Source organism: Zingiber officinale, chromosome 5B (genome assembly GCF_018446385.1).
Source record: "Zingiber officinale cultivar Zhangliang chromosome 5B, Zo_v1.1, whole genome shotgun sequence".
NCBI classification, from domain to species: domain Eukaryota; kingdom Viridiplantae; phylum Streptophyta; class Magnoliopsida; order Zingiberales; family Zingiberaceae; genus Zingiber; species Zingiber officinale.
In genome coordinates this window covers 27479537-27551625 of record NC_055995.1, presented here as the reverse complement: position 1 = coordinate 27551625, position 72089 = coordinate 27479537, and the positions used below count along the sequence as shown (strand labels likewise).

Here is a 72089-nt window from a genome sequence, read left to right as displayed (position 1 = left end):
TATTATGTTGAGCTCAGATTGATATGAGTTGACTGCAGAATGTCCGAACTGATTAGAAGGAATAGGTTTAGGTGTAGTAGCAGAAGTTTTCATTGTTTCGTCTTTTGGAAGTGCATGTTTGCAATTATAGAAGTGCTTTAGTTAGTTTTTGTAGCTTTGCATTGCTTCGAATTAATATAGACGGAATGGTTCAGATTGATCTTGCTGTGACATCATGTTTTGGTTAAAACAAAAGTGCATGTTTTCAACCATGTTAATGTCCAAAGTAAAAGATAGATTTTGCATATTACGAACATGATAAAAGGAGGCTTATATTCTGTTTTTAAAGAAATTAGATTTGCTTTCCTTTGTTTCTAAATCTGTTGTAGCATGCTTAAAGGAGTTAGATTTGTTTTCAACCATGCTTAAAGAAGTTTGAATTAGCTCTCTTTTGATCTATTTTATAGCATGATTAGCAAGTTTGAATTAGCTCTTTTTTGATCTATTTTATAGCATGATTAGCAAGTTTGAATTAGCTTACTTTTGCTCTATTTTATAGCATGATTAGTCAGATTAGATTAGCTTTCTTTGCTCTTATCACAGCATGTTTTAAAAGTTCAAACTAGCTCTCTTTTGCTCTATTCTATAGCATGATTAGTAAGTTCAGATGTGCTTTCTTTTCCTTTATTTCACAGCATGTTTAGAAAGTTCAGATTTGCTCTTCTGTTGCTTTGTTTTATAACATGCTTAGAGAGAGTTAGATTTGTTTCTCTTTTATTGTTTTTATATAGCATGCTTAGTTAATTGCAATCCTACACTTGTTAGGTATATCTAAAGGATTCCAATAAACTCTAATAAAGGATTATGAGGAAACTAAGTAAAAAGAAAGAGACCAAAGTCTAGTTAAAAAGAGATAACAAGTAAACTAAAGTAAGAGGCTAGTACCCGACTTCCGAGGTTGTCGTTAAACAAATCCAGGTGACCGTTTCCGAGGTCTCGGCCCTGGTAAGACCGAGGTCTTTACCCCGTGGGACTACAGCAGTCTCTATTAGGGAGCGCGCATAAGATTAAGCTGGTACTAAGCCTGGGCCCAAAGAAAAGAAAAGAAAAGAAAAGAAGAAGAAAAAAAAAAGAACAAGAAGAAGAAAGTGAAAGAGAAGTTAAAAGATTAATTTCTAGTATAAGTAAAGTAAGAAGAACAAGAAGAAGAAAATGAAAGAGAAATTAAAAGATTAATTTCTAGCATAAAGATATAAGAAAATGAAACAAGTTTATGCTTAGATTCAATAAAAGTTTAGTTCTTTAATTCTAAGCTTACAGTAGTTGTTTCATTACTTTCCTGTCAGTTAGTGAGCATGTTTAGTATTCAGTTTTATTTCTGTATACCATGAGTACATGCAGCTTTGCTTTTAGCCTTTCAGTTTTAGTATTGTTGCATTACATTTATGCATTTCGAGTTTTGTGAGATAGATTAGTACTTACTAAGCGTTTTCGCTTATAGATACTTTTCTTTTTTTTTTTCCTCCTACCGCAGATAAAGGAAAAGCTAAGATATGAAGGGAGGTGACAGGGTGGTGGTGATGATGGATGTGTGTGGTGACTGAACTATGGAGAGGTCCAGAGGGGACTAGCAAGACTTATTTATTTAGAGTTTATGTCTAGTTCATTTTCCTTATTTCTGTTATGAAGTTATGATTGAGTTTGATGTGCATTGTAGCTTATTATGCTTCATTCTGGGAGATTGAGTTTAGTTCATGTTGCTAGATTAGTTTTTGATTATGATATGATTTATTACTGCGTGGTTGTGAATAAATTGTGATCCAGCCGCATGTGGCTGTGTATATATATCTTGTGTATTATAGATTTGGTCACCGGTACAGGGGAGATTCTGTCGAAATTTTTCGGTAGGAATTTCTCTGAACCGTGATAAATCTAAGTGTCGCTAATAATAGCATAAGTGACACTAGTAAGTAGAGTAGGAGTTAGGTAACGGTCGCCCTTAGAGAGTAGTAGTAAGAAGGGTGGGTTGTTACAAATAAAGGTATATCTTATTCTCTAGTTGTTGAAACATGTTTATGTTTGATCGAAAACACTAGGGGGGGGGGGTGAATAGCGCTCGTGGCTATTTCGTTCGTTTCATATTCGGAAATCGTTCGAGAGTAATGCAGCGGAAATAAAGGAAAAACCAAACACAGAAAAGACCCAAGTGTTTTTACTTGGTTCGGAGCCTTGGACGACTGCTACTCCAAGGCCCTTGCTCGTTGAGCGATTACTTTGGGTACTTCACTAGTAAATCACAATAGTACAGATATGAATTAAGTACAACAGAATTAAGTAATATCGACAACAAGGAAATGAAAGCTGAAGCTCCGGGTCGTCGGGATGATGTTGCAGCACTTCGGGATTGTTTCGTTGGCAGCTTGTAGCGTTAGGATTGCTCGGAAGTTATTGTTTTGAGCTTCTACCTCGACCCCCCTTTTATACTGTGCTGGAGGCGCCTCCAAGCCTGTCCAAGGTGCCTCCAGGCCGCCGAGTCGCACGCGTGGATCAGCTCTGATCTGGTCGCGCCTTATCCCATTGAAGGCTCCTCAAGGCTGATCCAAGGCGCCTTCAGCTTGGTCCGAGGTGCCTCAGCTCTGCTGCACTGGCTTTTTCTGGCTCACACCCGAGGCGCCTCCAAGCCCCATGGAGGCGCCTCGGACACTGTTCATCCGAGGTCAAATGTGCTTCTTTGTTTCTGCAAAATGTGTTAGTCCCAAACACAAACCCTGCAAAACAAAGTTAGCACAGAAATATGATAAATAATCGACAATCATCGGATTGTCCGGGTCTGACTTCGGATTTCCAACCGGAAACCCTAGGTCGACCCGACGCCTACTGTTCCCTCTCCGGGGAATGCGACCTCACCTACTCCACTCAGGAGATTTACCTGTTGCCAGTGCGATCCTCCAGATCGACTGGACTTTTGCTCAGCGTTCGAAGCTTTCGGACTTTCTGCTGGACTTCCACTTCCCAGCCCGTCCAGTCTTCCACCTGGTTCGCGACACCAGGACTTTCCACCTAGGGTTACCACCCCCTAGGACTTTTGCCTGAAGCTCTCGACCCGCCAAGACTTTCCGTATAGGGTTACCGCCCCCTATGACCTAGGGTTACCACCCCTTAGGGTTTTCCACCTGCCTAACCACAGCTAGGACTTTTGCCCAAGTACCACTTAGGACTTTCCTGCAAGCTCCATGAACTTGTTAGGTCACAATACTACTTAACTTTGAACCCTTTGCCATTATCAAAACTTGGGTTCGATCGTCTGATGTTTCCCGCACCAACAATCTCCCCCTTTTTGATTATGGCAACTCAAATTCAAAGTTAAGTAAAACAAAATGCATAAATAAACATAAGCATGCTTTTAAATAAGAAGTGTAAGCACAAGCGTAAGCATACTTACGTACCAAGTTAAGTACAAGCTAAAGAGATTTTAAATTTAAGGTAAACTTAATATTTACAAAGTTAAGGCTCCCCCTTAATAAGAGAACTCTTATCCTTAATTTAAATTTTTTGGAATTTTTGTCCTACTCTCCCCCTTTGCCATATATCAAAAAACTTTGTAGGAAAAACTTAGTAAGAATGTTGAAGCCCAAAAATAACATTTAAAACGCCTAGTTTTTAACACTTTGTAGGGAAAACTTTGTAGGAGAAGGACTTAGTAAAATTTTGCTAAGTAAAAATAGTTTAAGTGCAAAACAACTCTGTTTAGTCAAAATTTTGAAAACTTAAGCTTTTAAAGACTTTCTTTAAACTTAAAAGTCTTTTAAGAGGGATTTTCTTAAGCACAAAAATTGAATTAAGTTTGGAAAAAAAAACTTTTTAAATAAAACACTTAGCTTTAAGAAAAGGATTTTTGGCTAATTTAAAGAACTTTTCAAACACTTAGCTTTTTATAATTTCATTGTAAAATTCTTAGCTAAATGTCTAAAGAGATAATTTTCTTTCAACTAAGCTAGTAAAAAGTTTACTTTGAAAAATAACTTTAGCCAAATTTGAAACTTAGTTGAAATCTTTGGGGAAAAATTAAAATTTTCAAACTCTGTTAGATAGATTTTCAAAGCTTTATTGGTAAATATTCTTTTAATTTTGAACAAGCTTTTTGAATAATATCTTGAAAAGAACAAAGCTTCACTAAGTTTTCAAAGGATTTTGAAAAAATATTAAAAGTCTAAGACTATTTTTTTGAAGAATATTTAACTGAATAATGAATTCCAAAATACTGAATAGCCAAGGAGGAGCAATAAGGTTAAGCCTTAATGTCCAAGCATGAGTTGAGTTAATTTGATTGCAAGTTAATTAGGTTCTTTTAGTAAGGTATCAGAGCCCTAATGTGCAAGTTGAGTAACCCTAAAAAAAATCAAATACTTAATTTCTCGGCCACATGTCTAACCATCTAGCTACTAGCTGATTGTCTAGAGGACAACAACTTTCACTTGGTTAGTCAAGTTAAGTCAATAGATCCAGTTAGATTTGACTAGGGCTTGATGACTTGACTTGATTACTATATATTAGGTATTTAACGCCCAGACTCATATTTATGCACAGATATAAGCATTCTTGAGTGCAGGTAGTACCCTATGCATCTCACACCATTCTATGTTTTTCAAGCACAATTAAGGTAAGCCTAGGTGTTTGTGAGATGCTCTGGCTGAATTCTAGGGGAACATGATATCTAAGGTAGAGCCTAGGCTAAGTCCAAATTTGAAAATCTAGTAAAATTGGAATTTTGAAAACAAAAAAAATTCCTAGAATTTTTTAAAACACAAGATGATTTTGAAAACAAGTGAGATATTTAAGAATAAAGGTAGGAAACTGATTTGAAAATCAAAATCTACTCTACCCAGCACGTTCTTATTTGCCTTCTAAGTGCACTGAACTCAAGTTCAGGTAAGAGTTTTGTGAAAATGTCAGCTAGGTTTGATTTGGACTCAACATAGTTGAGTACAATTTCACCCTTGGCTACATGATCCCTTACAAAATGGTGTTTTACCTCTATGTGTTTAGTCCTTGAGTGGTGAATTAGATTTTTGGTTAGATCAATTGAACTTATATTGTTAATTGAGATTTTTGTATTTTTGTATTCCAGTTGATAGTCTTTTAGTGTATGCATCATCCACAAGAGTTGAGAGGCACACTCTCCTAGGGCTCTGTATTCAACTTCAGTGGTGGATAGAGCAACACAGTGTTGTTTTCTGCTTGACCAACTTACTAGGCACTGACTTAGAATTTGGCAGCTACCACTTGTGCTTTTTCTGTCTAGTTTACACCCGGCATAGTCTGAATCAGAATAGCCAAAAAGATCAAAGGTGTAAGTTCTAGGGTACCAAAGTCCTACATTTAGGGTACCTTTAATGTACCTAAGTATCCTTTTAACATATGTTAGGTGCGACTCTTTTCCACAAGATTGATTTCTTGCGCACATACCTACTGCAAATAATATATCAGGTCGACTAGCAGTTAGGTAAAGTAAGCTACCTATTGCACTTCTATAGTACTTTGGGTCTACTGGTTTTCCTTCTGGGTCAGAGTCAATGTTGATGTTGGTTGCCATTGGAGTATTTATAATTTTTGAATTTTCCATGCCAAATTTTTTAATTAATTCCTTAGCATATTTAGTTTGATAAATATAGATTCCATCTTTGATTTGTTTGATTTGTAAGCCTAAGAAGAAGTTAAGTTCCCCAACCAAACTCATTTCAAATTCATTTTCCATTAGTTTAATAAATTCTTTTAAAAGTTTAGAGTTGGTTGAGCCAAAAATTATATCATCAACATAGATTTGGGCTATGAAGATGTCTTTTTCTACAGTTTTTACAAACAGGGTTGGATCTATTTGACTTTGGTTAAAGCCTTTGGATATCAAGTGATTGGATAACCATTCATACCATGCCCTAGGTGCTTGCTTTAATCCATATAATGCCTTTTTCAGTCCAAATACATGGTTTGGGTTGTCTAAGTCCTCAAACCCTGGAGGTTGACTTACATATACTTCTTCCATAATAAACACATTCAAAAAGGCCAACTTGACATCCATTTGATATAATCTAAATCCTTTATGTGCTGCATAAGCCAGTAGCATCCTAATGGATTCGAGTCTAGCTACTTGTGCATAGGTTTCGTCATAGTCCAAACCTTCAACCTGGCTGAACCCTTTAGCTACTAGTCTTGCCTTATTTCTCACTATGTAACACCCCACCCTCCTTACTACTAGTCCGTGAGGGAGTGGAGCGCTACTGGGCTACTAACTTATCTTAACTAACATTACACACAGGTTGATAGTAATTCCTAAAACTCTCGGAGAACTCAAAACATACAATTAACTAGCAGCGGAAGACTAAATGACTCATCTAATACATTCTTAATAAATGGCAATCTTAATAAATTCTTATGTTAATCCCAAGCCTTCTATAGTCCAGGCATCACACATCCATCCGCACCTCCTTGTCGCCTTCCTTTGCTAAAACTTTTCCTTTCCTGTATCTGCAGTAAGAGAAAATGCAAACTATAAGCGAATGCTTAGTAAGCGCTGTCTAACTCACAAAAACTCGATATGCATGTACATATATCTATAACATGAACTAACTGAATGCTTACTGAAGACTACTCATGTTCATCCGATAGTAAAGGAATCAAACAGGCTGAAATGCTAAACATGTAAAGTTACTCATGCTCTTCTAATAGTAAAGAACAGTAAGCTAATCTAAATAACATGCTAGCATAAAAGAAAACTAAACTTGCTGATTTTAAACTTATGTGAAGCTTGTTTTACTTGTTTAAAATCTTATACTTTAATACTTCAAAATAACAATCAACTTTCTTCTTGGGACCGACAACTGTACTTGCTATGCGCATATCCCTAACTAGACCCGAGATAGCTGGTCCCGAATCTAGTAGAGTTTACTAGGTTATCTAAACCTAGGGACGACTATGGGAGCCCAACCCAAGGACATCTGAGAGTCCAGCACATTGCCACTGATAAAAGTAAAATACTTGTTATCTTTTAATACTTCTAATATATAATGCCTCGGCATTTTTACAAGCACCTTGTGTGCCAAAAATCCCTAAAGTCTTGACTTTGGGATCTACTTAAGGCCTTGGCCTTTTTCTTTCTTTTCTTTATCTTTCTTATACTTGTTAATACCTCTAATAAAAGAATGCTTCTTTAAAAACTGAAATGTTTAAACAAATTCTAACTTTGAAATGCATAAACAAAAATCTGCATACTATGCTTATCAAAATTCTGCATACTATACTAATCAAGATTCTGCATTCTATGCTACACTATTTCTGCATACTATGCAAACATAAATTCTGCACTATAATACTTAACCAAACTGCACTATAATCTTTTTCTTCAAAAACTGCACTATAAGTTCCACCAAAAATCTGCACTATAAATTCCACCAAAAATCTGCACTACAAGTTCCACAAAAAAATCTGTACTATAAACTTTAAAGAAATATGCACCATAAGCTTTTAAGAAATCTGCACTACAAGCTCTAAAGAAATCTGCTCTAAAGAAATCTGCATTTTAAGCTCTAAGAAATCTGCACTACAAGCTTAATTAAAATCTGCACTATAAGCTTACATAAAAATCTGCACTATAAGCTTAATTGAAATCTGCACTATAGGCTTAATTAAAATCTGCACTATAAGCTTAAATAAAAATTTGCACTATGAGCTTAATTAAAAATCTGCACTATAAGCTTAATTAAAATCTGCACTATAGGCTTAATTAAAATCTACTCTATAAGCTTAATTGAAATCTGCTCTATAAGCTTAATTAAAATCTGCACTATAAGCTTACAAAAAAATCTGCATATGAGCTTAATTAAAATCTGCACTATAAGCTTAATTAAAATCTGCACTATAAGCTTAAGTAAAAATCTGCACCTATAAACTTAATTAAAATCTGCACTATAGGCTTAATTAAAATCTGCACCTATAAACTTAATTAAAATCTGCACTATAAGCTTAATTAAAATCTGTACTATAAGCATACATAAAAATCTGCATATGAGCTTAATTAAAAATCTGCACTATAAGCGCTCCTCATGCTTCGAATTCAAGAAGAACAAAGGTCTGAAACTACTCCTACTGCAAGTGAGAAGCACTTACCTTTGCGTTCTTGGGGTTACAACCGAAAAGAAAACTTCTAGGGTTTGCGGGAATTGCAAGCTTCGACCCCTCCTTCGTGCTCACGGTTTCCCCTTGACGAGAGGATCACAACCATGTGAAGATCTCCCGGAAATCTCCCTTAGCCGGCCGCCGGAGAGGAACCCTAGATCCCCCCCCTTTTTTCCTTCGCCCAAACAAGAGACGTTGTGCCGTCGGGAGAGAAAAGGAGAGGAGAGGTTTAGGTTTTGGAAAATAATCCCTAAGTTCTCCCTTTTTATAACTTAATATTTCTGTTAACTATCTTAAATAAATTCGCTACCTTTTCTAAACAGACAAATCCAACATCAACTTATCCCTTTTATAATCCAATATTCTATTAACTATCTTAAATAAATTTTGTTACCTTTTTTAAATAGAACAGCTTGCTTGACCACTTGGTCAGCCGGATTTGTTTAAGGCTAGGTTCGACCGGAGGTTGTAGGTTCGAATCTCGGCTAATTTTCTTTATTTTTTGCAACTTGTTTCTTTTGGTAAAAATACCAAACGAACTCCAAAAATTACATAAAAATACTCTAAAAATTTCTAAAAATCTCTAGAATTTTTCTAAAGCATTTCTAAATATTTTAAAATTACTTTTAGGACTCTAATTGAGGAAATTTGGGGTGTTACAATTCTCCCTACCTTATAAAAAGTTTGTCCTCGAACTTAGAATAATTCTGGATATCTCTGTCTCATACTGTCCTCATGCTCCTAAGTAACTTCCTTGTGCTTCTGGTTCTAAATGACTTTCACTAATGGTACTTTTTCGTTCCTTAGTCTCTTAACTTTCCTATCCACTATCACCCATAACTTCTCTATCCTTTTTGTTCTCCTGTACTCGATCCTCAGTACAAGCGGTACGGGGATGTCCTCTTCTTGACATCTAGTTATGTAGAAAGAAACTAAGCAGAATTCTTAACTTTATAAGCACTTCTAAACATCTCCCTATTCTGTACATATAATCTAATACTTCCAAGGATTTCTCTTTACGGTAAAGAATAAAGAAAGCATACTAAAAAAAAAAATTAAATACTTTCTTACTTGAAGATGGCAAGGTTGGTGCTGATGTGTGATGCTGGAGAATAGGAACTGCTCTGATACCAACTATAACACCCCACCCTCCTTACTACTAGTCCGTGAGGGAGTGGAGCGCTACTGGGCTACTAACTTATCTTAACTAACATTGCACACAAGTTGATAGTAATTCCTAAAACTCTCGGAGAACTCAAAACATACAATTAACTAGCAGCGGAAGACTAAATGACTCATCTAATATATTCTTAATAAATGACAATCTTAATAAATTCTTATGTTAATCCCAAGCCTTCTATAGTCCAGGCATCACACATCCATCCGCACCTCCTTGTCGCCTTCCTTTGCTAAAACTTTTCCTTTCCTGTATCTGCAGTAAGAGGAAATGCAAACTATAAGCGAATGCTTAGTAAGCGTTGTCTAACTCACAAAAACTCGATATGCATGTACATATATCTATAACATGAACTAACTGAATGCTTACTGAAGACTACTCATGTTCATCCGATAGTAAAGGAATCAAACAGGCTGAAATGCTAAACATGTAAAGCTACTCATGCTCTTCTAATAGCAAAGAACAGTAAGCTAATCTAAATAACATGCTAGCTTAAAAGAAAACTAAACTTGCTGATTTTAAACTTATGTGAAGCTTGTTTTACTTGTTTAAAAACTTATACTTTAATACTTCAAAATAATAATCAACTTTCTTCTTGGGCCCGGCAACTGTACTTGCTATGCGCACATCCCTAACTAGACTCGAGATAGCTGGTCCCGAATCTAGTAGAGTTTACTAGGTTATCTAAACCTAGGGACGACTATGGGAGCCCAACCCAAGGACATCTGAGAGTCCAGCACAGTGCCACTGATAAAAGTAAAATACTTGTTATCTTTTAATACTTCTAATATATAATGCCTCGGCATTTTTACAAGCACCTTGTGTGCCAAAAATCCCTAAAGTCTTGACTTTGAGATCTACTTAAGGCCTTGACCTTTTTCTTTCTTTTCTTTATCTTTCTTATACTTGTTAATACCTCTAATAAAAGAATGCTTCTTTAAAAACTGAAATATTTAAACAAATTCTAACTTTGAAATGCATAAACAAAAATCTGCATACTATGCTAATCAAAATTCTGCATATTATACTAATCAAGATTCTGCATTCTATGCTACACTATTTCTGCATACTATGTAAACATAAATTCTGCACTATAATACTTAATCAAACTGCACTATAATCTTTTTCTTCAAAAACTGCACTATAAGTTCCACCAAAAATCTGCACTACAAGTTCCACCAAAAATCTGCACTATAAATTTCACCAAAAATCTGCACTACAAGTTCCACAAAAAAATCTGTACTATAAACTTTAAAGAAATCTGCACCATAAGCTTTTAAGAAATCTACACTACAAGCTCTAAAGAAATCTGCTCTAAAGAAATCTGCATTTTAAGCTCTAAGAAATCTGCACTACAAGCTTAATTAAAATCTGCACTATAAGCTTACATAAAAATCTGCACTATAAGCTTAATTGAAATCTGCACTATAGGCTTAATTAAAATCTGCACTATAAGCTTAAATAAAAATCTGCACTATGAGCTTAATTAAAAATCTGCACTATAAGCTTAATTAAAATCTGCACTATAGGCTAAATTAAAATCTGCTCTATAAGCTTAATTGAAATCTGCTCTATAAGCTTAATTAAAATCTGCACTCTAAGCTTACATAAAAATCTGCATATGAACTTAATTAAAATCTGCACTATAAGCTTAATTAAAATCTGCACTATAAGCTTAAGTAAAAATCTGCACCTATAAACTTAATTAAAATCTGCACTATAGGCTTAATTAAAATCTGCACTATAGGCTTAATTAAAATCTGCACATATAAACTTAATTAAAATCTGCACTATAAGCTTAATTAAAATCTGTACTATAAGCATACATAAAAATCTGCATATGTGCTTAATTAAAAATCTGCACTATAAGCGCTCCTCATGCTTCGAATTCAAGAAGAACAAAGGTCCGAAACTACTCCTACTGCAGGTGAGAAGCACTTACCTTTGCGTTCTTGGGCTTACAACCGGAAAGAAAACTTCTAGGGTTTGCGGGAATTGCAAGCTTCGACCCCTCCTTCGTGCTCACGGTTTCCCCTTGACGAGAGGATCACAACCATGTGAAGATCTCCCGGAAATCTCCCTTGGGCGGCCGCCGGAGAGGAACCCTAGATCCCTTCGCCCAAACAGGAGACGTTGTGCCGTCGGGAGAGAAAAGGAGAGGAGAGGTTTAGGTTTTGGAAAATAATCCCTAAGTTCTCCCTTTTTATAACTTAATATTTCTGTTAACTATCTTAAATAAATTCACTACCTTTTCTAAACAGACAAATCCAACATCAACTTATCCCTTTTATAATCCAATATTCTATTAACTATCTTAAATAAATTCGTTATCTTTTCTAAACAGACAAATCCAACATCAACTTATCCTTTTTATAATCCAATATTCTGTTAACTATCTTAAATAAATTTTGCTACCTTTTCTAAACAGAACCGCTTGCTTGACCACTTGGTCAGCCGGATTTGCTTAAGGCTAGGTTCGGCCGGAGGTTGCAGGTTCGAATCTCGGCTAATTTTCTTTATTTTTTGCAACTTGTTTCTTTTGGTAAAAATACCAAACGAACTCCAAAAATTGCATAAAAATACTCTAAAAATTTCTAGAATTTTTCTAAAGTATTTTTAAATATTTTTAAATTACTTTTAGGACTCTAATTGAGGAAATTTAGGGTGTTACACACTATATCACCCTGATCATCTAATTTGTTCTTAAATACCCATTTGGTGTCAATTATGGACTTATCTACGGGTTTAGGTACAAGTTCCCAGACTTGATTTCTATCAAATTGGGCTAATTCTTCCTGCATGGCAATGATCCAGTCTGGGTCAGGTAGGGCTTCTTCAATGGTCTTAGGTTCAATCTTAGAAATAAGGGCAATCTGACTCTGGTTTCTATAGGAAGATCTAGTTTTGACTCCTAGATTTAGATCACCCAAAATTTGATCAGGTGGGTGAGAAGTGCTTACTCTTGTTGGTCTTATATTTGGGTCAGAGGTTTGTTCCTCTGGTTTATTAGAGTTAGATTGAATTTCATCATCTTCAATAATTCTTGGGTTAAGATTTTCTGTATTATTTTCATTTGTTATTTTATTATCTTCATCAAATATTACATTTATTATTTCTTCAACTTTTAGAGTATGTTTGTTATACACCCTATATGCCCTACTGGTTGTTGAATACCCTAAAAATATTCCTAGAGTTATTTTTGATGAAAATTTCCCTAAGTAGTCTTTAGTGTTTAAAATGTGTACTTTACATCCAAAAACTTTTAAATAATTTAGATTAGGAATTTTATTATAATATATTTCATAGGGTGTTTTATTATGGGATTTGTTAATTAAGATTCTATTTTGGATATAACATGCTGTATTTATCACTTCAGCCTAGAATTGGTTGCATAGTTTGTATTCATTTAACATAGTCCTAGCGGCTTCTTATAGGGTTCAGTTTTTACGTTCTACTAGGCCATTTTGTTGGGGGATCCTCGGGCAAGAGTATTCATATTGATACCCATTAATTTCATAAAATTCAGTAAAGTTGTGATTTTCAAATTCCCCTCGTGGTCACTTCTAATTCTCTTTATTTGAGTGTCTTTTTCATTTTCTATTAGTTTACAGAAGATTTTAAATACTTCAAAGGTTTTACTTTTATTTTTTATAAATTATACCCAAGTAAATCTTGAGTAATCGTCGATTATCACTAAGCAATATTGATTTTTACTTAGTGACTTGGCTCCATGTGAATCAAACAAGTCTAGGTGAATGAGCTCAAGTATTGAGGTTGTTCTATTAAGGTTGGTTAATTTATGGTTTGCCTTAGTTTGTTTACCTTGTTGACAAGCATTACAGGTTGAGTTTTCAATAAATTTTAATTTGGGCAAACCTCTAACAAGACCATTTTGACTCATTTTTGCAATGAGTCTAGTGTAAGTGTGTCCCAGTCTTCTGTGCCACAACTCAGTTTCCTCTTGTTGTGTTAGAAAACACTTTATTGAGGATGTTGGTAGGTTAATGGTATAGACATTATCTCTCCTAGTGCTCTTATGTATGATTTCAGGATTATCAATATTTTTAACTATACATTCAGATTTTGTAAAATGAACTGAATAACCACTATCACACAATTGACTTATACTGAGTAAATTAAAGTTAAAGTTTTCAACTAGCAACACTTTTTGAATAATGAAATCGAATTTGAGTTCGATGTTACCTCTTCCGATTACCTTAAGTTTGCCGTCGTTGCCGAATGCAACAGACCCAAAATCCTTTAATTTGAGCTTTGTGAACTTTAATTTATCTCCAGTCATATGTCTGGAGCATCCACTATCCAACATCCACTGATCCAATTCTTTATGTTCCTACACATAAAGTGTTTAAATTGGACTCTATTTGATGAAAAGAAAGTGAAGTTATTAAATTTGAGTAAATATTAGGATTGAGGAAGATATTAAAGGTTAATTAAATTTTGAAAAAGTAGTAATTAAATTTTTGAAGGTTTGAAAAATATTTAAGTTAATTAATTTTAAAAAATATTTGAGTTAATTAATTTTGAAAAATATTTAAGTTTGAAAAATTTTGAAAATATATTTAAGTTAATTTAATTTTGAAAAATATTTAAGTTAATTAATTTTGAAAAAAGTTTAAGTTAAGTGATTTTGAAAAATATTTAAGTTAAGTAATTTTGAAAAATATTTAAGATAATTAATTTTTAAAAATATTTACGTTAACTAATTTTGAAAGATTTTCAAGTTAAGTAATTTTAAAAAATATTTAAGTTAATTAATTTTGAAAGATATTTAAGTTAAGTAATTTTAAAAAATATTTAAGTTAATTAATTTTGAAAAAAATATTTAAGTTAATTAATTTGGAAAATATTTAAGTTAATTAATTTGGAAAATATTTAAGTTAATTAATTTTGAAAAATAATTAAGTTAATTTGTAGAATAATTAAGTTAATTTGATTTTGAATTTTGAATTTTAATTTAATTACGAATTTTAATTTCGAGTTTTAATTCGAATTTCGAATTTGAATTTTAATTTCGAATTTTGAATTTTAATTTAAATTAATTTAATTTTAATTACGAATTTTAATTTCGAATTTGAATTTGAATTTCAAATTTGATTTTCTATTCCTTAGTTATCTTACCCGATCTAAATTTTCAATCAGGGAATCTTATAATTTTTGTGAGATGAATTAGGTTCAATTTTAGGGTTTGGTTTAACTTTGTGTTAGATTCAGGTTTAGCTTTGGGTTCAATAAATATACATTCTTTGGATAAACTTCTGGGTTATGGTGAGTCACAAGGACATCATTAAAGTAACAATGCCTTCGAGGTTTTCCAAATAGTCCTACCCATTGAACTTAGTACAAAACCTTGGTCTAACCGGTTAGGATCCACAAAGGGTAGCTTCGGTCAGTTCCACTTAGCCAAATGCACCAGGTCGAAGCCATATCTTCCTAGACATGCGATGACTAAACTTCCCCAACGTACTATCATCCAATACTTCACCAGTACCGTGAGTCAAGTTAAACCTAACCCTTTTTATTCTAACCTTAATTACCCTGCCAGATAGTCTACTCTTGGTTACTCTTGTCGGGTGGATTAAGTTTGGAGGTGCCAGCTATTCTGGAGCCTTCCCTTGTATTTTTAAGATTTTATAAGAATTTAATTTCTAAATTTTATTTGAATTTTGAATTAATCTGAATTTTTAATTTGAATTTAATCTTAATTTGATTTTTGATTTAACTTAATTTTAATTTTATTTTTTATTATGTTCTTTTTATTGATATAGTTTTTCTACTAGCTCCCCCTAAATCATAGCCTCGATATGGCCTATCGAGGTAATGTATTTGATCCTTATAGGGACCCAATATTGTCCAAGTCCAACTTGATTAATCAGGTTGGACTTGGGTACCCATGCTTGAACCGATTTATTATTAGGTCTATTTACTAAGGCTAGATAAAATCTATACTTCCTTTTGGTTTTATATCCTAGCCCAGTTCTATTGTAAACGACTCTTTGTGTCCCAAGAATTAGGTCAAGCTTCTTGGAGCCCAAAGAGAACCGTTCTAATGTATTTTTCAAATCTTTGACCTGAGTTTTCAGATTGAAATTTTCTTCCTCAAGTTTTTGAACTTGAGTTGAATTTCCAGTCTGAACTGGGTTAGGCAAGGTTTTGACGTTGGTCACTTCTTTAAGGACTGCTACTTCCTTTAAAAGTGACTTGACCTTAAGGTTTGATTTAGCTAATTTGCGTAATAAGTAATTCACTAAATTGTTTAACCGAGGAACACTTACAGCGGTATCAGGCCCTTCGGAAACGGATACGGATCTGTGGCTTCGCTCGGACTCGGCTTCCGACTTGCTCTCGCTCTCAGACAGATTGATCTGGTCCCGGGCCATCAGTGCAAGTAGACTCATCTGATCGAGTTCGTCGTCTATTTCTTCTTCTGAGGATTCGTCTCAAGTTGCCTTCAGCACCTTCTTTTTCCTCTGCTTCTTTGCATCCTTCTGATTTGGGCAGTTGGCCTTGATGTGCCCTTTCTGGTTGCACCCGTAGCAGGTTACCTCGAACTTGACTTTAGAGCTTGGTTGACTTTCCTTGGATTGGACTGCTTTCTTTAGGTCTCTCTTGTTGAAGCCCTTCTTCTTCTTGTAGAGCTTCTTCACAAGATTCACGAGTTCGGAGGTCAATTCATCGTCTTCATTATCTGAGTTGGGTTCATCTTCCGACTCCGGTTCAGTTCTTCGCCGTGATATTGGTTCTCGTGTTTGACTGGTACCTGCAACCAAAGCAATACCCTTCTCGGTTGGCTGTGTATTAGTCTGTTCATGCAATTTGAATTCAGAAAATAATTCATCTAGTCTAATGGAAGATAAGTCCTTAGAGACTTTATAGGCATCTACCATTGATGCCCATAATGTACTCCTTGGAAAAGCATTTAGAGCGTACCTTATAATATCCCGATTCTCTACTCTTTGCCCGATCGCATGGAGGGAGTTGAGAATGTCTTGTATGCGTGCGTGGAGTTGACTTGCTGTCTCTCCGTCCTGCATCTTTAGATTATACAATTTATTAAATAACAAATCCCTCTTACCTTTGTGTCGGAGGTGCCCTCGTGGAGTTCGATCAGCTTCTCCAATAGCTCTTTTGCGCTTGAGAATGGTCCAACTCTGTTGAGCTCTTCCTTGGTCAGTCCGCACTGGAGGGTGCAGGTAGCTCTGGCATCGACTTCCACTTTCTTGATTAGGGTCAGTTCCCATTTTTCGCAGGGCGTAGGCTTGTCGTCTTCGTTGGTTGGAAGTTGCAATCCAGTCTTGACGATCATCCATGTCTCGAACTGGATTTTGAGGAATGTCTCCATTCGTCCCTTCCAGTACCCGAAGTCTTCTCCGGTGAAGAGCGAGGGACGAACAGTGCTGAAACCCTCTTGTTGGGTCATTGATAATATGCAAAATAAAAGAAAAAAAAAAGAAACGTCCCAAGACTACGTCTTGGATTAGCAGTGTGAGAAATAAATTTAAGATTACGAGCTTGAGTGGTGTTAAACCAACTTCGTGCTAAAACCGATTCGAAAAAAAATAATTAGAATGTAGCTATTAAGATAGATTCTAATTGACTCCGTAAAATCGAAAACACCACGAAAAAGTTTGCGTGATTGGTGGTTACACCAAATCAACGCGACCCCGCTCTGATACCAATTGTTGGATCGAAAGCGCTAGAGGGGGGGTGAATAGCGCTCATGGCTATTTAGTTCGTTTCGTATTCGGAAATCGTTCGAGAGTAATGCAGCGGAAATAAAGGAAAAACCAAACATGTTTTTACTTGGTTCGGAGTCTTAAGCGACTCCTACTCAAAGGCCCTCGCTCGTTGAGGGATTACTTTGGGCAATTCACTAGTAAATTGCAATAGTACAGATATGAATTAAGTACAACAGAATTAAGTAATACCAACAACAAGGAAATGAAAGCTGAAGCTCCGGGCCGTCGGGATGATGTTGCAGCACTTCGGGATCGTCTCGTTGGCAGCTTGTAGCGTTAGGATTGCTCGGAAGTTGTTGTTTTGAGCTGCTGCCTTGACCCCCCTTTTATATTGTGCTGGAGGCGCCTCCAAGCCTATCCAAGGCGCCTCCAGGCCGCCGAGTCGCACGCGTGGATCAACTCTGATCTGGTCGCGCCTTATCCCATTGAAGGCGCCTCAAGGTTGATCCAAAGCGCCTCCAACGCCTGGTCCAAGGCGCCTTCAGCCTGGTCCGAGGCGCCTCAGCTCTGCTGCGCTGGCTTTTTCTGGCTCACACCCGAGGCGCCTCCAAGCCCCATGGAGGCGCCTCGGACACTGTTCATCCAAGGTCAAATGTTCTTCTTTGTTCTTGCAAAATGTGTTAGTCCCAAACACAAACCCTGCAAAACAAAGTTAGCACAGATATATGATAAATAATTGACAGTCATCGGACTGTCCGAGTCTGACTTCGAATTTCCAACCGGAAACCCTAGGTCGACCTAACGCCTATTGTTCCCTCTACGGGGAACGCGTCCTCACCTACTTCACTCAGGAGATTTACTTGTTGCCAGTGCGATCCTCCAGATCAACTGGACTTTTGCTCAGCGTTCGAAGCTTCCGGACTTTCTGCTGGACTTTTGCTTCCCAACCCGTCCAGTCTTCCACCTAGTTCGCGACACTAGGACTTTCCACCTAGGGTTACCACCCCCTAGGACTTTTGCCTGAAGCTCTCGACCCGCCAAGACTTTCCGCATAGGGTTACCACCCCCTATGACCTAGGGTTACCACCCCTTAGGGTTTTCCACCTGCCTAACCGCAGCTAGGACTTTTGCATAAGTATCACTTAGGACTTTCCTGCAAGCTTCATGAACTTGTTAGATCACAATACTACTTAACTTTGAACCCTTTGCCATTATCAAAACTTGGGCTCGATCGTCTGATGCTTCCCGCACCAACAGTTTATCAGTGTTATCTACCGGTACCTGGTGTGTAGATACGGGAGTCACTGATCATGTTTGCAATTCATTGCAGAGGTTCCAGGAAACCCGACGACTATATGAAGGAGATATTACCGTCTACATGGACAATGCTACTAAAATGGCGGCTATTGCAGTGGGAGATGTCTACTTATCATTTGATAGGAATAGAACTTTGATTTTAAGAAATCATCTTTATGTACCAAGTTTTAGAAAGAATTTAATTTCAGTTTCTAAACTATTTTTTGATAGATATTCTGTTACTTTTGATAACAATGTGGTTGTGAAGAAAAGTAGAGTAATTATCTATTCAGGTACATTGGTTGACAATTTGTATACTCTAAATTTAAGTACTCCCACAAAGCAACAAATAGAAATTAATAACACATCTTCTAATTCTAATAAGAGAAAAGAACATTCGGAAATGAACCAAACATATCTTTGGCATCTTAGGCTGGGTCATATTAACCTGAGTATAATTCAAAGGTTAATAGCCGATGGACTTTTGGGTTCATTGGTGGTGAAAAATTTTCCAACCTGTGATTCTTGCTTGGAAGAAAAGATGACCAAGAGACCTTTTAAGGCCAAGGGGTATAGAGCCAAAGATATGTTGGAATTGGTTCATTCTGATTTGTGTGGACCTATGACTATCCAGCCAAGAGGTGGTTTTGAATATTTTATCTCTTTTATAGATGACTATTCGAGATACGGATACATTTACTTAATGCGCCGCAAGTCTAAGTGCTTTGATAAGTTTAAAGAATGCAAGGCTGATGTGGAGAAACGTCATGGTAAAAGTATCAAGACACTACAGTCTGATCGTAGTGGTGAATACCTCTTAGAAGAGTTTAGGAGTTACTTATCAGAGGTTGGGATTCAATCCCAACTATCTGCACCTGGTACACCCCAACAGAATGGTGTGGCAGAACGAAGGAATATAACTCTTATGGAAATGGTTAGATCAATGATGAGTTATTCAGAATTACCTAATTCATTTTGGGGATATGCTCTGGAAACAGCAATATACATTCTAAACATGGTACCTTCTAAGTCAGTACCCTCTACTCCCATAGAATTATGGAATGAATGTAAGCTTAGTCTGAAGCATATTCGGATTTGGGGTAGTCCAGTACATGTGCTGAAGGGAGACAATGATAAGTTAGAATCACGAACAAAAGTTTGCTTGTTTGTGGGCTATCCTAAAGAAACGAAAGGTGGTTTATTTTATAGTCCTAAAAAATCAGAAGGTCATTGTTAGTACTAATGCCCGATTTTTAGAAGAGGACTATGTAATGAACCACAAGCCCACGAGTAAAATTATTCTCGAAGAAATTAGAGAGGATACGTCTAACTTAGTACCAACAGTGCAAGATGAAGTACCACAAGAAACTGCAACACGTGTCACAAATGATGAGTAATTACAGACAGTGCGTAGTGGGAGGGTTATGAGGCAACCTGAAAGATTCATGTTTTTGGGAGAGTCTTCGGACTTGATCCCTAGAGAACATGAACCTGATCCCCGTGTAGGATCGAAAAGAATTTAGATATCTCCACAATGACATGATATTGTCCACTTTGGGCCTAGACCCTCATGGCTTTGCTCTTGGGCTCTTCCCAAAAGGCCTCATGCCAATGGAGATATCTTTTCTCTTATAAACCCATGATCTTTCCCATGTGTTTTCAATATGGGACTATGTTTGCAACCTTGCAACCCCAACAATCCCCCCCTCAAACAAAGGACCATAAGCTTCCCACGTCCGATCCTCGACCCACCAGGTCTTCCTGCCCCTCGGTCCACCCAACCTACTAGGACTTCATTGCCTAGTCGCAACTAGGACTTCCTGCCTGGTGTCTGGTCCTCTTGATTCGAACATAGGAGCTCCCACTTTCTTTGTTCGAGGTCAATATTGTACCCACATGGCTCAATCAGACCATAACTCTTGTGCACAGTCGGCGGTTAAACCTTCTGGCAATCCGGGCTTTGATACCAATTGTAGGATCGAAAAGAATTTAGATATCTCCACAATGGCATGATATTATCCACTTTGGGCCTAGACCCTCATGGCTTTGCTCTTGGGCTCTCCCCAAAAGGCCTCATGTCAATGGAGATATCTTTTCTCTTATAAACCCATGATCTTTCCCATGTGTTTTCAATATGAGACTATGTTTGCAACCTTGCAACCCCATGATATTCCCCCCAAAAGGTGTTTTACTTCGTTCGGAGCCTGTGACGACTCCTACTCGAAGGCCTGTACTCCGTGAGTAATTTCGTTGGGCAATTTACTAGCAATTCAAAATAATAATTACAAAGACAGTACAAGAGATGCTAATAAAAAGTAAAACAAAGCTATACCGACAGAAGGAAAACTACAAGGACAAGAGCGCGTTGTCGGAGCTTCGTTAGCGTCGTTGGAGCGCAGAGCAAGCAATCTAAGAGTTCTGAATTGATTTTGAAGTTCCACCCCTGGGGCTTCTTTTATATGCTGCTCCGGGCGCTTGGATCCCTTCCGGGCGCCCTGGTGCGAAGTGGCAAGTCTAATCAGCGAACTCCACGTGGCGACGACTCGGCATGGATAATATTTGCTTCCGGGTGCCCGAATCCCTTCCGGGCGGCCAGACCTCCTATTTCCAGAAACTCCTTTTCCTGCAAAATAGAGTTAGTCCGAGGTAAATATATATATCCTGTAAAACAGATTGTTAGCACAATTAAAGTTCAACAAAGTAATATGATTTAATAGAAAAGAGTATGACTTAGATTTCGTCTTTCCGAGACTGGAATCTAGTCACGATCTCGACTTAGATATCCGAAATGGATCTAAGTCGGATCGACGCCTAATGTTCCCTTCCCGGGAACGCGTTCTCGCAGTCACTCCCCTCTAGTGACTTACCTTACTTACCTGCCAGATGTCCGGTTAGCCCGTCGACCCCTCTGGACTTCGTGCCAGCTATCCGGTCAGCCCGTCGACCTAGCTGGACTTCGTGCCTAAGCGTCTGGTCAGCCCGTCGACCCGCTTGGACTTCGTGCTAGCTATCCGGTCAGCCCGTCAACTTAGCTGGGCTTCGTGCCAGATATCCGGTCAGCCCGTCGACCTGTCTGGACTTCTCCTACACACTCGATCAAAGTGTTAGACAACAACAAACTAACTTAACCTGATTTGTCATTCATCAAAACCTGAGTTAGACCGTTAGTACTACCCGCACCAACAATCTCCCCCTTTTTGATGGAATGACAACCTGGTTAAGTTAGTGAAACAAATGCAAGAAAAAAATAAGTAAAAATGAGTAAATGGTTTTTAAGTTAAGTTTTATGTTTTCAAATTGGTTTAGCTAACTTAGCTAACTTAACCACCTAACCCTCCCCCTTTGTCATTCAACAAAAGAACTAATGTCAAGTAAGCATAAATACAGACTTTAGACAAAGTAGAAAATAATGTCAAGTTAACCTAGGGGAGTTTAAAAAGATAGTTTTACCTTTATTTCTTAAATCCTTGAAAAAAAACTAAGTCCTGAAAAATAGCTGATTTATAACTTAGTAACATTGAAAAATTTTTAAGTTTGCAAACATCACTTTTAAAAAAAAAAATTCAACACTAAGTTTTTGCAAATCAAATTATCAAAATTAAGTTAAACCTAATTTTTCAGAACTAGATTCAGGATAATTTTCAAAGTGAAGTTAAACATTAAGAAAAATGATTTTGAACTTTACTTTTAGTGTTCGAAGGAGTTTGGTAAAACTAATTTTGCTAAAGTAAGATCATATTTTTAAAATAATTTTTTAAAATGAATGAGTTTTCAAAATAATTTTGTAAAATGAATGAGTTTTCAAAATAATTTTGTAAAATTCTTTTTCCAAAATCAAATTTTCAAAGTTCAAAAGTACTAGTTTCAAAACCATGGTTTAAAATACTTGAAAAGTTCAGTTTTCAAAGACTAAGTAAAAAGGATAAAAAGTTTGTGATTTAAAACAAACAATTTTGAGTTGATTTTAAAAGAATTTTCACAATTTTAAACAAGTTGATTTTGAAGATTGATTTTTAAACTTTGATTTTCAAAATTAAGTTTAAAATTCAATTTGAAAAATTGAATTAGTTTTATTTCTCCCCCTGAACCTGACATTAAATCAAATGTCTAACCAGTTAGTTACTGACTGACTATCAAAAGATAGCAGCTTTCACTTGGTTAGTCAAGTAAAGTTCAAACTTAACTTGATTAATGTATATTTTGTATTTAACGCCCAGACTTATATCGATGCACTGAAATAAGCATCTTAAGTCTTAGGCAAGTGGCCTATGCATCTCACCCCTTTCTATGTTCGTCAAACACAAGCAAGGTAAGCCTAGGATTTTGGTGAGATGCTCAAAAACTAGTCTTATGGGTACATGCTTTTTAAGGATTTTGAACTAGTCTAAGGCTAAAAGTATTTTTAAAAAATCTAAAAATAGGAAAGTTTTGAAAATGAAACATGTTTAACCTATAATTTGAGAACAATCATTTTTGAAAATATTTTTGAAATTTTGAAAATCCTAGTCTATTAGGCACATTCCTAGTTTTCTACGCAAATTGCTAAATTCACTTTCAGAGAGTGGTTTGGTGAATATGTCAGCTAAGTTTGACTTGGACTCAATGTATTTGAGCTCAATGTCACCCTTAGTAACATGATCCCTGATAAAGTGGTGTCTGATTTCAATGTGTTTGGTTCTTGAATGATGCACTGGATTTTTTATTAAATTGATTGAGCTAATATTGTCAATTAAAACTTTTACATTTGTGATTTTTAAGTTGAAATCTTTTAAGATGCATCATCCATAATAATTGGGCTACACATTCTCCTATGGCTATGTATTCTGACTCAGTTGTAGATAGTGCAACACAATGTTGCTTTATACTAAACCAGCTAACAAGTGATGGGCCTAGTAGTTGGCATCCACCACTTGTGCTTTTGCGGTCTAATTTGCACCCAGCATAATCTGAGTCAGAATACCCTATTAATTCAAAGTTATTGGTCCTAGGATACCAAATTCCTACATTTGTTGTTCCCTTAAGATATCTAAAAATTCTTTTGACTTGAGTCAAATGGGATTCTTTAGCACAGGTTTGGTATCTAGCACACATACTAACTGCAAATAAAATATCAGGTCGGCTTGCAGTTAAGTAAAGTAGAGTACCTATTGCACTTCTATAATACCTTAGATCCACTGGTTTTCCATTTGGGTCATTGTCTAAGATTGTGTTTACTGTCATAGGTGTTTTTATTTCTTTTGTATTTTCCATTCCAAATTTTTTAAGTAATTCTTTAGTGTATTTGTGTTGATAATTGTAATTTCCTTCATTTGTTTGTTTGATTTGTAATCCTAGGAAATAGGTCAATTTTCCTACTAAGCTCATTTCAAATTCTTATTCCATTGGGTTAATAAATTCTTCTAAAAAGTCTGAGTTAGTTGAACCAAATATTATATCATCTACATATATTTGTGCTATAAATATGTCGTTATTTAGTAATTTAACAAACAAGGTTGGGTCAATTTGACCTTGGTTGAATCCTTTGGATGTTAAGTAAGATGTTAACCTTTCATACCATGCCCTGGGTGCTTGTTTAAGTCCATATAATGCTTTCTTTAACTTAAAGACATAATCAGGGTGTTCTAGAGTTTCAAACCCAGGAGGCTGACCTACATAAACTTCTTCTTTTATTAGTCCATTGAGAAAAGCTGACTTAACATCCATTTGATATAGTTTGAATCCCTTATGGGCTGCATAACTTAGTAACATTCTAATGGATTCTAATCTGGCTACTGGGGCATAGGTCTCATCGTAGTCAAGTCCTTCAACTTGACTGAACCCTTTGGCAACTAGTCTAGCCTTATTCCTAGTAATTTCCCCAGTTTCACTTAATTTGTTTCTAAATACTCATTTTGTTTCTATTATTTTCTTATCTTTAGGTGGTGGTACTAGATCCCAAACTTCATTACGCTCAAATTGAGCTAGTTCTTCTTGCATAGCGATGATCCAATCTGGATCAAGTAGGGATTCAGCTACAGTTTTGGGTTCAATTTTTGAAATCAGGGAAATTTGACTTAGGTTCCTAAAGGATGATCTGGTCTGAACCCTTAGGTCTGGGTCACCAATTATTTGATCAGTTGGATGGTTAGGGTTGACTCTTATAGTTCTAGGGGGTTGATTTTCTTGAGTGTGTTCATCTTCTTCATAGTCTAGGGATTGATTGGTTTCTTCTGAATTATTACTTTCAATAGGTTGAAGTTGAGTTTGTCCTTGGGTTTCTTCAAATTTCACATTTGTGGTTTCCTCAATTTTTAACGTAATTTTATTATATATTCTGTAACCCCTACTATTTAGAGAATATCCTACAAAAATTCCATTTTCTACTTTAGAGGTAAATTTTCCTAAGTGTTCTCTAGTATTTAAGATGAAGGTTGGACACCCAAATACTTTAAAATATTTTATGTTGGGTTGTTTGTTATAAAATATTTCAAAGAATGTTTTATTATGTCTTTTATTTAATGTTGTTCTATTTTGCACATAGCAGGCTGTACAAACAGCTTCTGCCCAAAAATATTTAGGTAAGTTATATTCATTTAACATAGTTCTAGAGGCTTCCAGTAAGGTTCTATTTTTTCTTTCTACAATTCCATTTTTTTGGGGGGGGTTTTAGGACACGAAAATTCGTGATGGTAGCCATTTTCAAGACAGAATTTGTTAAAATTATGATTTTTAAATTCTCCCCCGTTGTCACTCCTAATTCTTTTAATTTTAAGATCTTTTTCGTTTTCAATTTGTTTGCAAAAGTTTGTAAAGATTTCAAAAGTTTCGTCTTTATGTTTTAAGAATTTTACCCAAGTAACCTAGAATAATCATCTATTATTACTAAACAATATAAGTTTCCATTTATGAATTTGACTCCATGGGAGTCAAAAAGGTCTAAATGTAGAAGTTCTAATATTGAGTTGGTTTGTGGCTGATTGGTTGGTTTGTGAGTGGATTTTGTTTGTTTACCTTGTTGACAAGCATTACATATGGTTGAATCTAGGTTAGGTAATTTTGGTAAGCCTCTCACTAGTCCATTTAATTTGCTTATATTTCTAAAGTTGGTGTGAGACATTCTCCTATGCCATAACCAAGTTTCTTCTTTTTGTGTTAAATAACACTTAATTGAAGAAGTGGTTAAGTTGATAGCATAGATGTTGTCTTTTCTAAAACCTTTTAGGCTTATAGTAGGATTATCTAGATGTTTGATTAAACACTCTGTGGATAGGAATTTAACCTTATACCTAGTATCACACAATTGACTTATACTCAGGAGATTGTATTTAAAATTCTCGACAAGTAGAACATTTGTAATTATGAAATCTATTTTTAATTCAATATTACCTATACCAATTACCTTGAGTTTGCCGTTGTTTCCAAAGGCAACTGTTCCTAAACTTTTGTAAGTGAGTTGAGTGAACTTGGTGTGATCTCCAGTCATGTGTTTGGAGCAACCACTGTCCAAAATCTAGTTGGTTTCCTACAATGAGTAGGAATTAAGGTTAGTCTTTTAAGATTATTATTATTATTTTTTTTTTATTATTTTTTTTTGAAATAATTTTTAAAGTTAAATAGTTTTTAAAGTTAAAATAAATAAATTTTTAAAGTTACATTTTAAAATAATTTTTAAAGTTAAAATTTTTGAAGTTAAATTTTTTTTTAAAATAAATTTTTAAAATAATTTTTTTTTAAAGTTATATTTTTTAAAATTTTAATTTAAAATAAACTTTTAAAGTTAAATTTTAAAATAATTTTTTTAAGTTAAAATTTAAAATAATTTTTAAAGTTAATTTAATTTTTAAAATAATTTTTAAAGTTAAGTTAATTTTTAAAATAATTTTTAAAGTTAATTTAATTTTTAAAATAATTAATTTAATTTTTAAAATAATTAATTTAATTTTTAAAATATTTTTTTTTAAAAAAAATTAATTTAAAATAATTTTTTAAAGTTAATTTAATTTTTAAAATAATTTTTAAAGTTAATTTAATTTTTAAAATAATTAATTTAATTTTTAAAATAAATTTTTAAAGTTAATTTAATTTTTAAAATAATTTTTTTTTAAAGTTAATTTATTTTTTTAAAATTAATTTAAAATAATTTTTTAAAGTTAATTTAATTTTTAAAATAATTTTTAAAGTTAATTTAATTTTTTAAATAATTAATTTAATTTTTAAAATAATTAATTTAATTTTTAAAATAATTTTTTAAAATTAATTTAAAAAAAATAATTTTTTAAAGTTAATTTAAAAAAATAATTTTTTTAAAGTTAATTTAATTTTTAATAGTTAATTTTTAAAGTTAAAAATAAATTAATTGTAATTCATTTTAGTTATTTAATTCGAAATTTGATTAATTCCAAATTTAACTTAACTAATTTAATTTGAAATTCAATTTAATTAACTTAATTCGAAATTTAATTTAATTAATTCGAAATTTAATTTTGATCCTTAGTCATCTTACCCGATCTAAGTTTTCAATCAGGGAATCCTATAGTTTTGTGAGATGAATTAGATTTAATTATAGAGTTTGGTTTAACTTGTGTTAGATTCAGGTTTAGCTTTGGTCTCAAAAAATAGACATTCTTCGGATAAACTTCTAAGCTTGGTGAGTCACTTGGACGTCATTAGAAGTAACCAACCTTTCGAGGTTTTCCAAATAGTCCTATCCACGGAGCTTAGTACTAAACCTTGGTCTAACTAGTTAGGATCCATTTAAAGGTAGCTTCGGTCGGTTCCACTTGGCCAAATGCACCAGATTGAAGTCATATCTTTCTAGACATGCGATGCCCAAACTTCCCCAACGTACTATCATCAAAAAACCTCACCAGTATCATGATTCAAGTTAAACTGGGTCTCTTTTTAACTAATCCTAATTACCCTGCCGGGTTAGTTTATTTGGGTTACCCTGTTGGGTAAGTTAGTTTTGGAGGTGCCAGCTATTCTGGAGCCTCCCCTGAATTATTGGCCTTTAATTTAAATTTTCATTTTAGGTTTGTGTCTATTTCTTTTATAGTTATAATTAACTTGGTGACAATTTATATTTTGTTGAGTTTTAAAATGTTTAAATTTTGAATTTTTTTATTTAGGTTTGTATTTTGGTTTTTGATTTGGTTTATTCGAGTTTATATAATATATTTTTTCTTTAGGTATATAATTTTGATTAAGTCCTACTTGCGTGGTTAAACACGCTTTCGGAACCCAAGCTTGATTAGTTGACTTGTATTGAGTTATTAATGATTTAAAAGTTTTATTTGAGTTCGACTTGTATCCGAGTCCGGTTTTATTATAACACGCCTTTTGATTATTCAGGATTAAGTCTAGATTTTTTGATCTTGTAGTGAATTTTTCTAGCATTTCTTTTAACTTATTAATTTATGATTTTAATGATGAATTCTCCTCAAGTGTTAGATCTTGAGTTGAATTTGAATTTTTGATTTATTCCTTGATGTCTTGATTTTCCTCAAGGAGTGATTTGTTTTCATTTTCTATTTTAACCAATTTACTATTTAAGCAGGAAATAATTTTTAAAAAAAATTTGTTTAAATTGAAATATACCTCATCCGAGCCTTCGGAAACGAGTACGGACTCGTGGCTCGATTCGGGTTCAGACCCGTCTTCCGATTCATCTCCCGATTCGTCTTCCGTTTCAGCTTCGCTGGCCATCAGCGCGAGGTGGCTCTGGTGCTTCTGCTCTTCTACCGCCGATTCGTCCGAGGAGGAGTCGTCCCACGTTGCTTTGAGGGCCTTCTTTTTGGTCAGCTTCGGTTTGTCGAGCTTCAATCTTGGGCATTCGTTCTTGTAGTGCCCTTTTTTGTTGCATCCGAAGCAAGTCACGTTCTTTTGTTCCGCGGGAGAACTGATCTTTTGAAGGTCCTTCTTGCTGAAGCTCCTTTTTCTCCTGGTGAACATTTTTCTTACCAAGTTCACCAGGTATTCTTCGTCTTCAGAATCTTCTTCAGATTCAGACTTGCTCTTCTTTTCTTTGGAGGAGCCTGCAAATAAAGCAACACCTTTCTCGGCTCCAACATTAGTTTGTTCATGCAGTTCTAACTCACAAAAAAGATCGTCTAACTTTAATTTAGATAAATTTTTGGAAATTTTGTAGGCATCTACGATCGATACCCACAAACTATTACGTGAAAAAGCATTTAGTGTGTACCTTATTAAGTCTCTGTTTTCCATCTGGTGGCCTATCGCGTGGAGTCCGTTGAGGATGTCCTTGATCCTCGCGTGCAGTTGACTTGCCGTTTCCCCTTCCTGCATCTTTATATTAAATATTTTATTTAAAAGTAAGTCTCTTTTTGTTACCTTTGCGTCGCTCGTTCCTTCGTGCAGCTCGATCAGTTTGTCCCATAATTCTTTAGCGTTCTGATGTGGTCCGACCCGGTTCAGCTCTTCTCATGTTAGACCGTAGTGTAGCGTGTTGATTGCTTTGTTTTCCGTCGACGCCTTTTTCCTCATGTCCAGAGTCCACTGTTCCGGGTCTAGTGGATTTCCGGAGTTGTCGACTGGAGCTCGGTAGGCCTTTATGACGCTGAACCATTGATCGTAGTCCGTCTTTAGGTACACCTCCATTCTTTTCTTCCAGTACGAGAAGTCATCCCCGTTGAATAGGGGAGGACGTACTGTGTTGAAGTCTTCTAGTTGAGACATCCTGCACACAAGTAAACAACGACAAAAAAAAATATCCCAAGACTTGGTCTTGGATTAGCAGTGTGGGAAAAAAATAATAGAAGTATCTAAATTGGTGTTGCACCAATTTAGATTTAATTGCAACGAAAAAAATTTCCAAAATAGGTAATAATACCATATTGGAATTAAGCATAAAACTGAAAAACAAAAAATAAAAGTTAATATTTCACCCCCTGTCTGATTGGTGGTTGCACCAAATCAGAGCGGTATCTGCTCTGATACCACTTGTTGGATTGTGAGAGTTCGATAGAGGGGGAGTGAATATCGATTCGAAAAATAACGAGTGTAAGCGCGGCGGAATTAAAAACAATAGACAAATGAACACGGTGTTTTTACTTCGTTCGGAGCTTGTGACGACTCCTACTCGAAGGCTCGTACTCCGTGAGTACTTTCGTTGGGCAATTTACTAGCAATTCGAAATAATAATTACAAAGACAGTACAAGAGATGCTAATAAAAAGTAAAACAAAGCTATACCGACAGAAGGAAAACTACAAGGACAAGAGCGCGTTGTCGGAGCTTCGTTAGCGTCGTTGGAGCGCAGAGCAGCAGAGCAAGCAATCTAAGAGTTCTGAATTAATGTTGAAGCTCCACCCCTGGGGCTTCTTTTATATGCTGCTCTGGGCGCCTGGATCCCTTCCGGGCGCCCTGTGCGACGTGGCAAGTCTAATCAGTGAACTCCACGTGGCGACGACTCAGCATGGATAATATTTGCTTCCGGGCGGCCGGACCTCCTATTTCCAGAAACTCCTTCTCCTGCAAAATAGAGTTAGTCGAGGCAAATATATATATATCCTATAAAACAGATTGTTATCACAATTAAAGTTCAACAAAGTAATATGATTTAATAGAAAAGAGTATGACTTAGATTCCGTCTTTCTGAGACCGGAATCTAGTCACGATCTCGACTTAGATATCCGAAATGGATCTAAGCCGGATCGACGCCTAATGTTCCCTTCTCGGGAACGCGTCCTCGTAGTCACTTCCCTCCAGTGACTTACCTTACTTACCTGCCAGATGTCCGGTCAGCCCGTCGACCCGTCTGGACTTCGTGCCAGCTATCCGGTCAGCCCGTCGACCTAGCTGGACTTCGTGCCTAAGCATCCGGTCAGCCCATCGACCCACTTGGACTTCGTGCCAGCTATCCGGTCAGCCCGTCGACCTAGCTGGGCTTCGTGCCAGACATCCAGTCAGCCCGTCGACCTGTCTGGACTTCTCCTGCACACTCGATCAAAGTGTTAGACAACAACAAACTAACTTAACCTGATTTGTCATTCATCAAAACCTGAGTTAGACCATTAGTGCTACCCGCACCAACACCCCGAACATATGATGAAGTACTCCAAGATAAAGATGCAGCATCTTGGCAAAGAGCAATGAACTCTGAGATAGAATCCATGTATTCTAATCAAGTCTGGGAGCTAGCAGAACCACCAAATGGTGTAAAAGCCATTGGATGTAAATGGGTCTACAAAAGGAAAAGAGGGACAGACAGGAAGGTGGAAACCTTCAAAGTAAGGCTTATTACGAAGGGGTATACTCAGAAAGAGGGAATCGATTATGAGGAAATATTTTCGCCAGTAGCTATGCTTAAGTCTATCCGGATACTCTTATCTATTGCTGCTCATATGGATTATGAGGTTTGACAAATGGATGTCAAGACAACTTACCTTAATGGAAGTCTTGAAAAAAATATTCATATGAAGCAACCAGAGGGGTTCATTACAAAGGGCAAAGAGCATCTTGTTTGTAAGCTCAAACGGTCCATTTATGGATTGAAGCAAGCTTCAAGATCTTGGAACATCTGGTTTAATGAAGTAATCCAGTCTTATGGATTTATTCAGTATCTGGATGAGTCTTGTGTATACAAGAAGAGTGACGAAAATGTGGTGGTATTTCTTGTACTATACATAGATGACATTTTGTTAATTGACAACAATGTCAAGATGTTATCAGACGTAAGGGTATGGTTGTCCAAGCAATTTGATATGAAGGACTTGGGAGAATACAGACATATTTTTGGGATCAAAGTAATAAGGGATCACAAGAAAAAGATGTTATGCTTATCCCAAGCTTCATGCATTGATATAATCCTTGCTCATTTTAGCATGCAAAACTCCAAGAAAGATTTCTTACCTTTTAGGCATGGAGTACCCTTATCTAAAGAGATGTCTCCTAAGACATCAAAGGAGATAGAGGACATAAAGGCAGTTCCTTATGCTTCGGCTGTGAGAAGCCTAATGTATGCAATGCTATGTACGAGACCAGATATCTGTTTTACCGTGGGCATGGTCAGTAGATATCAAAGTAATCTAGGACAAGGACATTGGACTGTGGTAAACCATATATTAAAGTACCTGAGAAGGACTAGAGATTATATGTTGGTTTACCAAGCAGACGATTTGCTCCCTGTGGGTTACACGGATTCTAACTTCCAATCAGATAGGGACAATAGTAAGTCTACATCAGGCTATATGTTTACTTTAGGAGATGGAGCCATATCATGGAGGAGCGTTAAGCAGAAATGTGTTTCGGACTCTACCATGGAAGCTGAGTATGTGGCAGCCTCTGAGACTGCTAAAGAAGCTGTATGGCTCAGAAACTTCTTAATGGACTTAGATGTGATTCCTGCTTTGCCAAAAATTATCATAATTTATTGTGATAATAGTGGTGCAGTAGTAAACTCGAAGGAACCACGAGCCCATAAGGCGAGTAAACACATTGAGCGCAAGTACCACCTGATATGAGACATCGTAAAGCGAGGAGAAGTTATTATCGCCAAGATTGCATCAGCAGATAACCTGGGAGATCCCTTCACTAAGGCCCTTCCGGCGAGAGCTTTTGATCGACATGTTGAGGGGATGAGAATCAGATGTATGGCAGTATATATGACAGCATAGTCTTTTAGTATAAGTGGGAGATTGTTAGAGTGTATACTAAAAACCTAGCTTTTGTAAATATTTATTTTATGAAATAAGAATCACATTTGATCAAGTGTCTGCATTTATGTTAAATGTAGTTGCCAATTTAATTTATATTGTAGATAACATGGTGTTTGGTGTGACACAGAAGATCATGTTATTAGTACCTTATAAATTATAAATAGTAGCTCACGACCAAAATGGAAATGGATAAACCATTGGAATGATCGTAGTGTAATATGGTATTAGTTTATTTTAACTATAAAATTATACTAGTACACTTAGAGTGTGTTGAGTAGGATCATTTAAGGTTGTTCTTTTTATACTGATTGCATAAAAGAACAGAACCTCAATTATTATGGAAGTGTGTACTCTTAATCTCGATATAACAACAAGCACATATACTTAGTATTTATTTCTTTGATTTATCAATGGGTGAGATTTAGCTCGTTAAATTAAAAGGCCCGATAGGTTGGGAAATAATATGTAACGACCCGCCTTCTACTAACTAAGCTGTAAGGCCGGACCGTCACATTATGCTGTGCTAAGCTATATCCATGACCATCACTAAGTCTAGATGCGGAAATTGTACTAATTAAAACTTTGCTAAACTATTATCATTTCCTGATTTTATATGTGCTAAGGGGTGTAGTCTAAACTATTCATGACATGTATTACATCCCCCAATGGTCAAGGAACCTAACTAAGAGTTTCTTGCTGAAATCAGGCCTCCCAATCGATCCACGGATCGATTGGAATGGCTTGATCGATCCATTGATCGATCCAGGTGGCTACTGTATGCGTAACTTAGGTTGGATCGATCCAGTGATCGATTCAACACGCTACTGTGCTCGGGGCAATATTCTAGATCGATCGGCTGATCGATCCAGACTGGCCAATCGATCCAGTGATCGATCCCAGGGCTTTCTGTTCGTGGTACGAACTTCTTAATTGATCGGCTGATCGATTGAGAAGCCTCTAATCGATCGGCCGATCGATTGGGGTTTCTGATTTCGTACAGAAGTCTGATTTCAGCACTGTTTCGTGCCAAAATCACTTATATCAATTCTAAACTAAAAAAAATGTCTCCTAACATCAATTATCTAGCATTTTTAACATGGCATGGTGCATAATCCACTAATTCATGACATTTAAGCAAACTGAATTGCAGAAACTCAAAGTAACAAAGTTCTAATAGTTAAACTTGCTAAATCCCTAAGATCTTTATTCCAAACTCCAGCTCACACACATCTTCATCGTTGCATTGACCTCCAGCCTCCGCTAATCCATCTTCCCTTTACCTTTATCTGCAGTATAAGGAAAATAGTATCTGTAAGCTTGAGAGCTTAGTAAGAAACCATCTACCTCACTAAAACATGCATTCGATGCAATATACTTTTGAAAGAATGCTATTAAAATCATATGTTGAACTTGAGAAACATGGCATACTGAAATCACTACACGTGAATACTAAAACATGGCATACAGGTTCATAAGATATGGAAATCAAAACTGATCATAAGACTATCACATGCCTCTATAAGAAAACTAAACAGAGCATGGACTGAACTAACCTGATGCTAAACTAATGCTAGAGTTGTACTACTTTCACATAGCTATTTTGTGAGGTTCTGAAAACTAATTACATAATAAGTGAAAATACATAATCATGTTGCTGTTTGGGCCCGACAACTGTACTTGCTGTGCGCGCATCCCTAACTAAACCCGGGGTTGTAAATTCTGAATCTAGTAGGGTTTACTAGGTTAGCTGAACCTAGGGACGACTATGAGAGCCCAACCCAATGGATATCTAATCCAGTACAGTGCCACTGAGAAAGTAAAATACTGAACATAGCTAATTATTACTTGTCTTGCTCTTCCTAGGTTATCTGAACCTAGAGCTAGGTTGTCTGAACCTAGAGCTAGGTTGTCTGAACCTAGGGGCGACTGTGGGAACCCACCCATTGGACATCTAGTCCTGTAAAAGCTGAAGCAAGACTAAATAAGCTGTAAAAATGCTTCTATTGCATTTCTCTAAGCTAATAAAATGCCTAAGTTGCATTTTAACTGGGCTAGCAATTTAATCGAACACTTGGTATGCGCTGATTCGCATCCTTGGTGCCGAAAATCTACATACTACTAAACTGAAGCATAAAATTCATACGGAAGCTGCTTATACTGCAGGTGAGGGGTTTCTTACCTCCTGTGCTAGGTTTCTTACGATTCTAATCGCTAAATTCCCCGTGGAGACGATCTTCTCGACGATTCTCTTGCGTCTACGAGTTCCTCTTGCGGAGAGAAACGTCCTCGTGTCGGAGTCATCGCCGAAAGGTGCTCCTAGAGCCCTTAGGGCTTGGTGCGCCGAGAGAGGAAGAGGAGGGGGAAGGGTTCGGCGGAAACTAGGGTGAGGAGAGGAAGTTCTCGGTGGAAACCAAAAAAATAACCCTCACTTAATTATTTTCCCATATTTATGTTAAGTGGGTAATTCGACCCAACTTAAACCTAAATACAATTGTTTCCCTTTCCTTTCAGCACGGCCCTGCTGGGTTCACTTGGTTACTAGAGTCCGCTATAAGTCGTAGGATTCAATAGGTCTCGGGTTCAAAACCCGCGTAGGCTATTTACGACTCCATTTATTTTTGCTACTTCCGTTACTCTAAAAGTTCCCTAAAAATATTCTAAAATTCCAGAAAAATCATAGAATATTTCTAAAAATTATTTTGAGAATTTTCGGGCGTTACATAATATTATTTATATGGTGTGTTGTTGGTTATAGAAGGAAGTTGTGTCCTAGTAATGTAGGTTGATGATGTCCCCAAGATGAGCTCATAAGGATTGTCATGTAAACCTTGCAGGTGGACTTAATCCGACATGACAATGAAGTTGAGTGGTACTATTCTTGAAGCTAGATATTAATTAAGTGAGTGAAAGTAACTCATTTAATTAATGGACATTCGATATCTTATACACAGGGAGATTAACACACTCATGATAAGAAGAAGTCCATAATGTAATTTAGAATTGGTGCGGTAGTTCAATAGTAGTTCTTTAGTGGTATGAGTTATTATTGATGAACTTGAGTTGGGTGTTCGGGGCGAACACAGGAAGCTCAAATTCATCGGGAGACCAAAACCAATTTCTCCTCTCGGTCTCTATTGTAGCCTCTTATATAAAGCCTTATATCCACCCAAAAGCCTAGCCTCTTAGCCCATGCTAGGGGCCGACCCTTATCCTTGCTTGGAGCCCAAGCAAGGGGTCGGCCAAGCCAAGCTTGGAGCTTGAGCAAGGGTCGGCCAAGCCTTCCTTGGTGCCCAAGCAAGGGGCCGCCCAAGTATGAAAGGAGAGGGAATTTTATTAAAATAAAATTTTGATAAAATCTTTCCTTTTATGTTTTTATCCAAATGATTTTAAAAGAGAGTTTTAAATTTTTAAATCTTTCCTTTTATAGATTTTCTACAAAGGATTAAAAGAGAGATTAGATATCTTTCCTTATTTGTAATTATCTATAATGTGAAAGAAAGATTTTAATTTTTGATAAAACTTTCCTTTTTTGTAACCATGATATAAAAGGAGTTTTATTTTTAAATCTTGTCTTTTATAAATATTCATAAAAGGATTTAAAAGAGAGATATTTTAATTTATAAAACATTCCTTTTATAGGTAACCACAAAAGGGATGTATAAAAGAGAGATTTTAATTTTTGTTTAAAATCTTTCCTTGTTTGGTTTTACAAGAGGTGGCCGACCATATAGAGTAATTAAAGGAAGTTTTATTTTTGTTATAAAACTTTCCTTTTTTGGATTCACCAAGGATTATAAAAGAGAGGGGGAGGGTGCCTTCATGACACACACCTTTCTTCTATTGTTCATCTCTCTTTTCCTTTGGTGGCTGACCCTCTCCCTTTCTCTCTTCTCCTTTGTTTTCCACTTTGTGGCTGGCGGCATCTAATCCTCTAGGAGTCTTGGTGGCCGGTTACTAGGAGGAGAAGAAGAAGAGAAAGGAGGCTCTCTTGTCTAGATCCCTTTGGTGGTCGAAGCTTGGAGAAAGAGAAGAAGGCTTAAGTGGATTTCTTCTTGGTAGATCGTCGCCCACACGACGTCCAAGAGAAGGAGAGGAATACAATAGAAGATCAAGAGGTTTTTGTTTACAAAGAAAGGTATAACTAGTTGTCTTATTCCGCATCATACTAATTTTTTTTTGTATGGATTTTAAAATACCAAACACAAGAGGCTAACGATTCTAGGAAATCGATTTTATGTTTCAATTTTTGTGTTTCTTTTGTTTTTCGAACTTGTGATTCGATTGTTTTTAATGGTTAAATCTAGGGTTACTATAAGAAGATTAAATATTAAATTTCGTTGAAAGATTTTGTCTAGGAAGTGATGGATTATCTCATATCCAAGAAGGCCTAGTGTCTCGCTATGTTTAACCTGGAAGCCGATCTTGGAAATTAATATTTAATCAACTTTATAACATGGGTGGATTTGGATTGATAATGTTAAGCATCGTTTGCGATTCAAGTCTAAACTTCTAAGAACAGATAAGTTGAACTCGGAATCAATAATGTTAAGTTTTGTTTGCGATTCCAAGTTTAATTTCTAAAGAACACAATAAGTTGTTAGAAAAGGTTCGGGACTTGTACAAAATTTTTATACAGGAGAACCAGTACGATATTCCGAGTAGCAACCAACAATTAACTCATCTCCAAATCAACTTGTTCTTTATGTGTGACCCAATAGTTTCTCGTAACGTTGGCAATGTATCTAAATCAGCATTTTAGATACATAAATAATAAGTGGTATCTAGCAAGGCATCATTGCTACCCAAGTGACAAGAATGTTGAAATTTGACTTACCTTTTTCGTTGCTATTATCTTGTCTGACTCAATCTCTCTATCTTTGATATTTAGATTGATCAATGAGACATAGACCGTGTCATTCTCTTATCAATCTTTATGTTTCTTGATCTCTAAATAGACACACTCATACAAATAAGCTCAATATCTCATATTGACTCATTTGAGCATGGTCATGTATTCTTGTGTCCTACTAATTAAGGGGCCCACAGATATCACTTTCGTCATATGGAAGGGATAGATCTCATCTACATCACTCACATCCCTCCGCATAACTCATTGCATACCTAGTGATCGACTTTATAGTTCACCTTGTTACAAGTGGCGTTTGATGATACCAAAGTATACAACTCCTTATATAGAGAACTGTAGTGACTTTAGGTATAAGGACTATTCATACCAATATATGAGAATGTTTATGACACTCATATAACAATTCATGAAACATTCTCATAGCGGATCGTTCAGTACATATTCTCTAATATATACCCATGTGTCAACTTGATATCTCATATCCATGACTTGTGAAATTAAGTCATATATTGACCTACATATTAGTATTAATATTAATATTATCCTTATATATTAATGCTTGATTATGAATAGTTAAGAGTAGTGTCTATATGTACTACAGGCTCTCACTATCAATTTAACCAATTGATATGCTGTAGACTAGAACCTACTATTCTAGGACATTATTATATTTATTTATTCAACACTGAATTGAAATAAATATAATAACCAAATTTATCTTTTATTAATAAAATATGATATAATAATGCCTTATCAATCATCTCATAATTAGTACTAGGGCTAATAATAACATGTTAGACAAACCTTGATCGTTGCCACCACCTTCACCCATAGTTCCTTCTAATCCGACCTTTCCATTGGTTTTAGACTCTTTTTGCCTAGTGCCTTCTCCATACCTCATTGCACTAGTAGATTCTTAACCCTCCTTTATCACAATCTAAAATTTCTAGTCCCGTCAAACTTCACCATATCAAATTTTGTAAAGGAGAATTCAAACATACTTGGCTCTACTACCATTTTGTTGAGATCACACCTCAACAATAGGAAAGAACCACCACGGGCGTGTTCGAGCCAACAGATTTGAACATGACCATACTGTATCTAGTGGTACAACTGTACCCATGCAAACATACCTGGACACGACCAAGTTGTGTTTGGTGGCACAATTGTTCTTGTCCAAACAAACTCGAACACGGCCAAGCCATGTCCAGTGGCATGATTGTGCCCCTACTTCTTTGATTTCTCTAGAATGGAGCATGGCCCAGTTGTGCTCCTCACCACGCCTGTGATCGGCATGACCCTAATATGAGTCATCTCTAACTGGATTAATTTCCTTCGATGGGAAAACCATCTTGGAACGTTGGCTGCGAAGCGATGAGTTCTTTTAAATTTATTCTGATAGTCGGTGAAATATTTTTATGGAATTGAAGGATCGAAAGATGCGATAGAGGGAGAAGGGTGAATATCACACATTAAAAATTTTTCTTTTATTGTAAAGACAAATCAGAATAAGGAGCGGAAAATAAAGACACGTTTCGGTTACTTGGTTCGGAGCCTAAGTCAACTCCTACTTCAAAACCCGCGATCCTTGATCGCACCATTGGACAATTCACTAAAACCCTTCTTTCTGAAACCTCCGGAAAGAAGCAATTCATACAATGAAATTAGTAAGATAGTAACAACCTACTATCTTACTAGAATTTAAGTATAAAGAAAGCTAAATAAAAATATACCAACACTAGATAGAAGATGGAGCTCGGTCGATATTTCTTGGATGGAGCAGTAGTTTGCTTGAAGATGAGAAGCAGAACAGTAGCACGAATAGTAGTTTTGCACAGAGACAAACTGAGAACTGATGCTCTACCTCGGACCTCAAGCTCCCCTTTTATAAGCAATGTTCGGCCGACTGATAAACCCATCAGTTGATTGATCAGTTCGGTCGACTGATCACACTCCCTTCCTTTTTTGCTGAGATCCTATCTTCGCACATTTAATGAACTTTAATGGTTCAGTCGACCGATCACCTTGTTCGGTCGACTGATTAGTGAACCTTCCCCGTTCGTCGAGATTTGCACTTAATGCTTCATTAATAAGGTGATCGTTCGATCGACCAATCCATGGGTTCAGTCGACCGATCAGGTTGGCTTCCATCTCTGCTTCTAATCGATCTGATCTGTGCCATGTCTGCAGGGTTCGGTCGACCAATCAAGCTTTGATCAAACTTTGCTTTGCTCTGCTCTGATCTGATATTTGGTCTGAGTTAAATTGGTTTGGTTGATCGATCCCTGTGTTCGGTCGACCGATAACACTAGATCTTGCAAAATAGTGTTAAAAAAATATCCTACAAAACAAAGGTTAGCACAATAATATATGAATAGTAAGATGCATGAGTATTATTTGATAGTAGAACTGTCTTGATCTCGACTTGGAAATCTTTCCAATTTCATCAGTTGGATCAGCGACCTAGGGTTTGTTCTTTCCTATAACACGACCTCATTGTCGCTCTTGCAGTTGCTTACCTCAATCTACCTGCCAAACCTTGGTCCTCCAGACTTGTTTGGACTTTGCCGTTTAGCATCAGATCGGCCCACCATGACTTTTCCTCGATATTCGGTCCTCCAAACCAATCAAACTTCCCTACCAAGTGTCGGGTCATCTCGACCTACTTGGAGTTTCTGCCTAGCTCCACTATCTACTAAGTTTTTTCTGTCTAGCCGTGATTAAAACTTTTCCGGTTAAATAAATAGTCTGCATACTTAGTCAATTTATTAGATCATAATAAGACTTAATTGAAACTTTTGATAATATTAAAATTTAGATTTAATTCTAGTGCATCATGTAGTAACAGGAACTAAATTGATTATCTTAAAAATCAATTATTCCGTGATGAATATCTAAATTAAAAATTAATTAAAATACATAAATACTTGAAAGAAAGCTGTAGCAAGAGCTCCTGAACCCCAGAGGTAAAATCTAAAAAACAAAATAGCTTTGATACTATAACCCAAAGCCTGAACCCTAGAGGTAAAATCTAAAAAAAAATGGCTTTGATACTATAACTCAAAGCCTGAACCCTAAATAGATTTGATACTATAACCCAAAGTCTAAACCCTAAAGGTAAAATCTAAAAAAAATAGTTTTGATACTATAACCCAAAGTCTGAACCCTAAACATAAAATTTTAAAAAAATATTTTAATTATTTTTTAATTCAAAAATTAAAAACAAATAATTAAAAAAACAAAAACAAATAAAAAAAAACTAAAACCAGTTGAATCCTGCGCGCGCGCACAGTCGCACACTGTGCGGGCACGCAGGATATCAACTGTATATATATATATATATATATATATATATATATATATATATATATTCTGCGCGACGCTGCACTATGCGACTATGTGCGTCGCGCAGCATATCAACTTCTTTTTTGTTAATTATTATTTTTTAAGATTTTAAATTTAAAAAATTCAACATTTCCTTATATGAAATATTAATACATAAATATATCCTTTAAATATATTACAATACTCCGTAAATACTTAAATTTATTTCACTTTTAATTTTTCTTTTAACTAAACATTATAATCCAATTGGAAAACTTAAACCCTAGAGGTAAAATCTTAAAAAAGAAAATTAACTTAAAATCTTTTTAATTCAAAATTTTTAAAAATTATAAAAATAAAGAAATTTTGAATTTTAAAAAATAATATTTATTTATATAAATCCCTAATACGATATCCCCTTAACCCATTATAATATTCCGTAAATACTTAAATTTATTTCATTCTTAATTTTATTTTAACTAAATACTATAATCTTCGAACTCTAGTGATAAAATCTTAAAAAAAGAAAATTAACTGAAAAATTATAACCAAATTAAAAAATCTAAACCCTACCTATAAAATTTTAAAATATATATTTTAATTAATTTTTTAATTCAAAATTTAAAAAAAAAAAAAAAAACAAAGAAATCTGATACACTACGTGACGTGAACAGTCGTATATTGTAGCATCGCGCAATATATCATAATCGTTGTAGGCAGTATATCATAATCGTGTATATAATTGTTACACAGCCCAAAACCTTGCTCTCTTTGTTGGCCTAGGTTAAACTCTCTTCATGGGTCAAGCTCCGAGCGCCGTCGAAGACGTTGGCGAAGAGGCGCCGCCGCTACCTCCCATTGACGGACCATCTCCTTCTACTGCTGCCTCGTCGATTGAAGATCTGATCGCAGGTCCTCTCAGCTCTCACTAATCTCAAGAGCTTTTAGGGTTTTTTCCTTCTCTTTTGCCGAAAAATCCTTATTTTCAAAATTTGATCTCTCGCTGAAGGGATTCTTGCTGCGGTTGTGCGTTTCCAAACGGGTTTAGATTTTACGGTTTGTAAGCGTAGGACTCAAGAAAGGAGGATTGAAGCCTTACTTAGCCAACTAGTTTATGAGTTCAAGCTATTGATTTTCTTAGCAATCAACCGTGCGCAAATGTGATGTTGAGCTGAAATAAACTAAATTGTTTAGGAAACTTTACCATTATCTCAGTTTGTCGTAATTTATCTGCTATATTTAGTTTTTCTGATATCAAGGGCATGCAATTATCAAGTGAAGATTTTGAACATTTTTCTTACTAAAATCACATAGCACTAGAGAGGAAATGGGATTTCTAGGAGTTTATGACTTCCTGTGAGCTTATGGTTTGGTTCTGTATTCTGAGAGCCTGATAGGGTTGACATGGTGCTCATTTTATTTCTGCAGAAGCAATGACGACTACAGATAACGATGCTGAAGAGGTATGTGAACTTCTATTACATCCAATGGATAGCTTGAGTTCGTATTCGGACCTTGTTAGCCCTGCATATTTGCTGCTGGAAATTTTGCTTTTTAACTCTTGTTTTCTTAGCTCCTGTAGTCACTCGAAGCAAAGGCACAAAGAGCATTGGAATGCCCTTGCGTTGCTGACTTGAGAAAGGGGCCCTGCGGGATTCAGTTTTCAGAAGCACTTGTGTGTTTCATCAAGAGTACTGCAGAAGAGAAGGTAATCATTTTGTAGGCATTGTATTTTGATTTTTTTTATTGAATTAACTAAATGAAGCTTTCATATAGTAGTTCATAAGAACAAAAGCACGTAGGTTCTTATTCTTTATGAACAAAATTTAAGCAACTATTATTTTTTCCCCCACAATTAATGATAAAATAAGTGAAAATAGGTTGTGATAGGACATATGTTAAGATATACTAGATTTCATGGGCAGAAGAGTTGAATCTATTAGTATAGATGATGATATAAAACTCAAAGGAAATCTTAGTTAATATGATAATTTTTTTAAATTAGTTTGAATATTAGAATTAATATTGTCTTGCATGGACCTTCATTGATGGATGATAAGGTTGATGTAATATCGTAGCCTACCCAATAGTTGGAGTAAGATTTTTTGTGCCACAATTAGTTTGGTTGTTTCTGTCTTAGTGCTTAATGGAGTTGGTTTTGTTTTCCAGGAATCAGATGCATTGTTTGATTCCTTACTGGATTAACCGATGCTCTATCAATAGTTGGTCATGAGAACAAAAGCACATAGGCATTTATTCTTCATGAAAAAATTTATGGAACTGATATTCTTATGCTAAGATAGGTTGATCATTTTAATTTTAGTGTTCAATGGAGTTGATTTCTTTTTGCAGGGATCTGATTGTGTGAATCCTTTTATCGCATTGCAAAGTTGCATCAAGGCAAATCCCAATGCATTTTCAAAGGATATTTTGGATGCCGATGATACCGAAGAGGAGGAAGTACAGGAATACAAGATTACACCTCCACCATGGTCTAGAGAATCCAGACCAAAAATTTGATGCAGCATATTTCCTCTGTTGTCAAATTTCAATAGAACCATAGCTAATGAAGCTAACATAATTTAAAGCATTCATTGCTGAATATTATGTTTTGTCAAAATGAGCTTTTCTTTTCAGAAATTTGATTATGACATTTGCTGTCAGGATTAATGGTTATTTGTGAAAGATTATTTAGTTGTTTCAGTTTTAGCTTGTATCCTCTCAATCTTCTTGCAATAATAATTAGAAGTTCTGATACTAGTTATCTGAGGTGTTGCAAACTTTATAGTTCACTGCCAGTTTCATAAGTTTTAATGAAGCGTGATCCGGTGGTAAGGTAAGGCCCGTTCAACAGACGGTCAACGTGATCAGCGCCCTAGGAGTTTGTTCGATCGGACGATCCATCTGCCAGATTGACGTGGGGAATATTTGACCCGACAATACGACAGCTTGGCCAGATACCGAGCTTCCGACGCTCAAAAAGCTCACGTATGGAGGAACAGGGGTCGAGCGGTAGACCCGCTCGGTCAAACAACGGACACATCCTCGACCAGGCAGGCATGACTCCCTCGCTCAACAGGACGGAGTTAAGATAGTAGACTATTGGCCGAGTGGGCATCCCGCTCGGTCCGGTCGCGATATCTGTCGGATGACAGACTGGCCGAGCGACTCCCTCGCTCGGTCCAATAACAGACAAAAGGAGTAGTTAGTGATATCCTTTTGGGAACTCGTGCTATTGACAGACAGCATGGTCAGACAGAATGATATGGTGGAAGCTTTCACTATCACGTCAGGGATATGCTCGGGCCGTTAAGGTATGGCGTCAGATACGTTTTTTGACACATCCTTTCTAGGTATGCTCTGAGAAGCGTGCACGCCTTGGGAAACGTACATGCGCCTCTCGGGAGCCCTATATAAAACCCCTAGACTTCGACGAAGGTATGTTTTTCGTGTTAGTATTAACCCTAGTACCAATTAAGAGATGATTGTAAAGGACTCATTTTGTATCATATATCATTATTAATAAAAGGTAAGTTGGTTATTATATTTATTTCAGTTCAGTGTCAATTGAATAAGTATAATAATGTCTTTGGTAATAGGTTCTTATCTACAGTATATCAATTGGTTGAATTGATAGTGAGATATTATAGAAAACACTACTCTTAACTATTCATAGTTGAGCATTAATATACAAGGACAATATTAATGCGTTGAGACTAGCATGTAGGTCAACGGATGACTTGATCTCACAAGTCATGGATATGAGATATCAGGTTGACACATGAGTATATATTAGAGAATATATACTGAATGACCCACTATGAGAATGTTTCATGGATCATTATATGAGTGTCATAAACATTCTCATGTGACTATTGGTATGAATAGTCCTTAGACCTGAAGTCACTACGGTTCCCTACATAAGAAGTTGTGTACTTTGATATCGACAAACGTCACCTGTAACAAGGTGGACAATAAAATCGATCACTGGGTATGCAATGAATTATGCGGAGAGATGTGAGTGATGTAGATGAGATTTATCCCTTCCACATGACGGAAGCGATATCTGTAGGCCCCTTGATTAGTAGGACACAAAGAAAGCATGACCATGCTCAAATGAGTTAATATGAGATATTGAGTTTATTTGATTGGTCTACTTAGAGATCAAGAAACACAAAGGTTGATAAGAGGATGACACGGTCTATGCTTCATTGATCAATCTAGATATCAAGGATAGAGGGACCAAGTCATACAAGATAATAGCCACGGATAGGTTAGGTCGGATCTTGACCTTCTCATCACTTGGGTAGCAATGATGCCTTGCTAGATGTCACTCATTGCTTATGTATCTAAATGTTGATTTAGGTACATTGTCAACGTTATAAGAACCTATTGGGTCACACAAAAAAAATAAATAGATTTGGAGATGAGTTCATATGATGAATCATTGGATTAAGTTTTATCCGAATTGGACTTATTGAGTTAAACTCAATTTGATTTAATTGTTAGATTAAGTCCAATTCAAACTAGACTCAAGTAGTCAATTCAAATTAATGAAATGTGATTCATTAAATTTGAATTGTATGAGATTAATTGAGTAAGACTCAATTGAATTAGACTTGAGTTATATCAAGTGAATTAAACTTGAGTTAGACTCAAGTGAATTAGACTTGAGTTAGACTCGAGTGAGGATTAATGAGACATTCATTGAATTTCAAAATTCAATGATACATTTGATTCAATTTTCGAAATTGAAATGAGGAGTTACAAGTGTGTGGTCATTAATGAAGTGTAAATGTTCATTAAAGTGATTAATGCTAATTAAGTGTTTTCATTAGATGAAAATACTTAAGTGTTTTTTTTCTTCATTTTGGCTTAATGCTCTTCATTCTCCTTGCTCTTCTCCTCTCTTGGCCGAAAATCCATTCTCAAGGTTGCTAGAACAACCTATCTCCATTTGTGAGTTTGTGAGACAAACGAACACTTGTTCGTGTGGATACCGTAGAAGCGCGAACGTGAGATCGTGCTGTGATTCGAGCTGTCGGGAGTCCGCGAGCACGCTACAAAGGTATAATCTCTCATGTTCCTATGTAAACTTAGTATATTTTTCTTCTCCCTTCGCATGGATCTTCTGGAGGAAATAGGTTTTTCCGCTGCGCGTTTGCGTGTTTAGCAACCTATTTCCTTACATTTCGATATTGTAGCTACAGTTACGCTGCTGCTCTTTTCTCTTTTCTATTTCATCCACTTGTCGTCGATGATTGACTTGAGCGTCAGAGGGCCATCGCCGGGGAACCCCTTTCTGGCTCGGCACTAACGGCCTGTGGTTGCAGGTTTAGCTTATCAGTCTACATTCGATTTACATCCAATCAATGTGAGTGTTGTCTCCCTAATTTCCATTGACTCGACTCTCGGACAGGATCAAAGCGTTTGGTTCATAAAATCGATAACAGATGAACTAATCATTTCTTAATTTGGTTTGTGGAATATAATAAGTTGTTGATTTTCATTTCTAAATATGGATTTTCCCATAGTATTAGCAAATTCATTAGGCTATTTAATTTGCTTGACTTATTTGGATTGTTGAATATTTAGTTAAAATTGAATTATTTAAAATTAAATCAATTGAATTTTTTTTACCAACCAAACTAATTAAAATTTGTTATTAAATTTGAATCCATATAAAATTGATTATAATTGAATTAATTAATTTTTTAAAAATATTATTTTTAAATAAAAATTTATTTTTAATTGACTTTTAAAATTGAAAATTAAATCGATTTAATTAAAATGATTAATATTTATTTTAAAAAAATAAAATTTTAAATAAATCGAATCAAAATTTTAAATTAAATTAATTTTGTTCTACAATTTTGATTCAATCCAAATTTTAGTCACTTCTACCTATAAGTTTATTTGGAGGGTTATTCTCGGGATTATGGTGTCGCGGTAGGATATCCAGATTGTCACTCAGACACCAACGATTCGAACCTCAATTATGACATATTTGTAGAAATTTTTTCTCCAAATAGAGGGATGTAATCAAAGGACGCTGGACTTCTGGATTGATCATGCGTGCACTTTCTGATTTATCCTGATGATCAATGAAAAAATTTTATAGGACTAAATTAATCATCGTCAATAAAATTAACCGGAATTATTATTATTATTTTTTATTTGGAGGGATTTTATTTTTATTGTCTCGAAGGCATTGGACACTTCTCCTTAGTGATTCAGACGTCACTATGAGTCTCGCTCTTAAAAGCCCCACAAACCTAATGATAGATTACAATGCACTATCCATAATTGTCGGCCTAACCACGAGTCGGCACCAATCATCGACCAAATCTATTCGCATTTCTAATTGATTAAGGATAAAGATGCATCAAACAAATAGCAAATATGCCCAGAAAAGATAAACCATCGAGACAGGGCCCCACAAACCTAATGATAGATTACAATATCTTATCCATAATTGTCGGCCTAACCGCTCGCCGGCACCAATCCGCTGGCAAAATCTATTCGAGCTCGCATCGTGATTCGATGCACCAGAACCGACACGAGTCCCGCCAATCCCGCCTTTTTGTCTTCTTAGGCGCCGAACGAGTTTTTAATTAGCTTCAATCCCGAAGAAGCTCCCTAAACTACTACTACACACACCGATCGGGCCATCATCCCCTCAGGTTGCTCTGCTCGACCATCTCCGATCCGGAAGGAATCTGATTCGATTCGAGGCGGCGGCAGAAGGCGGTCTATTGATCGACTTGGTGATGGTGGTGGTTTGTTCTTCGCTGGTTCGTGGCTTCTAGGTCGCCCAGCTGCCATGGTTCCGTGGTGCGCCTCCGCTCTCTTTTGCTCTTATTTGATTGTTTTCTTCGTCCTTGCTTGCTATTGTGCTGTCTGTTTAGTTTTCCGTATAGTTTTCCTCCATCGGAGGTTTCGATTTCAATCTTGACCGTGATTGCAGTCGCGTGGAAGACTGGAAATTGGTCGTTCCTGCTTCGTGTTTGTGTATGTGTCCTCGATATAATAATCTCCTCTGAACGAAGAGGGTAGAGTTGAAACCCAGGCAGGTAACTAGGGTTTTGGGTGATTAAAGCGGCGCACTTGGACAGGCCCCATCAAATAATCACGGGGGAGAGTTTAGGGGAGACGGAGATGGTGCCGAGAGCGTTTTCCTGACTGGCTTCGTCTGATCACTGTCGGGGTGAGACTCGCCTACCAGAAAAAGGTGAAGGAAAGTGATGAGATAATCACTTTAAAACAACAACAACAATAACAACCAAAGTCTTTATCCCACTAAGTGAGGCTGTCCCCGGGGCTATGGTGCAGTGGAAGGGCATCCAGTTGTCACTCAAACACTCACAGTTCGATTCTCAGCTATAGCGTATTTGCAGGGATTTATCTTTCACATGGGACTCACAGCCAAAGGATGTTGGGCTTTTGGGCTACCCGTCGTGAGCGTTTCCCGATTTACCCTAGCGGTCGGTGGGAAACATTCACAAGCCAGGCAGGTCATCTAGATTCGACGTTACTTGATCTGGTTATTTTTTTTTTTATCTAAGTGAGGTAAGATTATAAAGTTCTACGCCGGACTCGATCTCCTACTGTATTCTTATCTATATTTAAATGAAATCAAAATCTTTATCCCTCTAGATGAGGTCGGTATATATAATTCTATATCATTAGACTCGATTTTCTACTATATTCTCGTCTATATTTAAATAAATTTTGTTTAATTTTATTATTATTAACTAATTTTTTCTTTGATCTTCTTCTTTCTTTATTAATACACATATTTATCATGGTCTCATACTGGCTAACTCGAGATGTTTAAATACATATTCATACTATGAATAAAGTAAAGAATGGAAATAGAATGTAAAAGACAACACAAAAAGGAGAGAAAGAGAAAGCCACAAAAGGAGGTTAGTAAATTGTATTACAAAGTCTTAGGGTTTACAAGAACAAAAAAGAGGGATATAAATTGACAACAAAAGTAATAACAAAAAGACTAGTCTACCCTTACCTAATAATCAACTATACTAACATCTCCCTTAAACTCATGATGCACTAGTAGAAAGCATTGAAAGTTTTTAGCCAGAAATTGAAAACATATAGTGGAATGTGCCTTGGTGTGCAAGTCTGCAATTTGCATGGAAGATGAGATAAACGGCAAGGTGATGATACCATTTTGATAGTGATAGCGAGTGAGATGACAATCAATCTCGATATATTTTGTGCGCTCGTGAAAGACAGAATTGTAAGTAATTTAAATTGCAATAGAGTTGTCACAATGCATACGGGTAGGGTCCGAGAGAAAAACACCCATATTAGCAAGTAACCAACGCAACCAAACAATTTCAGCAATAGTAGAGGTCATAGCATGATATTCTGCTTCGGTAGAAGAATGAGAGACAATATTTTGCTTTTTACTTTTCCAAGAGATAAGGGAGTCTCCCGAGAAACACAAAATCCGGTGGTAGACTTACGATCTGTAGAATCACCACCCTAATCTACATCTGAGTAGACACTCAATTCTAAGGTAGAAGTGGAAGGATAAAGAAGACTATTAAACTATGTACCTCGAAGATGTTGAAGGATGCAAAGCACAACTCCCTAATGTACTGAAGTGGGAGAAGCAACAAATTAGCTGACAATGTGGACAACATAAGCAATGTCAGGTCTAGTGATGGTGAGATATAGACTGCCAACTAAAGTGCGATATAGAAAGGGATCTGGCAAGGGAGCACCATTAGTAGAAGAGTACCAAGCATTAACCTCAAGCGGAGTATCAACAATGCGAGTGTAACATAGACAAGCTTGTTCTAGAATGTCACCAATATATTTGGATTGCAAGAGAAAATAGCCACGAGGAGAATAAGCTACTTTAATTCTCATAAATTGACGCAAATGACCCAAATCTTTCATCTTAAACTCACAAGCTAAATGCAGTTTCAACTCTGCTATTCCATTTATATCATCCCCTGTAATAATTATGTCATCAACATAAAGAGAGAATAATGTGCGAACTAACAAAGTACAACGAACAAAAAGAGCGGAGTCATGCTGTCTAGGAAGAAAGCCAAGAGATACAATCATAATGGAGAACTTGTCAAACCAAGCTCGAGGAGCTTGTTTAAGGTTGTAAAGCCTTCTTTAGTCTACAAACTTCTCCAAGGTTGTGAGTGACACCTGGTGGAGGTACCATATAAACTTCTTCTTGAAGATCTCCATTTAAAAAGCATTTTTAACATCCATCTGGAAAATAGACCACTGACGAACTGATGCAACTACAATAAGAGTACGGATACTAACAAGCTTGGAAACTGGAGCAAAAGTTTCCTTGTAATCCATACCATAATGTTGGGAAAATCCTTTGGCAACTAAATGAACTTTATACCGCTCAACTGACCATTAGATTTAGTTTTGATCTTATACACCCATCGATTCATGCTTCCCCAAAGGAAGAGGAATAAGATCCCAAGTACCTGTTTGATACAAAGAAGAAAGTTCTTCTGCCATAGCTTGTTGCCAAAGAGGATCAAGAGTAACCTCTCTATAAGAGGAGGGCTTGAATATATGCCAATAAAAGAAAATAAAGAACCAAATAAGTAGAATACACAAAATCAGGTGACTGGACTTACGAGATCGTGAGCGTAACGAGGAGGATCCACTATCATAGGAGCACCATGGGGAGCAATAGGAGAAGAGGGATTATTGGTAAGCTGATGGTTAGAATCTGTATGAGTGGTAATCCTGCAAGTAGTATCATTAGGAGAAGAGGTGCAAGGGTGGTCTAATTGTGGGGAAACATGAGATGACATATCATCAGAGTTAGTGCAAAAGGGATCAATACGAGTGAGATCAGGTTTTTGAAGATTAGGAGTGTCAGAGGGAATGGAATAGAATGGGATGTGTTCAAGACAGCATGATGTGAGGCATAAAGTTTTCGACTAATTGATCATAACATCTATATCCCTTTTACCCTCGTCGTAACTAAGAAAAACATAAAGAACGGACCGAGAACTAAGCTTACTATGTTCAATATAATGACGTTGGACAAAACATGTGGATCCAAAAACTCTTAAGGTAGAATAATCATAACATAAATATATAGTTTTTTAAAGGAGACAAACTGGATATAATAGAAGATGAAATTCTATTGATAGAATGAAGGAAGCTTCCCCAGAATTCACTAGGAACATATGTAGATAACAGAAAAAAAGATTGGATGTATATTCACCACCCAAATCACATCGGAAGCATTTAATAATAGCCTTTTGTTGAGTTTTTATCATGACACAAAAACATATGATAGATACCAAGAAAATCATAACAATGTTTCATAAGATAAACCTAAGTGTAACGAGTATAATTATCAATAAAGAAAACATAGTAACGTGATCCACCTTTTGTACGAACAAGAGATGGACCCCACACATCAGAATGAACTAACTCAAACGGTACAAGAGAAACGAAGACACTTCTATAGAAAGGTAAAACAAAAATTTTCGCTAATTTGCAACCATAACAATATGAAATATCATGAGTTTGCAATTTTCCTAAATTTTCCTTAGAAGTTAAGTATTTCAAATGAGAAGAAGAAACATGTCCTCGACGAGAATGACACACATAAAAATCAGAAAAGGTAGAACTTAACTGAAAGGATGACAAATCAACACTAGAAGTTGCAACATCTTAAACTTTTAGCTTTTCCAATACATACAATACCCCTTGCCTACGATCTATCCCAATCTATTTCAAGGACTGCAGATCCTGTACATAACATGAAGATGCAGTAAAAGAAACTGAAAAACCATAATAACATAATTGACTTCAAGGTAAAATTAGGAATATGACATACATCAGATAGAGACAACTTAGGCGTACAAATAGAACCAACACTAGAAGGAGATGAATTTATATATACAATAGAATTGATATTAGGTGACATATAATGCAAAGCTTCATAATCAAGGATCTAGATAGGGGAAGATATACCTAAGGTACCACTAGAGGGCAAATCTATATGAGAAGTGGTAGGCATGGCATGTGGCTGAGGTGCAAGAAGCTTCTGAAACTGTTCGGTAAGAGTAGTAATTGTGGCATTGGATGATTGAGTCACTCCATAGTCGGAGGAACTACTGTTGCCATGTTGGGTGCTCCAAATTTAAGGAATCGTTGTTGTGGTTGGCTACCAAATTTCCAAGGAGAAAGCTATTTTGGTGGTAACATTCTATTTAACAACTTGGGACACTACGTTTTCCAATGTACCTTTTGCTTGCAAAAACGACACTTATCATTACCAACCTTTGTTTGAGATCTATTTTGATTGTTAGAAGGAGGCCTGGGCTGGGAAAAAAAATAGAAGGATTGGGAGGAGGAAGAATTCTTTTTTTTGTGCTCACTTTTTCACCTTGAGACTTCAGGTGATTTTTTTCAATTAGTAGCTCATTGACTACAGAGTCAACAGAAGGAAGTGGATTGCGATGCAGAATGGCCTTAGGCCCTCAAAATCATCTCAAAGAGCCATTAGAAACTGAACCAAATGTTGTTCTTCCCTACGAGCAACATATGGAGCAAACTCTCGCAATTGAGCAGATTTTGTAATTGCTAATTGATCCCAAAGGTTAGACATTGTAGAGGAAAATGCCTGAGCACTCATACTATTTTGTTGTAGAGCATGTATGTCTATTGTTTTGCAAAATTAGATTGAGTATACAATCTCTCTAAGTGATCCCAAACTTCCTTGACGGGTTCATACTTTGCAAGTTGGACATCTATCGATTGCAACACAGTTATTGATCCAAGTGATAATTTTCTAATTGCAAGCTTCCCAGGCATCTAATTGTTCTGCATATTTTTCATCTTCACTATCTACAGGTTTGACAAAGGTTCTCGAAACATACCCTACCTTCGTTTGCTTTTCAAAAAATTCTTCATCACATAACTCTAATAGGAGTAATTTTGCCCATTCATCTGCACACTAATAGACTAAAGTGAATCATTTTTTGTATCGATCATTATAACAATAAAAGCAATATACCAGTCCCCACGTGGTGCTCAGTTGGCTAGAGGGTGACAGATATACTACAATGGGGCAAGGGATCCATTTCTGGCACATGCCCTCGGATCCCTCCCATCCCCTAGCCATGACGGTTGGCTATTAGCTAACCCTGTGATTTATCTCCCTTTACATAATTTAGGAATGAGTGTGAGGAGCGCTTGAGGTGAGCGTAATCACCTTTTGCTACAATAAAAGCAATATACCAAAATCAAGAGTCACGTTTTTCCAGCGTGGACTTAAAGGACTAAAAATCCGATCTCCACCATTCAAAATGTAGTCCTGGATGTAAGGAATGTTCCCTTAAAGTTTCAAGGCGATCCAACGATTGAAACTTGAAACTCAAGAAAATGCAATTCTTCTATAGTTGGCTCAAAGAATTTCGAAAATAAAATTCTTTTCTTTGTTGTTATGCAACGAGATGGATTTGCTCTTATACCATGTGAATAAAGCAAAGAATGCAAATAGAATGCAAAAGACAATATAAAGAGAAGAAGAGAAAGAGAGCCACAAAAGGAGACTAGTAAATTGTATTACAAAGTCATAGGGTTTACAAAGAAAAGAGGGATATAAATTGACAACAAAAATAATAACAAAACGATTACATTACCCTTACATAATAATAATTAGCTATACTAATACATATCATTTTAAACGTGTCTTTTGAAGTTTTTCGTCAATAGAAACAACTCCGAGTGTCTTTTATGTTCTTGTTTTTTATATTGTCCATTATCATATGACCTCACATCTACTTTAACATCGTCATTTATGTGACTCTCATTTTCTGCTTATATATTTATTTCATGGCCCAACATTCAGTTTGAGATAATCACTTCGAGATAAAGATTTAATTTAATATCTCTATATGTAGACATAAAAGTGTGAAACATAGAAATAGAGATTTAATTCAATTATCAATGATTTAGTTATTTTCAAATCCTAAATAAATATGTAGTAAAAGCTTCTAGTTACTAAACACAGATGATGATAGGCGCGTAGTCAAACAGATGCTCAAACATGATTGAGTCATGCCATCTCAAATTCTAACACATGTAAAAGATGATCAAGAAAAAATGGGAAGGAAATCCTACAGTTCATGTCAGAAAGATTTCAATTCGCCATCAATCATCTATGTTATCGAATGGCATGTACTCTCCCAAAGGAATTAAAATTGCCAATTTGCAAGAGCAGGAGCATATAGAGACCAGAAATCTCGCTGATACAAGTGGCTCAGGTCGACATTCATGTCTCAGTTCCAATCCAGTACTATCAGAACCTCATCTGAAACCATGGCTCAGCAGCAAGGCACCTAGCAGTGAAGAGGAGCAGGCGAAGTTCGTGCCAATCATTTCTCAGAATGTGGACAAAGTTGATAACATTCAGGCTAAGCGTTTCAAATCTGGCATTGTCGATTGGGGATTGCTTGAGAGATTGAAGTATCATCAAAAATGTGCGGTTCATTGGGGAACCAAGAGACCCAAATCCATCAAGAACAAGTCTTCTCCAGTGCTTTATACATTTAACACATACACTCAACACACTGGAAGAAAAGCTCGTCCTCAATCTGAAAGGTTTGGTTCTTTTGATCACAAAGCAAAACAGATAAGTGTAGATGATGAACAATTGGACGATTCAAAAAGAGCTTCAACCATAAGTCCTTTTGTTGCAGATAGTCAGAAACACTACGATGCTTGTTCAGACTTGAAAGCCACATGTTCTGAATTGTCATTGCAGATGGATTTTGGATCTTCAGTTTCAACCTCCAATTTTCTCGTTCTTACTTCAGCTGGCACATACAATACCACAGAGATTCAAGACACTAGCTTGCAACATCCACAGGAGTCCCAAGATTATCCTCATAATCAAGGTTTAGCAGATTGTTTGTGTCAACTACGTCAGAGCAACAACATACAGAATCATCTACGTGATATTGCCGAGACAAGACAGAATAGTTTCGAGTCATATTTTGATGACACCATTTTAATGGAAGGAAAAAGTTGCAAAATTTCAATTGGCCATCTTGTGGATGATAAAGTCATTGATGAATCTCCTCGCCTTTCCAACTCTTGTCTTTTCCCTTGCGTCAGTCTAATCAAAGCATCTAATACTTTGCGAGCTGAGACTGTGATATCCACTGAAAAATCAAAACACCAAATCAGGAACCAGAAGCAAATTTCTCAAAATAGTCTCCAGCAATTTTTAATCCTTGCAGCTAAAGAAGAAAGAAATTCATCTGTCTGTCAGTCAAATGTTAGCTCAAAGTGGATGAAGCGAAGTGCAAGTTTAAAGGAGGGTTCTTCAGCATTCGAGCTGAGAACAGCAGATAACACTAAAGAAATATCAAGTTATAAGGTGAGGCAGAGTCCATTGAGGATGGTATTTAACTCTTTGCTGATACCAAAGAACACTGTGCATCTTTCTGGGCCAATTTCCTCTTCACCTTCTCAAAGTTCTTTTACATATAAAAATGGTACATATCTGATCTCTAAAAAGACAGCAGATACTTCAAACGATGAATCCTATAGAAAACAAGGGTTTCTTCACAATGGCAATCATGATGCTAAAATTTGGAAGGCTATTCTTCAAATTTCCTGGAAACATGGTGTACCTTTGTTTATGTTCTCATCCTCAGATGGTGGTGTTCTTGCAGCAACATTAACATGGCAAAGTGGCTTGCACAAGCTTGATTTTGAGTGCGCTTATTCAATACTTTGCCTTCATGAAATTAAGAAGATTGATGCCTTGGCTAACACCGGGAAAAGAAGTAATAAGCAATGGTTGGTTTCTGATGTCATTGGCAGGATGAATGTTTCAAGAACAAAAAATCATGATCCCCAAAATCATTATTTCACAAGAGAGTTTGTGTTGCTCGGTACTGAGCCAACACCATCTCAAGGATCTGATGCCTTTTCACTTAACTCCGAGCTCGCTGCCATTATTGTCAAGGTTCCTGAAGAAATGCTAGAAAGTTGTGATCATTCTTTGCCGCGCATCAGCTACTTCAATGATTCACCAGTAAGTATAAGCCATGAAGAGGAGAGTAGTAACTCAGACCTATGCAATATGGTAATCCTACTTCCAAGTGGAATTCATGGTTCATCAATTGATAGCAAACCTCCACCATTGATCCAGAGATGGAGATCAGGAGGAAAATGTGACTGCGGAGGCTGGGATGAGGGTTGCAGCCTGACTGTTCTAAGCAACAAGTTCCATGGGTGCAGCAGCTCAACACTGAGTAATATGGGTAGACTTGAGCTGTTTCTTCAGGTACATAAACACCTCTATGATCCAATTTGTTTCTGCTATTGAATCAATTGTTGTTAAACTTGGGGAAAAGTTCATCCACCTTAATTCTCGAATAACTGTCACTTTTCTCAGGCTGGATCACAAACGAATACTCATGCCTTCCACATGGTTTCTTCCGAAGATGGGCTGTACACAGTTAACTTCGTGACGTCCATTTCCTGTGTTCAAGCTTTTGCAATTGGTCTAGCAACCCTGCACTGTTGGCACCCTTCCATTCATTCTTGTGAGCCAAAAGAACTGCTACTGCAAGAAAAAGGATAACCCCACTGTAAGTGAGTAAGGAAACATGCTTTGACATATTTTCTCATCCTGATTGAGTTTCATGATGATGGTCAAATGGATTAGCCACTATTTGTACATGATGTACCATAGTTTGGTTAGGTGTGTGTACAGATGAGTAAAGAAGTTGATCAAAAGTAAAGATATTACGTTCCATCTTCATGCTATGCAATTATCCTCTAGCTAGGCGTCAATGATAATTCGTCATCATTGATCGACAATATCTTTGAAGCAATGTGATTGTGATCTCTAAAAAGATATAAAAAAAACTTTAAGCAAACATTAAAATATTCATCCAGCATGACAATAGCATAGGCCTACCATGAGCACCTAGAAGGTTCAATATGACTATTAAACAACATCTCTTAAGTCATTTGATCTCTAACAATATTCTATGATGCATTAGTGTAGTCACCAAGCACGATAATAGCATAGGCCTACCATGAACACATAAAATACTCAATGCAATTATAAACAACTCAAGCAAAGGAATAAAAAATGTCAAAGAAGAGGTTTCCATCAGGTTAGAATTTCAACTAAAGCTTATTCATCACAATCTCATTAGATTGAGTCAACATAAGACCCAACATATTGATGATGCCTAATTAATGGTACTTTAACTTATCCTCACTCCGAGTCATCACAAATTATTTTTTATTGCGAAACTGAACACAGGGTTCAACAACTCCAACATAACTTTCATTCAAATCATTGACATCTATCCTCAAAGTTCAAACTCGCTTATCTATTAGTGTTATCGTGCCCTAAGTGGTTTATTGTGAATTTGGATTTTGATGTTTAAGTAAATGATTTTAAGTTTGATTTATTTTGTGATTTGATATGTGTATTTGAGTATGTAGAAGAATTCATGTTCAACGAGATTAAATGATGATATGGATGATGACTTAAGGCAATACGTTTAGTAGTTTGGAGGTCTAAAAAGATCAGAGAAGGCTGTATGAGGTAACATAGGGATAATAGGATGACTTGACATACCCAAGTTGTAGGCCTGATGGCTAAAGGTTTGAAAAGATAAGAGAAGATAGCTTTGACAAGAAGACCCGCCCATGGCAGCACAAAAAAGATATTCCAACCTCTAGTAATAGATACCTTCTTCTTCTTTGGGATGGCAAATGCATGAAGCTCCTCACTCTTTGAGACCTTAGTAGCCATGATCTTACAAGATAAACTCTTGTCTTGTTCAAGAGACCACCTTTCGACACTAGATCAACCTACCCGAACATTACCAATGTGCCCTGTCTTACTCCAAGTCCAAAATCCGATCGAGCCTATGCAGAACTTCCTTCTTAACCTTTGAACCTCAGTTACTACTGTGTTGAACTTGCGCGAAAACCCTACAGAAGTCATATGTCATTAACTCCGAGGATCTCTCATGCATTCAAAACAACTAATTACTAGATATAAGGCTATCTTACCCTCAGCTGCAGGGTACTGATATACATATATTATAGTGGCTATTAAAAAGGAAAACTTCAAGTGTTATTCTACAACAGACTAGAGACATTAAACTTGATTTAATCTTTCAATTTGCATTACTTTCAATTGATTAGGTCCTACTAACAATTAATCGAGTCTACAAAAGAACCTTATGTACATTCTATGTGATAAGAATATTCTCATCCTGGGGCACGGTGTGATGGTGACAGTGGATAATCGAAACAACGATGATTCTCATGTTGGGTATTCTCAAAAGCCTGCGGTGCTCCAATTATTGGTGACATTGGGTTGTCGGGCCATGGATATCTGTGTTTTCCAAATTTACTCTGATGACGGATAGAAAATTTCCTTTGTGTCGGACCGTCCACTTCAGTATTAGTCGGATAGTAAGAACCGGATACATGAGTTAAAAAAAAAATGACAAGATTATTCTCATTCTTTTTTAATCAAGGTATTTAGCTTTTTGAACTGACTAATCATGACAGTCATCCGTCCGACTCCGCGAAAGTTTTTAATTGATCACTATGATAAATTCGAAAAGTACAAATGGGTCTTGACGGACGATCTAATATCACAAATGGTTCGAACACCGTGAGTGTATAATATGCCCAGTGAAAATTTTGAACCCTCATCGCATGAGAAATAAAAGCAATATGTCCTATTGCTTACCATCGTATTGTGCCCCGGGAGCAAGATTATTATCATTCTCGCTCAAGAAATAAAGGGATAAAATTATAATGTGGGCCTATACTTGTACATTGCTTTAAAACAGATTTTATTTTTTTCATTTAATTATATTTTTTAATAAAAGAGTAATGAAACTTTCATTAATATGAAATCTTATAGATAAATCATACTATATTTAATTTATTGTACATAATCTTATTTATATTTTAAGAGGTTATTTTCATAACTTGAATCTTTGATTTCAAGATCACACGATATCAATTTTATCATTGCATCAAGCTCCCATTCATTTTCCTATAAATTTTAAAAAAAATTATCTTAAAATTTATTAATTTACAGATAACATGAACTGTATTTCTATAAATATTTTCAACCTACAATTTAAATAATGTTTATGTTATAAATAATATTATATAAAAGGTCTGAGGGAGCCTTGCCTGCCCCAGTCATATTCGGGTGTGTTTCTTTCTATTTTTGTTTTCCCACAGGCCATCTCCCTTCCGCAACCAGCGAATCAAACGTGGGGCTTTTTCTGACTTACCCCTGAAGTTTAAAGAATTCTCAGATTATTCAAATCGATTGAAACGGATCTTAGCCTCCAATTTAGGATGGAAATTTGGCAATTTCCTAAAACTTCAGGCGTGAATATGAAATTTGACATAAATAGAGGTAATCATCCGCTTAAACCGTTTCATTGTCTCAAATCCTTTTTAAGAAATTTTAATTTTTGAGATTAAATAATTTATTTAATCGATTTAAAAAAGGAAAAAAAAAAAGGAGAAAGGTTTCTTTTTCTCCCTCTGCACTCTTTCCTTTCTCTATTAGTTCTTAAATCGGAGTGGCGGCCCTTTTTCTCTGCCTCTGCCAGATTTGTAAATTGTACCCATCTCGAGTCCCTTTCTCCTCTTGTCGCCGCCGGAGACCCGTGTTAAGGCCGCGTTTTGTCCGAGGTGAGGAGGAGAAGGGAGGCGGTGGAACCTAGAATACCGTGCCCTCCTCAAGCTCATAGTTATTTTAACCTTGATCACTTCTCGACGACAAATTCGTCTCTTTCTGTTGCTCCCTGCATACTTCGCAGGTATATTTGTTGGTGTGGGAGAAACATTGTAGGAGGAGGGTTGATTTTGTGTTTGTTTCAATGTTTTTCATTTATGTAGTTGTTACAGATCGGGGTCGCCTCGGACGGAGGCGGAATTTGGTCTTCGTCCGGTGAATAAAGCTTAACCGTGATCTGTGTGCGTCGATCGGCCGGTTTATCCGTAGAGGAACGAAGGGGGCTATGTGGAAGAGAAAGGACGGCGGGTAGTGAAGGAGTATGGGAGTGATTGGGCCTTCGGTTATCAGTGATGACGATGTACATTGCTCGCGAGGCTTCCAAGGTCCTTTTTTTCTTTGCAGAATTCATCTGTGCTGCGAGATCTTTTTATGTGCATGTTTGCTTCTTTTTTTTTTTTTTCCTTTCTTATTGTTGACGCCTTTTGATCTGGCGTATGGCTTTCCGGTTGCAGCTATGGAGAAAGATTTGCATGGAAACGGCTGTGGAGCTTCAACTTCTTATGGAGAAGTGGAAACTTCTACTTGCAGGACTCATTTTCCAGGTATGTTGATGATACTTCTCCTTAAAACCCATAATTTTGCAGGGTTATTCTGGAATATATTTTTTTTCAGAACTAAAGAGAAAAGTGGTCCGCAGGACTTTAATGGGCTTACAAAATTTAAATAAAACAAAAAATCTACCGGTTCAGAAAAACATTGGAAGCGAATCATTTATCATGGGAACTTTTAGTTTGTAAGGCTGATTATTTTTCTCATCAGTTATGATCCTTTTCTGTATCTGATTCCTCAATATACAGGCCGAGTGATATAAAGATGTTTTGTTTTCCACACTCGAGTTGGATCTGTTGCCCTCCCATTTAATCAGTTTATTTAACTATTCTGGTTTTGGCAAAACTAAAGTTGCACTTGCATTGTTTCATTGGACGTCTCTGTCCATATCCAATGTTTAGAAAGATTTACTGTGGACGCATCATTTTATTTATCTATGTGGTCTTAATATTGGAAATAGTTTGGCCTTGTGTAGGACAAAGTAAGAACATTTGTAATGGATAAATTGACACTTGGGTGAAATTAATGATGAATCTTGCTATTCCAGAGAATTCAATCCTATTGCTTTTACTTAATAGGGACATAAGGTTCTTGAGAATAAATGAACAATTGTTTTTGTACCCCATGTATTACTACTAGGTATATATTCGGTCTTATTGTAAATTTAGCCATAAGATTGTTCTCTTTGACAGAGCATACAAATATATTAGAAGAATCATTGTGACTATTATTCAAAAGAGGTGTAGTTTTATGCTGTAGGATAGTATACCGAAAGAATTATATACTTGATCAAACCAAATTTCTATTAGCATGCAAAAATATTCAACTATTCTTGGACATCAATTTATTACACAATTGTTAGTTTATAGATTCAGTTAATGAAAAATCTACAGGTTTTGTTGTCATCCATAGGTTTGGCAATATAAACTTACACTTGTTAATTGACCAATTTTAATTTGTATTATGTTTCCTTGCATCTAATGGAGCTTTTAACAACTTATGATTGGAGAATGGATTCAGTAGCTATTGGTAACGATTAATGATTGGAGAGGGACTGATTACTTTTAGTTTTAACACTTGACAAGTTGTTTAGTCAAAAGATCAGCATAATTTCCTTGATTGCTAAGTTTAATTCAAGAATTCTTCTGATTAATCATGCAAGAATGACTTTTCTTCAGTATATTCATGGGCTAGCTGCACGAGGAGTTCATTATCTACATCAACCTGGTCCGACTCTTCAAGATCTTGGGTTTATGCTCCTTCCGGTGTGTCCTACGACTTGGATTAACTGTGATTCTTTAAAAAAAAATTAAATGCCTGTAATATTTTAGGGGGCATCCAAGTCTTTTTACTTTTTTTTTGTTGCTTTTATTTCCAGGAACTTGGCAAAGAACGTGGCCACCTCAGTGAAAGTCTATTCACTTTCATTTTCTTGTCTTTTGTAGTGGTATGGTTTGATTATCTTTTGTTTTATGACTCTTTTCTGCAATCAAAATTCTGTTTGGAAAATGCATAGAGCTAGAATATGTAAGTTATTTTTCTGGAAGCAATTCCATAGTTTAAAGCATAATTGCTACATGAAAATTTTGAAAGCTAATGTCAATAGAATATCTCATCAAAGTATACAATGGTTTTGACTGCTAGACTTCCCATGTTTGTTACTTAGTCCTTCTGCCACTATCTTCTGTGTAAATTCGTTGTGCTTTTTTCCTTTGTTTGATACTCTAATAAACTTTGTCTGTTTACCTCCATCTTTTTGTCTCTTCTTGTGTTATGATTTTCTATTTGGTGTTTTCTGTTCATATAAGTTTCTAATGTTATATGTTCTGATGGAAAATTCATAGAACTAGAAACAATTAAATTTTCACATAAAAATGCCAAAGTTAGTTCAAATTCAAATATCAAATTTGTTAAAAGCTGACGCCAGACAATGCCATGTTTATTTCATGTTTTGCAGACTTTCCATCTTTTTGCCCTATATATCTTTTTACTACTTTGTTCACCTTCCATGATGATTCCTTGTGTTTTTACCTTTTATTCTAGTCTCCTAACAGTTAGCATTTAATTATGACACCCTTTATGGCGTCACAATTTCACATGCTCAGCATTTAATGTGGTAGAGGCTTTTAATTGCCATATGATGGTAGGGAGGGGAAATTTCAAATCCAATGAAAATTGGATCCTCAATCAATGAATTGAAGCTGGATACTTGCATTTTAGTTTCCATAAACGTGGGTTACAATGATGAATTATGGGTTGTCTAATTCCTTCCTTTAACTATTCCAAACACAATTCTATTAAACAACTGGGCTTATCATTCATGTTGGTAACTCTTGGATTGTTGTTCATAAGTTTATTAGATCTCTAAATACTCATATCAAATAAAACACTCACTATCTACCCCTTTTTTTAATTCCTCTTCTTTGTGAGATCTTTATCTCATGTTCCTTGTTATAAATTTTATAACTTGGGGGCAGGTATTGTTCTTTGTAAGCTTTATTTGTATTTCTAATTTACGGTGATTGCTATACTTTCCAACACCCTTTATTGATTATTTGATGATGTGTCACTGTGTATTTACATGGTGCAGTGGACTTTTCATCCGTTTGTTTATCATAGCAAGCGCTTCTACACTGTTCTGCTCTGGCTAAGGGTTTTAGCTTGCCTTGCTGTAAGTTTGTGTTGAGCTATGTTTTTTGTTGCATATTCTCTGTTTCTTAAAGCTCAATGGTTTTCTGCAGTTTTTTTTTTAAAATTTTTTTTAATGCCGAATGGTTTTTTCAGGCTTGTCAAGCATTAAGGATCATTACATTCTATTCTACTCAACTTCCTGGTCCTAACTATCATTGTCGTGAGGTTTTTGTGAAATTCATCGTTAATTGCTAATATTCTCTCCCTCAACAGATTCTGGGCATGATTCATTGTAGTCATTTCTTGTTTCCCTCTCCATGTAGGGGTCAAAGCTTGCCAGGCTGCCCCCACCAGAGACCATTGCCGAAGTGCTACTGATTAACTGTGAGATTCTTTATCTGATATTAACTAACCATAGTTAAATGGTATAATTTCTTATATTGAGTTTCTTTTTCCACTTGTCTGCAGTTCCTCGTGGAATTCTATTTGGCTGTGGCGATCTCATATTTTCATCCCATATGATATTTACACTTGTTTTTGTACTTGCATACCATAAATATGGATCTAAAAGGTATGTTTCTGCATTCAATTGAGCTCATATTTTTAACCGTTCTTTGATTTTTAAAAAACATTGTCATAATTTGTTGCTGCAGGTTTATGAAGTTCGTTGCTTGGGTTGTTGCTATTATTCAGAGTTTGCTTATAGTTGCTTCTCGCAAACATTACACTGTAGACGTAGTTGTTGCATGGTGGGCTGGGTTTGCTTACTAGTATTTTGATTAAACTTTAATACTTTGATTGTGACATTTATATGATATTTTCGATCTTTTTTCTGTCAGGTATACTGTAAATTTAGTGGTATTCTTCGTTGACAAGAAACTACCAGGTGCGTTGTACATGCATGAGATATTTCTGCTCAAAAATCATATTCTATTCGATGACATTTTTAAGATTTGTTTCTTCTTTTATTTATTACAGAAATGCCTGAACGTTCTAGTGCCCAACCATTACTACCATTGAGTGCTAAAGCCAAAGATGAAAAATCCAGAGAAGAGCACCACAAACTATTGAATGGAAATATAGGGGATACTGCTGATCGGGTACAATGCTATGCTTGATTTATTTTTCTTCTAACATCTGTTTTATTAGCTCTGGTTTCATATTGATCTGAATATCATCTAACTAAAGCATTGTTAAGAAAGCCTAAACTCAGGATGCTCATCATAATTCAGATTTACTTGATTTATTTAACAAGCACATAACAAGTGCAAGTAACATGCATTAGTTTCATGTGTCCTCAAATTGAATCGGTTGCTGTTTACTAACAAATTGTATGAACTGAATTTTGCACACTGAATAGCGTAGCATTTTGTTTATGTGATTGAATTATTAAAACATTACATACTCTTAGCTGAGCATCCTACTAAACCACTGTTGATGGAGTTTAAACGTTTGTTTTTCTTCCCAACCAGAGGCAGAGATTGCAAATGAATGGCAAGCATGGAGAGGATACTAATCACACTCATTCCGAACCTTTAGTGAGCGGTGCTTAGATGATATCTGATATCAAAAGCTGTCGCTGCGCGTGCAGTACATGGAATACCAAGTCATTGACATGGAAAATAGCCTATACTTGTTCAGATTAAAGCCCATTGAGAAGTTCTAAGCAGTGGCCACATCCCATGTGTAACTTGGGCATGCTACTTTCTAGCTCCTTGCATCAAGAATGCTCATGTGTATTATGTCCTTTATCTTCAATTCTTCATCCTTAAGTAAAAGAAAATATTTGATCTCGTGCTGATCGTGGCAGTTGCATTTGCTGAGGGCTGATGTGCCATGTGCCTGAGATCTTGTTTCAGGATCTCTTCTCATTGAAATGTGCTAACATACTTACAATAATTGCAAGGAAGATTTTGGGTCAATTTTTGGTAGATTGTTTAGAAATGATCCTCAGTAAAAACAGTCTTCATAGAATTTCATCAAAGCGGAAATTGTTGTCCTTTAGAGCAGTGAAAGCACAAGAAAGTTGTCTGATAATGTGTAAAAAAATTTAGATCTTTTTTACTATTGAGTTTCTATTTTCTTTCATTAGGTCTATAATTATTGTAGCAAGAAAAGTTGAGCAAAAGCTACAGGACTCAGCAAGTTTCCTTTGAAGTCTATATGCAATCAATGAATCACACAATATTTTCATACGAGTGTGACAAACATGGATCATTTTAAGTAGTCATAGTAGAAACTTTCAAGAGTTTGCAAATACAAAATAAGTTAGTTGTGTCCCGAAGTTATTACAAGCTCATATTCGACAATGTTTTACGTAATTGCACTTAGATTTTATAGTATTAGAAGTAACATAGATATATAGATGGATTAATTGAGATAAAATTGACATGATCTAGATACATAAATGGATTAACATGCACTAATGGTTAGTAGTCATCCGTGATTTACCTCCTTCGTGTTGGCCTAGAGACGGATTGATAGAGACACTGAGGACGAACGAATCACTTTTTACCACATAAATGGATTAACATGACATGACATTCTGTTTTTATGTGATATAATTTAATCCTTTAGAAGTTCGCTTAGTCTTACACCTTATTATTTTTATTTATAAAAATATAACTCAACAACTTGGTTTAGTTAATCGATTGTTATTTAATTGACTAAAGGAAGCATCTCATTTGACTAACCTATTTCTAACATTTGAATTATATACTAAGTCAATCAACTACATACATTACTTTTAGCTTTTTTGAAGTGAAGACTGAATATAAATCAATCAACTATAAGACCAAGGCATCAAAAGGTCTTAAGTTAAAGGCTCTTAAGTTCATAACACCTCTCTCCCTCCCTTGTGCTTAAATTCATCTCTTAAAAAAGAGTTGGTGAGGTTGTTAGCTCTCATATTTATTTGTGTTTATTATGTGTGTGTGAGAGAGAGTGAGAGAGAGAGATTGCTATTTTTTTTCCCTTGGGGTTATGCTAAGTTGTCATTCAAGTATCTATAGTTTAATTCCCAACTACAACGTATTTATATGGATTTTTTCTCCAAATAAGACGTGTAACCACGGGATGCTGAACTTCTAGACCACCCACCACGAGTGATTATCGATTTACCCTGATGATCGATGGGAAGCTCAACTTTTTTTTTTTTAGTAATCATTGTTCCTATTGCTTTCTGGTAGCAAAAGATGATAAATCTCACCTCAAAGGCATTTTTTAGGACTACACTACACGATTTGGAAGAGAGATAAATCACTGGGGGCTTCGTTAAGCACAATGTCCCTTTGTATGGGGGATCAAGTAATCTGCAATATATTTCACACATGTTGGGAATCGTCTCATGATCTATTATCGTAACATCATATATAAATACCAATTGTGTCAGTCTATGGGACTTTTTACCCTTGGGGCTTTAGTGCAGCGGAAGAGCGTCAAGTTATCACTCAGGTACCCGCGGTTCAATCTCTAGCTATGACATAACGCACAATCACAAGATGCTAGGCTTCTTGGCCACCCACCATGAGCACTTCCGGATTTATCCTAGCGGCCGATGGAAAACTTCTGTGGGGACCTTTGTGTTGGTTGCTATCCGGAATATCATACTGGTTCCCCTGTACAAAAATTTTGTACAAGTCTCGAACAATTCCTAACAACCTATTGTGTTCTTTAGAAATTAAATTTGGAATCGCAAACAGATTTAACATTATTGATTTCAAATTCAACTTATCTATTCTTAGTGGTTAAGAATTGGATCACAAACGATACTTAACATTATTGATCCAAATCCACCCATCTTACAAATTCAATTAAATATTAATTTCAGAGATCGGCTTCCAAATTAAACATGGCGAGGCACTAGGCCTTCTTGAGTATGAGAGCATCCACCACTTCCTAGACAAAGCCTTTCAACAAAATTCAATATTTAATTTCCTTATAGTAACCCTAGGTTTAACCAAAAAGAATAATCGAATCACAAGTTCGAAAAATAAAAGTAACACAAAATCGAAAACATAAATTCGATAACCTAGATTCATTAGCCTCTTATGTTTGGTATTTCAAGATCTAAATAAAAGGATGAACTAGTTATGATGCGGAAACTAATAACTAGTTATACCTTTTATAGCTTATAAATCTCACGATCTTCTGTCGTATTCCTCTTCTTATCTCGGACGTCGTGTGGGCGATGATCTACCGAGACAAGAATCCACCCAAGTTTCCTTCTTCTTCAAGCAAGTTTTGGCCAATCAACAAACTCCTTAAGATGAAGAACTTCGGCCACCAACCAAGCTCCAAGGGATGCAAAGAAACAAATCCTCCTTTCTCTACTTCTTCTTCAAGCAAAATCCGGCCACCAACAGTCTCCTAGAGAGTTGATGCCGCCGGCCAAAGAAGAAGAAAAGGAGGAGAGGATGAGGGCCGACCACCACCAAGGAAGAGAGGAGAGGAAATAATAGATGTATTCTTATAAGGTGAGGTACCTCTACCATCTCTTTTATATTCCTTGGTCTTGGCAAATAAGGAAAGTTTAATAAATAAAATTTCCTTATATTCCTTGCCAATGTTTAAGAAGGAAAATTTAATTAAAAATTTCCTTTTCAACCCTTAATGGCCGACCACCTCATTGTCCTCCAAGGAAAGAAAGTTTTAAACACAAAATTAAAACTTCTTAATTTGTTTTCAGAAATTTTAAAATAAAAATCTCTTTTAAAAATTCCCTTCATGGTTGGTTATAAAAGGAAACTTTTATAAATTAAAATCTCTTTATTAAAATATATGGATGATTTACAAAAAGGAAAGTTTACTCTAAAATTAAAATCTTCCTTTTAACTACAAATAAGGAAAGATATCAAATCTTTCTCTTAATCTTTTGTAGAAAGCTATAAAAGGAAAGATTTAATTTTAAAACTCTCTTTTAAAATCATGAGTATGGTTACAAAAAAGGAAAGTTTTATCAAAAATTAAAATATTCCTTTTAATTACAAATAAGGAAAGATATCAAACATTTCTCTTAATCTTTTGTAGAAAACTATAAAATGAAAGATTTAAATTTTAAACTCTCTTTTAAAACCATGAGAATGGTTACAAAAAAGGAAAGTTTTATTAAAAATTAAAATCTTCCTTTTGACTACAAATAAGGAAAGATATCAAACCTTTCTCTTAATCTTTTGTAGAAAGCTATAAAAGGAAAGATTTAAATTTTAAACTCTCTTTTAAAACCATGGCTTCCACATAAGGAAATATTTTAAAATTAAAATCCCTTTTAATTTAATTATGGTCGGCCACCTAAGCTTGGGTTCAAGCTAAGGCCGACCACCTACTTGACCCATCTAACCTTGGTTTGGCCGACCCTAGCTTGGGCTCCAAGCTAAGTTTGGCCGACCACCTTAAGGTGGGTAAGAAGGTGGGTATAACACTTTATAATTAAGAGGCTACGACAAGGACTGAGAGGAGGAATTGTTTTTAGTCTCCCGATGAACTTGAGCTTCTCGTGTTCGCCCTGAACACCTAACTCGAGTTCATCAATAATATCTCATTCCACTAAAGAGTTATTATTGAACTACCACATCAATCTTATATTACTATATGAGCTCCTTCTTATCATGAGTGTGTTAGTCTCCCTATGTTTAAGATATAAAATGTCCACTAATTAAATGAGTTACTGACAACTCACTTAATTAATATCTAGCTCCAAGAGTAGAACCACTTAACCTTATCGTCACGTCGGACTAAGTCCACCTACAAGGTTTACATGACAATCCTTATGAGCTCCTCTTGGGGACATTATCAACCTAGATTTCTAGGACACAGTTTCCTTCTATAATCAACAACACACACTATAAATAATATTATTTCCCAACTTATCGGGCCTATTGATTTATCGAGCAAAATCGCACCCTCTGTTAAATTTAAAAAAAAATACTAAATATATGTGTTTGTTATTATATCAGGATTAAGAGCACACACTTCCATAATAATAAAGGTCTTGTTCTTTTATGCAGTTAGTATAAAAGAACTTACCTTAAATGATCATGCTCAATACACTCAGAGTGTACTAATGTAATTTTATAGTCAAGATAAACTAATACCAAATTACACTATAACTATTCCAATGGTTTGTTCATATCGATCTTAGTCGTGAGCTACTGTTTATAATTTATTAGGAAATGATAACATGATCTTCTGTGTGTGACACTACACACCATGTTATCTACAATATAAATTAATTGAACAACTACACTTAACATATAAATGTAGACATTTGACCAATGTGATTCTTTATTTCAAAATAAATGTTTATAAAAAGCTAGGCTTTTAGTATACACTCTAACACTTTGGTATTACTTGATTCAACATTTTTTATTTAGAAATCATTTGTCCCATTGCTTTCTTGTAGCAAAACGTCATAAGAGGGTATTTGGCTGAGCTTATAAGCTCTACAAAATAACTTATAATATGCTTTGTAGCTTATAAATTATTCAAATTTATTTGGTAAAACTTTTTATAAATATCTTATAAGATGTTAAAATACGTTGTTTGACAGCTTATAAGTTATTTTTTAAAAAAGTAAGGGAGCCCCTACTTTTTTTATAAAAAAATATTTTATTAATTTTTTTTCTAAGATATCCTTATATATTTTTATTAATCCCCATCATATCCTCTACTATTTTTACAAACCTAATCCCTCTACACCGATTTTTTTTTTTTCTAGTAAAGTTTGTCATCTTTTCTTCTCCGACACTACCTTTTTGATATTGCGATTGAACTTAAGTTGTATCCTCTTCATATCATTGTTACTTTTCTTTTTACAATTCTATGTTTATTGATGAAACTATATCATTTCAGTTCAATTTGTTTTGCTACATCCTTGATGTGTTTTATTATTATTATTTTTACTTTACGCTCTAAAATTGAATCTTTATGTAGGTACGAAATTCTTATTGTCAGGATTTTGTTTGTGTGAACTATGCTCATGTAGTCATAGATCGAATGCGATGTTACATAATCGTGTTTACATCTTGTTAGATGTGAAGTTAGTAAGGTCTATCTTCTATGTGGTTTATTGTCCTCTTAGTAATGCGTTTGTTTGTGTTGTTTTATATGAACTTTGTTTAGTTTATATGTTCATTCGAGTAATGATACTAGTGATATCTGATGTACATAAGCAACGATATTTAGTTTCATTCCTTGAATGTTTTATTCTATAATCTATATTGATATAAGCATAAACATTATGCTTTGCATTTACGATACATTAGATGTTCTTAAGGGGACTTTGATTGACATGTTTTTTAGTGAGACTTAAACCTATAAAGATTCTGGTGTGGGGTTTTCAATCAGTTATTTATTTTTTTGGTTTGCAATATAGTTTGGAAATCGAAAATAAGACAATAGAAACAAAGGAGTCATGTCAAATCCAACTTGGAGTGAGAATACAAGTAAAAATTTAAAAAAAAAAATCAAGAAAGTGAAGGACGTTCAAATGCAAGGTGGAATACATTTCCATCCCTGAAATTTATTAATTTGTGTGAAAAGAAAATTTTACTAGATAATTGACCAAATAGTCACTTTAATATGAATGGATGAAAAAACTTAGTGCGAAAATTTAATGATACAACTGGAAAAAATTATGTGCACAAGTAGCTTCGAAACCATTGTGATTCCATGAAGAAGGATTGGTTATTATTAAAAAAGATGATGTACATGAAACCCGCAGTTGGTTGGAATCCTACAAATAATTCACTTAATGCCTCCCATGAATGATGGGAGAGAAAACTTAGGGTAATTTTTCTAATTTTATTTGTATAAAATTGTTTATTCGTTCATTGAATCTTAGATCGATAGTGATATACTTTATTATTACAGGAAATGGAGAGTATATCAAATTTAGGAATAAAAATTTATCACTTATTTAGTTTCGATATGATAACTTAATTTTTGATGTTGCTGCCACGGGGAAAAGGGCAAGGGCACCAAGCCAACAAACTGTGCATTGCGTTAATGACAATGAAGAGGTTATGAAGGGAAATAATATTTGTGATTTTGAAGGGCATGTTGGAATTGATGATAGTTAATATAATGAGGACAGGAGAATCGAGAATGATGTAAGCTTTGGAATCAAAGAAACAAGTAGTAATATGGGTAATGACATTGTATTTCCATCTTTGTCATCACTCAAGAAAAAATTTAATAGAGAAAATGATAAAAAAGAGAAGAAAATTTCTAGAGCAACCTCACTAAAGGAAGATATTCACTTTCTTTTAAAGTATCTAGAAAATAAGAGCACCGCAACCTCCACACCTTTGATAGAGAAAGACATTGAATCGACTATGGTGATATTAAAGAATGTTCTTGGAATAGAACATAAATTCGAGCTTTGGTGTTATGCTTGTAATTTGTTGAGCAAAAAGAAATGTGAGTGATTTTTCTCAATTAACCTGATGATTATTGTCGTTTGGCATGTCTAACGTATAATCATGACATGAGCAAGAAAAATTAATATCTTTGATAGCGGTTTGTATCTGTGAACTAAGGAATTTAATAGTTTAAGCTGATGATTTATTTTCCAATTTTGCGACTTTATTAGTAGTTTTGCTATATCTTTAATTTTATTTTATTTATTGTTTATTATTGTTTGATTGGTAAACCTAATATAATATTTTATTGAAGTTAATCAATGTTTTTTGTTTTGATATCTTGTACTTGTTTTTTTCCCCATAACTTCTATAGTTTAATGAAGCCTTGGGATGCTCGACATGTGCTTTAAAAGATTCAAATGCATTTTGTGAGGAGTAACCAATTGAAAATGAAGATGGATTCCAAGATGATCTAGAATGGTTGACTGTATGCAAAATAATAACACAGTATTTTAACATATTTTGAAACTTGTATTCATAAAGTTCCATGTCGTACATCTAAGCGAATGGGTAATAAATTCGTAGAAGTATTAAATGAGCATAGAATAAGGTGTTATCAAGCTTTTTGTCTAACAAAACCTATATTCTTGGATTTGTCATGAGTTGACCCAAAAGTTTGATTTGATCCCTACTAAGGGAATGTCTATCTATGAGGAAGTACAGATTTTTTTGATGACTTATGCTCATGGTATAGATAATAGGCTATTGCAAGAGATATTTAATCATTCAGGTAAAACTATTTTAAGATATTTTCATAAGGTTCTAAAAGTTGTTGGGAAGTTAGCTGAAAATTTAATTAAATCTCATCCCGAATATAACAAGGGAAAATGATAACACATGCCTTAGCATTAACGATACAAGCCATTTTTTGACGTATGCTATATTATTTTGAAGATCATAAACACACATGTTCATGTATTAAACTTATTTAGTGTTTGTAATATACTAAATTGTTTGCTTTTTAAATGATTAATAGGATTGCATTGGAGCAATTGATGACACGCATGTTAAGGCATGATTACCACAAGAAAAAGCAATCCCATATATTGGACACAGGTTTTCCCACATAAAATGTTCTAGAAGCTATAGACTTAATATGTGTTTTACATTTGTTTAGGTTGGATGGGAAGGGGTGACTCATGATAATAGAATATTTGAGGAAGCTATTTATAGGCCAAAACTTAATTTTCCTCACCCAAAAGGAAAAAAGTATTACTTAGTTGATGCTAGATATTCACATATGCCAGGATATATGTGTTGGTATAGGGAGCATCACACGATCGAACCTAAATTTTGATTATGATGAAGGGTTCAAAGTTAAGGTTACTTGTTGTCTAACAAGTGTCATTAAGCTTACAGAAAAGTCCTAAGTGTTCTTAAGCAAAAGTCCTAGTGGATTTTAGGCAAGTGAAAAACCCTAGGGGGAGGTAACCCTAGGTTCAAGGGGGAGATAACCCTAGGTAAAAGAAAGTC

At 35.6% G+C, this 72089-nt stretch overlaps 3 protein-coding genes across 4 annotated transcripts; all 3 read left to right on the top strand.

The window, feature by feature from the left end:
- Positions 1 to 40908: 40908 nt before the first annotated feature.
- On the top strand, positions 40909 to 42920 carry LOC121987314 (mitochondrial intermembrane space import and assembly protein 40 homolog). The gene is made up of 4 exons (XM_042541172.1): positions 40909 to 41075; positions 41592 to 41626; positions 41746 to 41871; positions 42516 to 42920. Exons 1-4 carry the CDS (start codon positions 40961 to 40963, stop codon positions 42681 to 42683), a joined length of 444 nt encoding a protein of 147 aa, XP_042397106.1. The 5' UTR covers positions 40909 to 40960; the 3' UTR covers positions 42684 to 42920.
- Positions 42921 to 46775: 3855 nt separating this feature from the next.
- Positions 46776 to 55977, top strand: LOC121984275. Its single transcript, XM_042537132.1, has 3 exons — positions 46776 to 46997; positions 53212 to 55497; positions 55609 to 55977. The coding sequence occupies exons 2-3, from the start codon at positions 53290 to 53292 to the stop codon at positions 55795 to 55797; spliced, it is 2397 nt and encodes a 798-aa protein (XP_042393066.1). The 5' UTR covers positions 46776 to 46997; positions 53212 to 53289; the 3' UTR covers positions 55798 to 55977.
- Positions 55978 to 58772: 2795 nt separating this feature from the next.
- LOC121984274 (phosphatidylinositol:ceramide inositolphosphotransferase-like) lies at positions 58773 to 64118 on the top strand. Of its 2 annotated transcripts, none has more exons than XM_042537131.1 (13): positions 58773 to 59038; positions 59127 to 59339; positions 59469 to 59558; positions 60744 to 60830; positions 60944 to 61012; positions 62156 to 62236; positions 62350 to 62421; positions 62520 to 62580; positions 62665 to 62767; positions 62850 to 62945; positions 63036 to 63082; positions 63175 to 63296; positions 63669 to 64118. In XM_042537131.1, the coding sequence occupies exons 2-13, from the start codon at positions 59307 to 59309 to the stop codon at positions 63747 to 63749; spliced, it is 942 nt and encodes a 313-aa protein (XP_042393065.1). In that variant the 5' UTR covers positions 58773 to 59038; positions 59127 to 59306; the 3' UTR covers positions 63750 to 64118. The 2 variants fall into 2 exon arrangements, with proteins under 2 accessions (XP_042393065.1, XP_042393064.1); XM_042537130.1 differs by having other exon boundaries at positions 59118 to 59339.
- The last annotated feature ends 7971 nt before the right edge of the window (positions 64119 to 72089 follow it).

Coding starts and splice junctions, on each gene's coding strand:
- LOC121984275 (XM_042537132.1), top strand. CDS start 53,290: ATGATCAAGAAAAAATGGGAAGGAAATCCTACAGTTCATGTCAGAAAG. Junction 55,498..55,608: donor GACTTGAGCTGTTTCTTCAG/GTACATAAACAC, acceptor CACTTTTCTCAG/GCTGGATCACAAACGAATAC.
- LOC121984274 (XM_042537131.1), top strand. CDS start 59,307: ATGACGATGTACATTGCTCGCGAGGCTTCCAAG. Junction 62,768..62,849: donor CATAAATATGGATCTAAAAG/GTATGTTTCTGC, acceptor TTGTTGCTGCAG/GTTTATGAAGTTCGTTGCTT. Junction 63,083..63,174: donor CGTTGACAAGAAACTACCAG/GTGCGTTGTACA, acceptor TATTTATTACAG/AAATGCCTGAACGTTCTAGT.
- LOC121987314 (XM_042541172.1), top strand. CDS start 40,961: ATGGGTCAAGCTCCGAGCGCCGTCGAAGACGTTGGCGAAGAGGCGCCG. Junction 41,076..41,591: donor GATTGAAGATCTGATCGCAG/GTCCTCTCAGCT, acceptor TTATTTCTGCAG/AAGCAATGACGACTACAGAT. Junction 41,627..41,745: donor CAGATAACGATGCTGAAGAG/GTATGTGAACTT, acceptor TAGCTCCTGTAG/TCACTCGAAGCAAAGGCACA.